Source organism: Oenanthe melanoleuca, chromosome 8 (genome assembly GCF_029582105.1).
Source record: "Oenanthe melanoleuca isolate GR-GAL-2019-014 chromosome 8, OMel1.0, whole genome shotgun sequence".
In the NCBI taxonomy this organism is placed as follows: Eukaryota; Metazoa; Chordata; class Aves; order Passeriformes; family Muscicapidae; genus Oenanthe; species Oenanthe melanoleuca.
In genome coordinates, this window is record NC_079342.1 from 27,689,640 (window position 1) to 27,758,355 (window position 68,716).

At 50.9% G+C, this 68,716-nt stretch overlaps 4 protein-coding genes across 5 annotated transcripts; 2 read left to right on the forward strand and 2 right to left on the reverse strand.

Annotated features, from left to right (window-relative positions):
- Positions 1 to 1,178: 1,178 nt before the first annotated feature.
- LOC130256347 (torsin-1A-interacting protein 2-like) lies at positions 1,179 to 12,447 on the reverse strand. Its single transcript, XM_056497892.1, has 6 exons — positions 11,836 to 12,447; positions 11,548 to 11,616; positions 8,550 to 8,651; positions 7,631 to 7,690; positions 5,089 to 5,148; positions 1,179 to 4,222 (listed from the first exon to the last, which is right to left on the reverse strand). Exons 1-6 carry the CDS (start codon positions 12,236 to 12,238, stop codon positions 3,429 to 3,431), a joined length of 1,488 nt encoding a protein of 495 aa, XP_056353867.1. The 5' UTR covers positions 12,239 to 12,447; the 3' UTR covers positions 1,179 to 3,428.
- Positions 12,448 to 15,081: 2,634 nt separating this feature from the next.
- Positions 15,082 to 22,933, forward strand: LOC130256258 (torsin-1A-interacting protein 2-like). Of its 2 annotated transcripts, none has more exons than XM_056497731.1 (6): positions 15,082 to 15,309; positions 16,150 to 16,350; positions 17,955 to 18,254; positions 18,385 to 18,690; positions 19,070 to 19,168; positions 20,034 to 22,933. In XM_056497731.1, exons 2-6 carry the CDS (start codon positions 16,317 to 16,319, stop codon positions 20,792 to 20,794), a joined length of 1,500 nt encoding a protein of 499 aa, XP_056353706.1. In that variant the 5' UTR covers positions 15,082 to 15,309; positions 16,150 to 16,316; the 3' UTR covers positions 20,795 to 22,933. The 2 variants fall into 2 exon arrangements, with proteins under 2 accessions (XP_056353706.1, XP_056353705.1); XM_056497730.1 differs by having other exon boundaries at positions 15,093 to 15,309; positions 19,070 to 19,234.
- Positions 22,934 to 28,113: 5,180 nt separating this feature from the next.
- LOC130255914 (ADAMTS-like protein 2) lies at positions 28,114 to 47,753 on the forward strand. The gene is made up of 18 exons (XM_056496979.1): positions 28,114 to 28,191; positions 34,338 to 34,573; positions 36,344 to 36,419; positions 36,887 to 36,989; positions 37,663 to 37,808; positions 38,037 to 38,160; positions 39,377 to 39,457; positions 39,777 to 39,952; positions 40,182 to 40,605; positions 41,277 to 41,685; positions 42,410 to 42,516; positions 42,688 to 42,814; positions 43,131 to 43,344; positions 43,935 to 44,090; positions 44,437 to 44,607; positions 46,195 to 46,371; positions 47,027 to 47,171; positions 47,283 to 47,753. The coding sequence occupies exons 1-18, from the start codon at positions 28,114 to 28,116 to the stop codon at positions 47,399 to 47,401; spliced, it is 3,069 nt and encodes a 1,022-aa protein (XP_056352954.1). The 3' UTR covers positions 47,402 to 47,753.
- Positions 47,754 to 50,549: 2,796 nt separating this feature from the next.
- Positions 50,550 to 51,864, reverse strand: FAM163A (family with sequence similarity 163 member A). Its single transcript, XM_056497503.1, has 2 exons — positions 51,756 to 51,864; positions 50,550 to 50,954 (listed from the first exon to the last, which is right to left on the reverse strand). Exons 1-2 carry the CDS (start codon positions 51,846 to 51,848, stop codon positions 50,550 to 50,552), a joined length of 498 nt encoding a protein of 165 aa, XP_056353478.1. The 5' UTR covers positions 51,849 to 51,864.
- Positions 51,865 to 68,716: the final 16,852 nt, after the last annotated feature.

Here is a 68,716-nt window from a genome sequence, read left to right on the forward strand (position 1 = left end):
AAAGTATGATTTTGTTGATGTGAAAAAACGGGGGGGAAAATTAATTCCTTTTTCCAAACCTGCTTAGCATGCTCCACACTCAGCACAGCGTGACTCAGAGCAGGGTGTGAGAGACAAGGTAGCAGCAGCTGGGCAGTGCTTTGTTCTGGGTCCCTTTCACAACAGCCACTGCTGAAGGCAGTAAGGTGTTTCCATCCTCCAGGTGACAGCAGCAGAAGGGCCACACTCCCCCTTCCAGCTGCAAGGGGCTCTCACCAGCTGCAGCTCCATCTGCTCACAACCCAAGGAGCACTTTGACCATGTCCAGTCCAATTTACAGAGTGCTGGAAATCTTCTCTGCAACCTGGTGTGTAGCTGGTTCAGCACCTCCCCCCACAAAAAAAAAAAGCAAAACAAAAAAAAAAACCAACCAAACCAACCAAAACCATATTCTACTCAATTTTTTTCTCAATTTTTTTTTTTTTTTTTTTTTTTTTTTTTTTTTTGGCTAAAGGCCACAGAGAAAGAAAAATCCCCTTCTTGGTCTCAAAGCCAGATCTGGTGTCTTTGCTCTGTAAAACCACATTATTTTCTGTCACAAACTAATTTCCTGATCTGCTGACAGTCAGGGACACTTCAGCTTCACAAGTGAGATTTCTCAAGAAGAAGCCAAACTATTTTACAGTTTGGAAAACATCAAATGGCTCAATTTGCCCCAAGCAACAAAATAATTAGACAAGGAGGACAGTAATCAGCTGCCTGTGAGGAACACAGACAGACATTACTCTTCACCTCTGTCTGAGTAGGAGTTGTTTAATGAGATCTGCATTAAGTACCTGTGGATGTTTAATGAGAGCCTTTTAAGGAAAAAGCCACAAACAGCTACAAAAGGACCTGCTGCTTCAAAAGCAGAAGAGTCTTCTAACCCTGAGCCTTTCCCTCTCCTGTTTTTCACCTTTGTCAAACGAGGCAGCACAATATATTTGTAAATACACTCTTGTAGGCTTTCCCTACAGTTCACAACAGGAAAAAAAAGGTGATTTTCCTTTGGCTAGCACATTTTTTTGTTTCCAGACACCATCCTATTTTCTCTTGAACCCTTTAATACCTATAAGGAAGAGAAGTTTAAAACCAGAAAATAACCTATATTAAATGTTTTATTTGTATGTTTGTGCAATCTCCTGCCTTCATATCATAACTTTGTCTTTTTTTTTTTTGGTGGCTGGTTCTGATAACTTTTTTAAAGTTACTTTTCAGTAAGACTGTGTCTCCAGTCAGTTCACAATGCACTAGTTTGCAACACCAAAGGTACAGAACATGCAGCTAGGAGTGGAACAAGAATGAAGTCATCCCTTTTGTCAGCTGCTGACTCTTGTATTGGCTAATGAAACAAGTGAACCATATCTTATCATTAGTTCCAGCTGAAATCAGAACTGGGGAATTAGTACAGGAACACCAAGTAAAAGACAATTCACAGCCATTTCCTGAAACATTCCCTGGTAGACAAAAGCCCTGATATGAAATACATGCATCTCAGTATCTACCACTCCACTAAAGTTTCTTAAAAGTTCTAAATTTTGCAAAAGGTTGTATTTTAGGCATCTGTAGTTGGTCAAAGGTGAAATGAGCAATTCAAACAGAGAAAAAAAAAGTCTGACCACTTAAAATTCAATGGGCAAGTCTTAAGACAGCTTTATAAAACAAACAAGAGTGTTTATTTTGAATCATTACTAAAATAGTTTACATAATATACAAACAAATATGCTATGAAGACAAATTTGAAAATAAGTCACAGGTTTTTTTTTTTAATAAAAAAAACATTTGTCCAGTGAAATGTTCAAAATGTAAATGCCATCTTTTCCTTCCTGAGCTATTAAACATCCAGAACAACAGCATTTCCATGTCTTCTTGCTGTTTTTATTTCTGCCCATTAATAGGAAGCATTATCCATTGCTGGCTCTCGATAGTTGGAACAAATCCACCTCTGGTTTAAGTGACTGCAGCTCTGTCTCCCAAAACTCTGCTCTTTTATATGCTTCAGCTGATTTTTGGTTGATTCCACTTAACACCCCAAACCTTGCCTTGCACAAACAAGCCAGAAGCTCCAGTTCTTCAACAGGTTTTCCTGGTCGAAAAGGATTTTTTTTTTTTTTTTTTTTACAATAGGACAGTTCAAAGGGCTTGTGAACGAAGCATGGGCCAAATCTCTCAGCTGTTACAAGAAAACATCATATTAACTTGAGAGCATCTTCACACATTCCTTCATACTCAATAAAACCAAATGGACCAACAGCTCAGAACATGAAGTAACCAGCAATGAAATGGAAGTGCTGCTATTCTCTTTATTTTTTCATGCAAAATACTTAACAGTAGAAATAGGTACTTGTTTTTAATTGTGAGGAATTGACATAAGAGACTAAAAAACATTTTAAAAGCATGCTCTGCAAATCTGTTCTTTGCTAGAAATTTATACAGCAAGCAGTCAGCTATACACAGATACAAGAAGAAAAGTTATTTTTTTTAGGATATCAAGTACCACAAATAAATAGATTCTCTCAATGCAAAAATAATTATCTTAGTAAAATGAGAAATAACCTATGTCTTCCTAAAGTTTTGTTTGGAAAGCAGATAGTATGTACATGGGAATGACATTTTATCGTTTCCATCCAAATTTCATGACTTGTAAAACTTTGAAAAAGAGTAGAGAACCCCTGCAAGCAGCCAGGCAAAGAGGTATTGAGGAATTATTTAACAGACATTAGTACTACTGATTTTAAACAACCTCTCTCCCTCTCTCAGCTTTTCTCTTTCTCCAGAACTGTTTGGGGCAGGCTCATTTAAGGAAGAAATGCTTGCTGAAAGGTTCTCTACAGGTCACAGATCTTTCAAGCCATTTTGCCACTTCTTCAAGTGGCCAAAGTTAGCTGACATTTATGCTGTGATCCAATGGATCAGGAAGAAGCTTGTGCTCAGACTCACATCACTTTATCATAATTTTCCATTTATTTCTTATGTTAGAAGAAAAGTAAGCAATCCTGGGAGATGAAGGTGATGGTTTTACATTCTGTTACCTTGTCAAATATGATACCAGCTTTATGTACCACCAGGGAAGGATCCTCACAGCAAAGCCAACAATGCTTCAACAGGTTCAGAGGCAGATGAGTGACTCTACACTGATGCACAGTAATGCCCAGCTCCAGGACCATCAAGGCTGAATGCATCACTGAATACAACTTACCAAAAAACAGCAAGTTATTGCTTATGCTCTGTAGTTTACTTAGAGAAGTCCCAGTTACTTTGGCAGAAACAAGCCTGCCAGTTGATGAAAAGTCTCTGCACAGAAAAGACTGGTTTGCTGCTGCCTGAGCTCAGCAGCCACACCATTCCCTGTTCTGCCTTGCAACACACATTTGTGTCTTCCTCCTTTCCCAAGTGCTCCTCAGCAACTTTTATGTGCATCCCTCCAGAGGGAGGCCCCTCTCAGGCCAAACAGGCAACACAAGATGAGATATCCGGCTCCACAGTCCACTCAGCTTATCTGTGTCCATGTCATTATAAGAACTAGGAACATCTGAACTGGTGAACTTTGCCCAGAGGAAATCCCGGACTTTCTCCTCCACTTGCTGAAAGGTGAGGCTCTTCCTCAGCGACTGCTCATCCAGGAGAACTGTCAGCAGAAGAGCCACGTCCTTATACGCTGCATTTTCATGGTCACAGTACTTGTAAAAGATCAAGGTGGAGCCTGCAGGCAGTGACTCAAACCGATGCACCACTGCCACCTTCTTGCCTTCGCTGAAGCCAGAGCTGAGCTCTGTGTCCACCTGCAGCTTGACAGCGTCACTGTCCTGCACAGCCTTGTCCACCCCGTTGATGCTGATCGAGGTGGCGTTCTGGGAGGAGGCAAAGGCATTGGCAATCTCGTTGCTCAGGCACCTCAAGGCCTTCTCAGCTTCCCGGCCAGCGGTGAGCAGCAGGATAGCAGGCTCCAGATGCACACGGGAAGAGTTGAGACGTTTCTCAAGAGAAGCACGGGCTTTTCTCCACAGGTCAGGGTTCTGACTTTGGTAAGTATTTTTTAGTTTCTCCATCCGGGCCCGAAACTCTTGTAGAATTTCAGCATCTCTCCTAGAGGAGGTTCCATCTTGAGTCCCACTCCACAGGACATAAAGCAATAGGACACTAATTAACAGACCCAGTAACAAAGTCCACATCTTGTGAAATCCATTCTTCGATTCACCATCATCTATAGAGAGAGGGAGCAAACAAGAAGAAAACAATGTTTCAAATGGCCTTAGAAGTCAACAAGTGAAAGGAAAATTAGAGGAAACAGTTAGAACATCCCATTCTCAGTACTGGTACAATAGTTGAAGAGCATAGAAAAGAAGATCTAGTTAAAAAAAACAAACCCCAAAACAGAGAAAACAGTTTTGAACCTCTTAAGACCCTTTGTGAAGTGACAGAATTAAAAAAAAAAAAAAAAAAAAAAAAAAGAAGAACATTTTTACATGTTCCCAGATTAACACAGACTAAATGAGACCTGCTTCTGGAAAAGGTGCTCTTAAAGGTCATCAACACTCCATTCAATTTAATAAAATCCAAACTAAGAATTTAGAATGGTTCTGAAAAAGGATTTAAGCTTTTCCTACATTTATGGTCTGCAGAAGAGATCCTATAGAAAACCTGGCTGCACCAAAATGGTTTCTGTGTTATTTCTCTTTCCTGTTCCCCTAAGGACAAAAATCGTTCCAGCAGCAATTTTTTGCATCTCAAACAATGGTGGTCAATGCTTTCAGAAAACATTGTGGCCTTTGGATTAGTGAGCTACACAAAGTACACACAGCAAACAGTGCACATCAAGTATCAGATTTTTTGATTTGGTTTCATATTTGAACAGTGAAATTAATACTTGCTTAATATGCTGCAAGCAAATGGCTCAATTCTGTTCCCAGTAAAATGAGTGACAAAATACACTAGTCTTCCTAGAACCAGGAAGAACTTCATTCCTAACTTTTATCAGGAGAGCAACCCAGGAACTGAAATACTTGGAAAGGCATGAAAATGGTTAAATGTTACACAAGCATGAAACAGAAGTGAAAGCAGAAGTCTTACTTTTGGTCAAAGGCTGTGACTGCTTCTCTATACTGGAATGATGCAGAGATTTACTTCTGCCTGTTAAGAGATTAAGAAAGGAACATGAGAAAAACAGTAAGACAAAAATTATGACCAATCATCCAGCAGGGAGTTGAAATCACCAAACTGCATTACTTTCAACGAAAAGCTGTTCTTGGTTATGCTTTTACATACAAAATTCCACAAAGCTTACAGGAAGAGTAACAGCACCCTGCTGAAACAAACAAAGGTGAAGCTGTCACCTCATCCCACGTGGGGCTGTGTCAAGTTCAGGGTTTTCAGTTCTTTTCCACATCATTCACCCCCTCGTGCTCAACAGAATCATCTTGAACTAGGAAAATGACACCTTCACCACTATTACCAGCCTGAAAAGTCTCACTCAAATGTCAGAGCAAATCTTCATCTGTGCTCTTTGCCAAATGCCAGTTCCCAAGACATCCTGACAATCTCACCTAAAAAGCACAAGTCCCCAGTCTACCACAAATCACCCCCCAAGATTTTCTCTTGAATTATGCAAATAAAAATTTCAAGTACAAGGTGATAAAATAGAAGAGATTTAACAATCTGTTACTTGCTGCACAAGGATCCCATGTACCAATTAAGTTTCCTGATTTTGCTCAAGAATTTGAGAGGCGCAAAAATGGAAACTTAATTAGATAAACAACATAATGCAAGACATTAACAGAAAAAACAAAACAATATGTTAAATGCACAGTCTTAGTTTCCCTCTCCATGTAGCTTGGGTTGGAGGTCTGCTTTATCAGCAGTCAGTTTCTTGGGATGAATTATGTTTTTAAAGCAAAGTGCAAGCTTTCAACTTCAAAATACACTTTTGGTCTATTTAAATGGCTCAGACAGCAAAGTACAAGAGGCATTATCCATAAAGTGAACAACTTTCCCAAGAGACCAGTATGAATATATACTGTGCAACTTTTGGTCAGCATGTTTTCTGCATTTAGCCAGTTAATTAAAAGACAAGACGATTTATGTCTCCTTGTGAACTACAGCAACCAGTTCAAAGCTGAAGGCTCTTTAATAATATCTAACCAAATCACAACAGTGTCAATGGCACTATTGGGAATAAATTGAACAAACATACCCTGGACTAGTTATTTAAAGACACTGAAATAAACTCTCTAACCTTGTTTCTGTATGAATGTAATTGCAGAAGGTGCTAAAAGCAGCTCAGGTTTAAGCTGGGGCTTAACTGGCTTAATGAACTGCCCTATTCTGTAATTTCAACCCCCAACCCAAAAGGGCACAGCCATGGAGCTTGTCACTGGCTAAGCTTACCTCAGCCTTCTAAGAGTTAACAGCTCAAAATCACCTCGATTCTGTAATACATCACAATGCAGCTCTGTTTGCACAGATCAAGTTTCATATTTAGGTGACAGCTGTAACTCATACACTAAAGGAAAAAATAAATCCATAAACAGTCTAAAACCAGATCTTACTCTGCCTAAGAATTGTGCCTTATTTACAACACAATTTGCACAAAGGCCCAGTAGATTTTGTCTTGCTTAATTCAAAAAGTTTATCTTCTGCAGACACCTTAAAGATTTCAGTTTTAAGCAATCTTCCAAAGTGCTTCACCCAATACAAAACTAATAAGTAAAAGTACCAGACAAGACAGAATCAATTCATCTGTCAAAGGCATTTCACAGATGTGCAGCTACCACAAGATGTGCTTCTCTTCCATGGTTTTCAAAAAAAAAACCCCAAGAAAAAAAAACAAAAACTCAAGCAACCGCTACAGGTTCTTCAGACTGAAATCTGATTTGCAAAACTTTGTATCTATACCTGTATCTGTTGAGGATATAAACAAGCACCAAGATTTTACTAAGAATTCAGAACTTTTTTTTTTCTTTCAAGTGTTCTTCTAATAGAAAAAAAAAAAAAAAAACCAAACAAAAAAACCAAACCACACAAAAAATATCCCCACACAAAAAAACCCAAACAACACCACCCTCCCCTCAAAAAAAAACCCCAAAAAAACCAAAACAAAACCAAACCAAAAACCTGAAATTCTGAAACACTGGGAGCTAGTCATTAGATGAGCAGACTGGATTTTGCCAGCAAAGAAAAATGCTGCTCCTTTCCAGGAGTATAGAACAACCAATTCGATCACAGCAAGCCACCACTTCTCAGGAAAATAATAAAAGAGAAGGTTTGTGCACAAACTAACATTCACTATCACCAAAAGGTGAAGGTTTTGTTCCTTTCCTCAGCTTACCCCCACAATACCTCTATTGCATGCTCTGCACTTACTGTCCCATGAAACAACTCCAAAAAGAAAAGAGAAAGTGAAGCATTTTCTGAGGTCAGCAAGTTGAATAACCATAGAAAGGCTCTGACTGGAATATGCTGCCTTCTCCAGTTTCTATTTGAATCTGCCTCCTGAGTGCATGTCCATCTTCCCAGACAGTGTCCAAGGGTACAAGAAAAACCAAAAGGAAAGGAAAATAATTCTGCTCTTTTCATCTACTGAGAGGCAAAGACTAGATTCCCTTGTTTTACTTACTCTGTGGTGCAGAAGTTGAAAAGCACTCCTGATTTTTCTCAAGGAAGTCAGTCTTTATTTCTGAAACCAAAGCACAAATGGAAGAACTCCGTTACCACATCAGAGGTCAGAATAAGACAGACCAGCCATACATGCTTTTAGCTATTTCTATGAAATCCTCAAAGCTTACTAGGGCAGCAGGATATGCTGTGCTGCCAAATCAGGCCTGCAGCATAAGGACAGCCTCTTGGAGCCTTCTGAGCTGGAGAAAGCTACTGTTATCTATTAGAAAGGGCTTAATTTGGCCCTTCACCCTGCTTTTGCCAATATGACAAATCATTCTTCTTCTACCTTCTTTTAAAAAGACACATAACTTCCTTCTGTGGCTAAAAACAATCCCATTTTTTTCTCACTGTACCTCCCCATTGCTTGTGTAATACACATCAAGAAAAATCTCTGAGCAATGAGAAAACTGCTCCCTCAACTTGAAATCATTTGGTTCCCCCTAGAAAAGCCAAAGACAACTCACTTTTTAGAAAAAGAACAGTCTTCATTTTCTTTGCTTGGGGCAATTAAAAAACCACTGTCATAAGTTTTATGGAGCCAATATGATATTACTCTTCTTTTTATTTTGCTTTTCAAAAACCACACAGTTGGGTATTTATCAAAGTTGAAATTTGCCTTTTCTAGAGGTTTTCTAAGGTTTTTCACCCGAGCAGATTATCATATTATTGATAATCAGTTTTACTTTGGGTCAGGCAGGAGTACACACTAAAACTTTATTTAAAAAAAAAAAAACAAAAAAAACCACCCTTTTTCATCCATTCAGATTTCAGCTCAAAAACTCCCCTTTTTCTTACAGAACTCAATGACTGTCATTTTAATACATTTAAGCAATCATTTGTTACACCATGGAAAAAGTACTGATAAAAGCTGTTACCTTTGAATGGTGTATAAATGTTTCGTTTCTCAGTTTTGTTAGTGTCACAAGACTCTGCATTTTCTTTTACTGGATTCCCTTCAAAGTAAGATGTACTACCACCTGTCAGGAGAAAAAATAAAAAAAAAAATTACAAAAAGAGGACTGGCAACCTCATAAATCTAAAGGACCAAGTTGTAGTTTCCAAATATTCATTATGTGAATCAGTGATTTCCAAGTTGTAAACTCCCAAAAGCTACTCTCTTAAAACGTTACAAAAAGCAACTAAGACTTGAAATGCTTATGGCAAATTTGAGTTCACTAAAAATAGATCTGTCTACACCACCACACACTTCCTTAAAAATTTTTTTAGGAGTTCTTGGTTTAAAAACATGAATACTAGGAGCCAAGAAATTCCTTACACTAAGGGGATTCAGTGTAAACACCATGGCAGTATAGAGTCTTTTCCCCACAGATCTGGGCACCCAAGTTACAGTGAATGATTGTGCTGTCTTACACAGCATCGGGCAGAGGGGGAAAACAGACAGAAGCAAATATAGAAAATAAGGCTCCTTTTTATGTAGCCCAAGCCATGCTTTAGTTAGCTCTTAATTCTCTCCTAATCCATAACAGCAACCTAATTTCACCCCTCAGGTAGCTGGGAAGAATCTAAACCAACATCTTTCAGCTGTTTGACAAATTACAGACTCATTCAGCTGGGAAACCTGACTTAGTTAATGTCACTAACTAGAAAGAGCAAAGCCCTGTAAGGTATCAGAGGTCACAGAGCAAAGGTTGGGGCTAGGAAACCAAATGCAGGAAAAGGATAAAGTGCAATCCAAGAATCAAGGGGCTGGTGAGAAAAAGCTCAGGTATAAAATTAAAAGCTGTAGAACAGTTGGCGAACAGAGATTGTAGCACATCTATCAAACATCAGCAGAGCAAACAGCAAAGGGAAGAATACAATTGGTAATTTCTTTTTCTAACAGTCACTCTAGGCCCTTTTACTCTTTAAACAGCCCAGGGTTCTGCTGGGGTTTAATGTTTTTGTAGCTCTTTTACCATATGCCAAGGGCAATGCACAGCTTGCCACCTAGTGTTTAGTGATTTTACTCCAACAAAGAAAACAGCCTTTTTCTAATGTGTTCTGGCAGTTTCAGCACACCAGTGTATGTCAAACATACTAAGGAGAAAAACAAAACCACCAGACCCACCCAAATCACACAAAAAAAAAAGGGAAAAAGCTGCAAGTTTTAAACTATGCTAAGTCACAGGTGTAACAGTAAGGTATTTGCACACACTTAATGGGGCGCTGTGTTTTAAATCCATCTAAAAAAGCTGTTAAGTGACTGATTCCCCACAAAGCTCAGAACAAAGATACTTACTAAATTACTTGATTTTCAGGAATGCCAAACCACATATCCATAACATTTCACTATGTACCAAGGTTTTACAAGGAAAATCTCCCTAGTAATTATGACCAGAAGACCAAAAAGATCTATGAATCTAAAGAGGGTGACTCAGGCAGTCCCTGCTCTTAATGCCTCTCCCCTTCTTGGCACCAATCACTACTCAGAAGTTGTATAAAAGAAAGGTCAATATACTGAGGCTGCTAGCATGTATCTTCAGCTCACTGATCTAGAAGCTGCCTGATTCAATGGAGTTTTTAGACTCTTAAAGTTCTGCAAATGCTCCTTAAAGCTTTTCAGCTCCCCAAGCAAGTTGTCTAACCTGTATTTAAAACCTCTTAGTAGAAGCCAGGAACCAGTTTTCTCAAGGTGTGGTTTTGCTTCCATTCTGTTCTCAGCGAAGCAGGGCAACTATGATCCCCCAACAACCCAGCTTATTCCCCTGCTTCACAGACTGACCCCTAAACTCTGCAGGAAAAGCACAATACTGCACATTTACAGATGAGGGGACACTAATCCTCTGCCTCTATATAAACAATTAGAGTCTCTTATCATACTTTTACACCTGTTGTGCCTATAATCCAATGCAGCTGTTAAGAGCTGAGGGGGGGGGGGGAGGGGGAGAGAGGAGCCTCATTTTTGGAGCCATCTAATTAAAAATCCAACCCTCAGCTGTACCTCCTGAAGCAGCACAGCCACGATAGAAACACTAAGCCTATTATAGCCTGTTAGCCACCATGTGGGAACAAGAACTTTTTTCACAGACAAACCTCTATATTTGCCTAAAGAAATACTCATAACCTTGCTCTTCCTTTCCTAAGACTTTTTTTTTCCATGCCTCCTGGAAATTCTGCTTCTGGAGCAGAATACAGGCAGACAATTCTTGATGACAAAAACACAGATGGGAATGGAGAACAGTCCCAGGCTGGCCCAACTCATCCCTGAGCACTGCCACACACCCACTGATAATGATACTGTATACACTCCAAAATAAAGGGGAAGGAAGTCAAATTTATTCAGTTTCCTGGCAGAATGACAGGATTAAGCCACATGACTGTGCTACACTGAGTTAGCACGTTTCTATAGTTTCAAGAAAGACAAAGGTTTCATCAACTAAAGAAACAAGTAGGTGCTAACACAACAGCTTGCCCAGCCCAGTGTCCAGGAGCAAGTCCCAGAGCATGCTTGGTGTTTCAAAGGAAGGAGAAGCCCCAGTTATGCATTTCCTCATAAGCAATGCTGCTCCCTGTAGGGAGCATAGCCACTGAGAGACTGATTTCTGCAGCTCAGGATATCTTGTTTAAATCCTGCCTTTTGAAACCAAGCAGCGTTAGTAAAATTTTAATTTTGTGATAAAATACTGTTCCAAGAGGTGCACTAGGAAAAGCAGCCACGTGAGGGTTTCAGCGTGCTCTGCATACACCGATCCTTTAGAGCACTGCTTCTACTTCCATCCCTCGTGTATGGGATAAAGCCACAGCGGGATTTCCTCACGTGTGTGCTAGAGCCACGGTCCCGCCTGCCAAGCGGCTAGAACCCAATAAACCACATTTCTCCAAGCTTGGGGCATTGCAGCCGCTCTGCCCGCGGCGCCGGGAGCTGGAGCCTACCTGGCGATCTGTACGCTTTTATAGGGGGGCGCGTCAGGGACTCTGGGGTGCCAAAGTGATGCTCGTCCCCTGAAACGAGAAACAGGTGAGGGGCACAGCCGGCAACTCAGCCCAGGCCCGACAGCCCTCCAGGAGCACCGCACTCAGCGGGAGCCCGCGGTGCTTCCAGCGGCGCGCTCCCGTCCCAGCGCCCCCAGAGGGAACCGCACGGCGCCCGCCCGCCTCACTTCGCCCCGCCCCACCGCGCCCTCAACCACAGGATCCACCGCGCCCGCCCGCGCCGCTCACCCTGCAGCGCGCTGTGCTGGGCCGCGCTGTCCACCTCGTCCCCGGGCTCCTCCGGCTGCGCCGCCGCCAGCCGCGGGCTCTTCCGCCGCCGCTTCAGCGTGGGGCCGTCCGGCGGAGCCAGCCCGGGGCCGTCCGGCGGAGCCGCCTCATCGTCGCCGCTGCCCACCATCACGTCCGCTGCCGCGCCGCGCAGCCTGCCCCGTCCCCTTCCCCGTCCCCTGCCCCGTCCCCTTCCGCGTCCGCCCAGCGCGGCCTGCCCGGGCCTGCAGCTGCCGCCTTCCCGCGGCGGCGGGGGCGGCTCCGCAGGCCTCACTTCCCGCGGGGCGGGACCCTCGCCCGCCGCTTCCGCCCGCGCGCGGAGCGGCCGCCGCGGCGTCACGTGGTACCGCGGCAGCTCCGCCATGGCCCCGGGATCGAACCCTGGATCGGGATCGGGACCGGGACCGGCCCGGCGGGAGGAGCCCCGGAGCGCCCGTGCGGCGGCCCCGCCGCTGCTGCCCCCCAGTGAAAAGAATGCAGGAGGCGCGCTGCGCCCCCCGGCCGGCGGGGCCCCGCCAGGGCGGCCCCTGAGGGCAGCCGGGCCCGGCGCCTCCGCTCCCTGCCGGGTTGTGTTCCGTGTGCCGCCCGCCCGGAGCGGAACCAGGCCAGTTTGGCATTCCTCGGAGGCAGAAAAACCCTGTGAAATAAGCAAGAATAGCGACTGAGCGGCGAAGAGAGGAAACGAGGAGGTACTTCGGGGGACGTGAGATCCCCTGGCACTGATAACATTACACTGTTCTATTCCTTAGAGTGGCAATCATTTGGTTAATCAGATCTGGAATATCTCAGTAGGCATTTCATTTTCTTACCCGTTTATTCAGATGCATTACTAGCAAACAGATTTTAAATGCATTTGATAGCATTCTTGATAAAGCATTTTTACCCAGGCATGTGGCAGAGTTCCTACGACCGGAGGTTTTCAAGATGCAATTTGACAGGACTACAAGATCTCCTCTAGACTCCCTAGCAGCTCAAGGCCACCTTGGAAACGAGTTGCTAAGCAAATAGAGATCCTTTTACAAATTCACAGAATCACAGAATGGTGCCAGGTGGAAGAGACCTCTGGAGATCATCCAGTCCAGCATGCCTGCCAAGGCAGGGTCACCTGGAGCAGGTGGCACAGGAACACCTCCAGGTAGGTTTGGAATATCTCCAGAGAGGGAGACTCCACGCCCTCCCTGGGCAGCTGTTCCAGTGCTCTGCCACCCTCAATGTAAATAAATTCGTCCTCATGTTGAGGTGGAACTTCCTGTGTTTTAGTTTAGGGCCATTGCTCCTGTCACTGAGGAGAGTCTGGCACTCCTGTGCAATCCAACAGGCAGGCTGGGGAAGTGCCAGAGGGAAGTGCCATTCATCCTCCACTGCCTGTCTTTTCTGTACAAAGATTTCAAAACAAAAAATACCTTAAATTCTTTACTAACACACCATAAATGTAGTTTCACCCAAAAGCAACTGATTATTTTTGAGATTTTATACATACCTCCTACTGTACCAGCAGTAAATATTGTCATTCTTTTCAGTCCTAAAAGCAGAACACACACACTGAACATTGTTTTCTTAAGCAAAAATTAAAGAGGATGTTACAAATACCACATCAGGGAAAAAAAAAATCAACCATGTCAAGATCCTTTTTTTTGTAACTGTTTTGTGATGACTTCATGCCCTAGGCCAGACAGTTAATTTTCCTGTCAAACGACTTTTTGGGAAGCAGATCTCAACCTGGGGAGGCTGAAATGACCCCCTGATTTTGTCACACACTTGGCACCAGTTTTGTGACTCTTGTGCTTCTTGTGGAAAGGATGGCCCCTCAGCATCAAACATCTGCTGTGTTAAAGGGACTGGATGGTTTTAGGGACAGAGGGATAGAAAATACTTGGATTTTCACAAAGCCCTTGCCACCTCAGTTCCTCTCTGCTGTTCCTTGGCTGTTCCTTCCTGATGGAGATCAAGTAAGGTTGTGAGGTTGATGGCAGCCAGGAGCAGGGCCCTCAAGGTGACCTTGGACCTTGGCATCTGTGGATCAGCCATGCTGACTTTTTCCTTCCTGCTTTTCCACTCTCCTGCTTTTACAGTCTCTCCTGCGCCTGGTGAGGGGTTGGTCATGACAAGGGAATGTGCTGAGTCTGCCATGGCCACTGTCCCCTCCCAGCTCTGTGGGTGACAGAGGAAGCCACTGTCAGAAATAAGGTGCAGTAGCCAGCACACCTCACCTTCTCATCACCTTCCTGACACGAGCAGTGTCAGTATTGATGCCTGTGCACATGCTGACTCCCCCGGGTAACATGGCACACACTTTTTATTGACCCCTCTGGCACTGCCTCTCTGCTCCCTGGGCCAGTAAATGTTCCTCCACACAGTGTAAAGAAGTATTTTTTCCTGTCCATTTGAACTCAACCTCCTGCTGGTTTTACAAGTGCCTCCAGTACTAGTAAGAGGGGAATTTAAAAACTGAAACAAATCAAACATTAGTCCAATCCCCCCTTTCAGCCCTCTACTCTGAGACTGAGGAGTTCCAGGCACTCCATGCCCGCTCCTTTCCAGCACTGTTTTAGTTGCCTTTCCTTGTGTTGTGTCTCAGCCATTTGCTGCTGGGCTCCCCTGGGGATGCTGGTGAAAAGGCAGCGAGCTGAGTTCCAGGGGGGTTGCTGTCTCTGTTCTGCTGCCTTTCCCCTGGTGTGCTCCATGCTGCTTCTTTCCATGAAATCCCCGGGCAGGGGGAATAGGGAAGGGGTTGGAATATACATGCCTATACATGCCACGCAGCAGGCATCACAAATTAGAAGAGATTTTTTTTGGGAAAAGCATTTCCTAAATGAGGCCAAGGGCTGACACATACAGTGTCAGACCTTTTCCCCTCCTTGGAGTCTCCGGACCACTTCAGGGGACACTGGGTGGGCTCTGCACCCCTTTCCCTCCAGGCTGATGCTGAAAACCCTCCATTTCATGTCTTTGCCAGCCTCCCTGCACTGGCTGGCTATTTCCAGAGTCTGGGCTTTGCTGCCTACGTGCTTGGGTGGCTTCTCTTGTAGTCCTTTTCCTAAATCAACTCTCAAACCAGTTCCCTCCTCTTATTTCCTTGCTTCAATCCGCAACACTGTTACTGAATGCAGGAAGCCGCCAGTCTTGCAGTGGGTCTGGAAAAAAGCGCACAACCACAGAGCCGCGGAAACACGGCCAAAAAAAGGAAGTTATTGTTTCCTGAAGGATCCCGAGGATGACTGTGGGAAGGAAAACTACAGCTCCCAGCAGGCAGCCTGGAGCCAGGGAAGGGCAGAGTTCGCGGTCACGTTTCCAGCGGAGGATTCAGGGTGTGCGCTGGTGTCCTGCCGCCGAAGGGCCTCTGGGACGGAGGGCAAGGGGAAAGGCCAGCGCTGGCCTCCTCTTTGCCACCCCTTTGCTCTGATCGCCGCCCTGACCGGCCCCGAAGCTGCCTGGGTAAGCGTCCGGCTCCACTTTGTTCTGCTGACTTCCTTCTCCTGCTGGAGCGTCAGCATCGGGAGCAGGGAAGGGAAGGACGAGAGGCGGGCGGCAGGGCAGCGGCTGCACCCCCGCACTCTGAAATCGTGTTTTGGGGACACTGCTGGGGGGTGAGGTGTCCCCCTGTGCCCAAAAGCTGCCGAGGAGGCCGGGCTGGAGATTTCAGTGCAGAAAGCCGCACATACCGCTCTCCAGCGGGGAAAGTTTCTTGGGAGTTTTCCATGCCGCCCAAGTTGTGCTTGGGAAAGCCATCAGCTGGGTTGTGCCAGCGAGGCCGGCTCCGTCTGTGCCCTGACCCAAAGTGCTTTATTGGGGGCGAATTAACTCTGGAGAGGGGTGCAGGAGTCAGGCTGCGTCTGTGCCCTGTCCCAAAGTGCTTTACTGGGGGGGAATCAGCTCTGGAGGGGTGCAGGAGTCAGGCTGCGGCTCCCGTTCGCAGCCCCCGGCCCGCGGGTGGCTCTGCCGGATCGCCTCCCGGTCCGACCCGCGGGAGCAGGCGGGTGGGAGTGACGGGAGGAGCGGGGTCAGTGCTCCGTGTCGGCCTGGCTGCGAGGTATGGGGTGCCCCAAACACACGGGGCAGCTTGCCGAGCCCCAGACTCCAGGCCTGCCGTTCCGGAGCGCAGCCGCGTCCGTCGGGATGAGACCGCAGTGCCTCATCCCCCGGCACGTCCCGGGATAAATGCGGGCTGAAAGGTCATGGTTATGGGCGACATCCGCCCGTTTTCACCTTGGGAATCAGGGGGGAGGAGGAGTCTCCTCCACCGTGAATCACGGCTCCTGTGTTTCTGCTTATCAGGTTCGTGGGCGTGTAGTTGGGATTGGCCGGAGCAGGACGGGATGGTGGCTGTGAGAGGGGCAGGACTTGGTCACCCTCTCGAGCAGCAGGGAGATCCAGCTCCCTACGAACATCGGAGAAAGTGAAACCAAACCGTGCAGGAGCCAGAGCTCCAGGGGAAAAGGAAAATGGAAGAGAATCCGAGCGTGGATCTGCCTGGAGGTAAGTAAATCTTAGGCTTACTCAATCTGCTAGGAAAATCCCTTTGCTGCAAGTCATGGGAAACCCGTGCAAAAGAAAAGCCAGTAAAAAAATCCCATCTTTTCCAGGCCAAGGAAAGCAAGCTGCCATAATTTTTTCAAGGGTGAAAGATGAACAAGTTACTTTCAGTTTCAGATTCCCATCTGCAGCAGGTTTAGACTCTGTGTCCCAAGATGGCAGCGCAAGGAATGCTGAGGAGAGAGATCCAGACTGGAAGAGCTTTCTTCCCTACATCCTGGTGCTTCCCATCCACAGATGCTTAAATAATAAGCCAGTTTTCCAACACCTGTGGCTGGAAAAACTCTGGAAGAGGCAGGGCAAGGAGTAATATTTACCCAGCTTGAACAGCAGGATATATTCAAGTTCCTTGAGTTTCAGTTTCTACCTGTACTTACATTCTGTGGGAGCCTTGTTATGACTAGTACCTATGAGTGTGTCAGTGATACAGTGATGCCATCACCAGCTCAGGTCTGTCCTAGATAGTCAGAAGTGTTACTGTAATAATCAGCAACAAAGAATCAACAAAATCGTGTTCTGACAAGTGACAAGTGCAGCTTTTTCTCTGCTTTCAAATTAGAAGGGAGTTTCTTGCCCTTTTAATCAGAGTTTATTCTAATTATAGCATAATCATTTATGTCATTGTAGTGCTTGATCATTCATAAGCAATTTTTCACAAATAGTGCCTGAAATTTGAGCTGCACTTTGGTTCTGTAAGGGTCAGAATATGTCACAGATGCTGTTCAGTTGCAGAATCTCTCTATTGAATTGTGCTCCAGTGTTTGTTTCTAATTAAATGTTGCCATAGCTCTTTGGGAGAGCAGCTCCAGGACAGAAACAGAGACAGAGCATGAGCAGAATTATCATTTACATTCAGACAGATGCTTGAAGTGTATTGGCATAACTGTACTTAACAACAGCGATAGGAATTCTTCAAATCCATCACTGTCTGTGAAAACCCACTATCTGTGGAAGATGTGGTAACATATCCTACCACTTAAAGAAGGAATTGCCTGCCCATCCCACCTGGGACATAAACTGGGGTTGAGCTAGATTTAGTATGGCAGGTGTGAGTTCTGTGGTTTGGATTTGTGGGTTTAGAGAAATAAATGTTGAAAACAGAGCAGCATTTTGGCTGTCATTGAACAGTGCTGGCACAGCATCAAGGCTTTCTGCTCCTGCCCAGCAAATACCCTGGGGTGGGCAGAAGATTGGTCAGGGACTCAAGGTGGGAAAAGGATTGTTGAATACAATGCAGCATCATGCTCAGCAACAAAAACTGGGACACAGGAAGAAAGGGAGGAGAGGGTGGCTTCCAAGTTGACCATTGCTTGGAGACTGGTGTGGCATTAGTCTGAGAGATTGCCTTTGCATCCTGATTCCTTCCTTCCCTTCACTCATCTGTCTGGACCTCAACCCAAGAGTTTTCTTACTTCTGATCACTCTGTCTCACTGGGGGTAAATGTTTCTGTAGTGCCAGAACTGAGAATTGTATAGGTGGTGGTAAAGCATTGGGCATTCTTGACTCCTGTGTGGCTTACTGGCCTTTTAAACTCTGATCCCAACAGCTAGACCAGCCCAGGGTGAGGTGGGGAGCACAGCAGAGTGTCCTGTGCACCAAGAGGACACCCAGGAACCACCTGGGCACCAAGTGACAAGCAGGTGGCTTGAGGTACCCTGCAAACCAGAGGAGGACTCTTCAGTGTGTGAATCAGCTGCTGATGGGGGAGAGACAACACTGTTGGGTTCAGCTGGTTCCACACTAGAGGAGAAACCTGCCCAGGAAACTGAAGAATTGCCAGAAGAGTCTGACAAGACAAGAGAAGGTGTCTCAGAAAGACCCCTGGAAAAGGAGGACTTGGATCAAGGTGAGTCCGTCCCCACCCTTGGGCCTGATAACTTGGGCCTTGGATTAGAGGAGGCAGAGCAGGAGAAAGAGTTGTTGCTTCTTGGGCTAAAAGAGACTAAGTGTAGGTCTGTGAATTTTGTTCTCCACAGCTGGACTGGGCCATGAGAATGAAGGAGACAGCCCTGTCCACCAGGAAACATGGGAGCACCAGGGGACAGCTGGGCAGTGTGAAAGCCTCAGCAAGGCAGAGGAAGATGCCTTGTCAACAAGCAAGACACAGAGCTCTGACAGTGAAATGACACATTTGGATGTGACTGGTGTGGAAGATGTCCCCAGTGGCTTCTTGGCAGAGAAGAGCAGCAGTGCCACTCTCCCAGACTGGAAGCCAGAGGCACCCAGAGAGCAAGAAACACAGGAGAGAGGGTCCCAAGGCACATTAAGGAAAAGACCAAAAGGTGAGCTGGTGGCTGCACACTGCTGCTCTTCTACTTCCTACACTTCCCTTAGGCATCAGAGCAATAGCTGGGTGAGATCTGTAGTAGCCATTGTCATTTTCCTGGAGTCAAGCAGGAAAGGAGGTATAAGAAATTAATGGGCTTCTCTCTTTCTCTCTCCTTTGACTCCTGTCATGCTTTGAAAGGCATGAAGCCACACTGCACTCTGCATTGTCTTTCTCCTTGCCCAGCCCAAGAGGAGAGAGCCAAGACTCAAGGGCAGTATTAACCCATTCACTTCTAACTGTTCCCTCACTTGGGAGCTCCTGCTTTGCTTACTATAGCTGCATTTTCCTGTTCCCTCAGCAGTGAGTGGCACATTTCTTTTCTCTTGCTGCAGGGGAGACAGCCCCAAACCCAGAGACTCAGTCTTCCCTGCAGAACATCACCACCCAAAACACAGAGCAGGAGAAGGCCAAAAAGTCCCTCCCGTGGAAAGGTGAGGAAAAGAAGCTTCCCTTGCATGTTACTCATCGACCAGAAGGCACTGATCCTCCAAGAGCAAGTAATGAAGCACATTAATTTCTCTTCTCTATCGGGACCTTTGACATCCTCTTCTGAGGGTTTGAGAGAAAAAACATCCCCTTAAATGCAGGCTTGGTTTGAGCCTATAGTGGCAGCTTCCCCTCCAGCCCTTCATCTTCAAGAGCTGGCATATTGTGCTTGTCATGCTGTGAGTGCCCTGGGATGTCCTGGGAGGTCTGGAGGGCTGCTGTGCTGAGGGTCCCCCTCCCAGCCCTGCTCTGTCGTGAGGCTCTAAGCAGGAATAGTGATGCTGATCTGCATCAACACATTTCTCCTGTTAGAAAGAGAGTCTGCTTTGCCATGGAGAGGGACACAAGCCATTGTGTCTGGACCTTGCTGCCTTCTGTTTCCTGAGCAGAAGCATGGTGGCCTTTGTTCACTCATAGCATGGAGGAGGGAAACGAAAGCAGAACTTTACCTGGGTCAGACACTTCCATATGTGGTGCTCTGAACAGCCCCAAACCCTAAAGAAAACAGGAGGTGGAAAGAAAAGAAAGCTTGTGGGCAGCTGCAATTTCCTCAGGTGGTTTTGCACAATGCTGTAACCTTGCCCTGATCCCTGGAGCTGCAGCCCCCTCACCTGGTGTATTGGAGAGGGAGTCTCACAGCACAGAGCCAGCAGCCCCTTCACCTTTCCTGGCCAGCTCCCACTTCCCTAGTGCAGGGGGGAAGGTCTGAGAGGGGAGAAATAGCCATTGTGGCTACTTTCCAGCATGTCACTGCAGGTCACTTGGGACTGACTCCCGTTCCCCGTCTCCCGTCTCTCCCCTCTTGAGCAGGGCTTTTCATCGTGGGCCTCACGGTGCTCGGCTTCTGCATATTCTGCTTCGGCAGCCCCACCTCCAGCTCGCAGCAGCCCCGCAGGAACCCCACGGTGGAGGCGTTCCTGTCGCAGTTCGAGCAGCTGCAGCGCAGCTTTCCGGGCCAGAGCCCCGAGCTGTGGCTCCGCGGGCGCCGGTTCCTGCGGAAGCACCTGAACGCGTCGCGGCCCGCGCAGCCGGCCACGCTCATCCTCACGGCCGCCCGCCGCGGCCAGCGGACCCTGCGCTGCCTCAGCGCCCGCCTGGCCGACTGCTACTCGGCCGCCCTGCACGGCAGCACGGTGCACATCGACGGCGGCGACAAAGCCGGGCTCCACAGCGACCGGGCCAAGCTGGAGCTGGACTCGGAGCTGAGCACGGCCTTCCGGGCCGGGGGCCGCGCCGCCGTCATCCACCGCTTCGAGCTGCTGCCCGCGGCGGCCACGCTCATCTTCTACAAGTACTGCGACCACGAGAGCGCCGCCTTCAAGGACGTGGCCCTGCTGCTGACGGTGCTGCTGGAGGAGGACGCGCTGGAGAGCCGCGTCAGCCTCCAGCAGGTGGAGGAGAGGGTCCGAGACTTCCTCTGGGCCAAGTTCATCAGCAGCAGCACCCCCAGCTCCTACAACCACATGGACTCGGACAAGCTGAGCGGGCTGTGGAGCCGCATCTCCCACCTTGTGCTGCCCGTACACCCCGTGCAGAGCATCGAGGAGGAGGGCTGCCGTGCCAAACCCTAGGGACAAAGGTGGCCAGAGCCCCCAGAAGGCCCTGGCTGGCCATGGTACAGGCAAAGGCACAACCGGTGTTACTTCTCTTCAGTTTGTTTCTTGTAGGTCCCTGGGAAGAGTTTGGCAGGTACAGCTTGATCCAGGCAGCTGAGTCCTGGGGGTGATACACCAGCTTGTTTCTATCAGATGGGAACAGAGGGGAATTTTGGAGTTCCACAGGAGAACATCAATGTGTGGGGAGGCAGGAGGGAAAACAGGACCTTGCAGGTAGTGTTTCTATCAAGAATTAGATAAATAGTGTTCACAACTAGTACAACAGAAAGATGCTGTGATTCAGCAGCTCTTTCATCTCTCCCTGCTCCTCAGCTTGCTAAAATTGTGTACATCAGTCTCTCAATATACTTTATCCAGGGAGCTGCTAGAATACAAAAAGGTCGAATTCCTCAAAGCCAAACATTTTGAAGGCATGCTTCAAAAGGAACAGCAGTTTGCCAGGCAGCCCCAGTACAGTCCCACTTGCACAGCCTGACTGACATCAGGCAAAGCCTTCAAACAAACCTGCAACTCAGAGATCCCCTAAACATCAATTAAAAGAAATTTCAGGGGTTGTAAGCACTTGAACACTACCCTAATGGCAGGGATCCCATGAGAGGACCCCACGTGCCAGAGAACAAGCCCCAGAACCAGAGAGCAGTGAAACAGTTGCTGTCACTCAGATAGTGTGAAGCCTCAAGGGATTACACAGCTAAACAAATGAATAATACCATCTAATTTAATGCTACCTCTCTCTAAAACAAGTCCACTCAATCCCTTTGCCACACAAAGGCTGTGACTCTCTCCTCATGCCAATGCTTTGGTCCCACACTACAGATTGTTCTTCACCTGGATCTCTGATCTGTGTGCAGGGCTGGAAACCTGTCTGCCAGCCTCTCCCCAGGTGACTTGTATTGATGAATGTAGATGTTAACCTTGATATTTCAAACCATGTAGGGTAGCACACCAGGACCTTGCTCTCCAAGGGTACATTTACCTCCCTGCTAGGCAGATGGAAGTCTGGTATCTGCCAAAGCAAGTAGAAGCAGACTGGGTTAGCTGGTAAAGACAAAATCTCTGCCATTAACACTAAAAATCCTTGACACAGCAGGTGAGTTTCTTTCCATGCCTCCTTTTCTGCATCCTAGGAAGGGAAATCCAAGTCCTGGGAACACTGTGGTTCCTCTGCACTGTGTTTTTGCAGGTGCTGGGGGGCAGAGCAGCCAACTCAGGGACACCTGGAGGGCAGGTGCAGGTTACAGCATTTATTATAACCTAAGGGCAGCCTCAAGTGCCTGTGCACAAGGAGCAGCTGTAGCAGAGCCAGGCTCTGTATCCAAGCAAGAACAAATCCACCACAAGGGATTTTAGCAGCTGCACATCAGGTTGCTCCTTACAGCAACTGGACCCTGGTGTTGGATGGGTCTCCTGCCAACAGTGCCTTGCTCATCTGCCCCACCAAGGGCACAGGGAGGTGCAGCCCTGCACCCTAAAAACCACAGCCTGTCTCTTTCTCCCTGCAGTGTGCCTTGACCTGTCTCAGGAGAGTAGTGGCCCCCAATTTAGGGGAGGGGACAAAAGGAAGGAAGAGGGAGGATTATTTGTTCATGTTCTGACCAAAGAATATGAATCTTTGGTTGGTTGGGGACATGAAGACAAGGCCACTGGGGTTTTAACTGTGATAAACACTGGGCTAAATGTGAGAACTACCTGCTGGAGCCCAGGGTATGGTTTGATACAGGATATACATGCTGCTTCCTCCTCTCCCCCTTTTCTATTGCTGTACACTACTTTGGTGAGAGAAAACACTGTATCCTGCTCAGCAGGGTTAAGTGTGGGTGTTGATATAAGAATCAGCAGAGCATTAATCATGCTATGCCAATATTTTGATGAAAATCTGTATTTTAATGTTGTCTTTGTTTTACATACTGTATTTGCAATGTATAGCCCAGGTATGCAAAGGCAACTCCCCATTGCTGAAAGTGTCACTGACCTGAGTTCTTCCAATACAGGGATATTTTTATGGCCTTTCAAAGACAAATATCTGCTTGCTTCTGCAACAGGACTTCTGTTTAAAAATAAATGGTGAGATTGTGAAAGAAGCCAGCAAATTGAGATTGGAGTCTGACTGTATTCTATGCTTTTTTCTTAGCTAAAGAGATCATTATATTAGGCAAAGTTTTGTTTAGGTCAGGGCTGTAGCTGTGCAATCAAAGTGAATATTTGCTTTTCCTGGAAAAACTCTAAACAACATTCTTCTCAGTTGTTTGGGGCAAATATTTGCAGCTTTTTCAACTGAGACAAAATTAAAAACAAATCCCCAAAGAGCTGCTGGATTCAACTCAGGCTGAAATACACTGGGGTTTGCATAATACTTAATAAATTAAACTGAAATCCACTGACAATGGAAATGTTTTAGAAATATGATAAACAAATATTTCTCATTTCAACAGATTGGTTCCACTTGATATTCCACCACCTCAGCACACACAAACTTTTACTTTTGTGATGAATAATTTCACCCAGCTCTAGCCTAAACAGAGAAAGGTGTGGAAAAGAAAAGAGGATTTACCCTCTTGGTTTGGATTTTCTTCAGCCCCCTAACAACAATACTCATAAGAATGGCACCTGCCTTCACATATGATTGCCAGAGGTAAACATCACCCCTCTCCTGTATGATGCCAGAGATTTGGTCCTACACCAAAGATTTACATGAAAATCCAGTGTCCCCAGGTACAGAAACACTGGGTGCAAAAAACAGGCTGTTTTTTAAGTATTGCACATCAATCCAAAAGCAAGTCCAAAGGGAGCAGCTGAGCAAACTCAGAGGCAGAAAGGTGCACTGATGGTTTTTTTTTATTCCAAATCTCTGCAGCAGCAGTTCTGCAGTATTGTCAAGAGGTGCTCAACAGTCCTAAAAATCACCTTGAAAATTACACAGGAGAACACCTGAGAGACAAACCCAGTCCTGGAAGGCCAGCCTGGACTGCTCCACCACCAAATCAGAGCTGAAATCCCTGTGAATGTGCAGCTGTCCTGCGAGCCAATGTAGCTTTGTCACCCTCAGCATTTAAAGCCAAGTGGCCCAGCCAGTGCTGCCCAGGTGTGGCACATCACCCTGTGCTGCCTGCAGCATCCCTGACCCTGTGCCAGGTAACATCACCCTGTGCTGCCTGCAGCATCCCTGATCCTGTGACAGGTAACATCACCCTGTGCTGCCTGCAGCATCCCTGATCCTGTGACAGGTAACATCACTCTGTGCTGCCTGCAGCATCCCTGGCTCTGTGCCAGGTAACATCACCCTGTGCTGCCTGCAGCATCCCTGACCCTGTGACAGGTAACATCACCCTGTGCTGCCTGCAGCATCCCTGGCTCTGTGCCAGGTAACATCACCCTGTGCTGCCTGCAGCATCCCTGATCCTGTGACAGGTAACATCACCCTGTGCTGCCTGCAGCATCCCTGATCCTGTGACAGGTAACATCACCCTGTGCTGCCTGCAGCATCCCTGGCTCTGTGCCAGGTACATTCCTGCCACATCTCTTCTCACCTTTTTGCACCAGCATGGGCTGGAGCTGGAAGAAGGCAGGGCACAAAGAGGAGGAGTGAACCCAGTTCAGCCAAATCTCTCCTGTTGAGCTTTAAGGTCTGTGAGCTCATCTGCAGCCTCACCCTCCTGCAGCTCCATGCACAGACTCCACTGCCACAGGGCTGCTCCCTCGGGGGCACTTTCTGGCTGACAAAACCTCCATTGTAATTGAGATTTGCAGATACTGGCAGCTGGAATCTGTTTTTATTTTCCACCTTCGACTCTGCAGGGGAAGCAGCTGTACAAGGAACCACACAAAGGAGCTTGGCCTCAGCCTGTGGGACACGGATCCAAGAGCCTGTGATGAAAAGGCTCAGAGAATGCAGCTTAAAAGTGTGTTCCCCACAGCGGGAGGGGGCTAAGCCATGGCAGGCATCCCCCTGGCCTCTTGGCTGTAGCTGGGCTGGTTGTGCTGAGGTTGAGGTGAGGCTCTGCAGATCCCTCGTGGGGGCACTCGAGAGCTGAGGATCCTCTCGGAGCCAAGACAGAGGCATCAGGACAGCACAACACAAGGGATGGAAGCAGCCTCCACACAGCTCACAGTCCTCTGAGGTCTGCTGCATCCCCTGCCCAGCAGCCCAGGGATCACTCAGACACCTCTGGGAAACAAAAACCAGGACATGGCAATGTCCACAGAGGAGCAGACCTAGTCTCTTCCCACAGCAACAGCTTGAGCTGAGTGAAGCCCCTGTTTTCTGTGTTAACAGAGCTGAATCCTTAGGGCTGCTCAGAGCAGTAGGAAGAAGGATCAGCCACAGCCCTGGGCAAAGCTTGTGTCTGCAGAGTGCCTGGATCACACAGGTTCCTCCTCACAGGGAGAGAGGAGTACAATTATTCCTGGGCCAGGAGGGGCATCTGTTCTGGGGCAGGCACCAGGCTCTCTCCAGCAGGCTGGGCAGCAGCAGGAACACACAGAAATAAAGAGGTGCCTAAAGACCTTTCCACACCAGGCCAGCCTCACATACATTTTTCTTTTTCTCAACTCTCAGCCTCTATATTTATGATCCCAAGACTTTCCCCATGAGAAGGCAGCTGCTACCTGTGACAGGTGAGTTGTGAGCAGAATTAATCCCTTCAGGTCATGATCAGGACCTGACGCAACAGCAGCTACAAACACATCTTCTCCATTCCAGAGGCCTGTGGTTCCCCTCCTGATTGTGTTTGGAAGATTTTTTTGAGAAACTGTTGGCTGATGGAACCAAATTCAGTGGAACAAGAGGCTGAAATAATCCCAGGCAACTTCCAGAGGATGAGTGTGAATCAGTTCCAAACAGGATTAGCATCCTATAGTGAAAAACACTGGCCATGGAGAGACAGTTGGGATGAAACCATGGGTGCTGCTACAGGGGAGATCCTCAAACTCATGAATCCTTTAAACATTGTCTGGTGGCAGTACAGACCTGCTTTCTGTTAACAGGACAGATGAAACTGGAAAGCAACAGGAGAAAAGCCCCTGGTGATGGTAAAGATGAATGCAAGACCACAAAGAGCTGCTGCACATGCCAGGCTCAGTCTGCTCACTTGTGAAATATCCCACAGCAGAACCAGCTGGCCCAGTTAGAAAGAGGCAGCTTTACTTTATGGTCTGAATAGAGACAGTAGGGGGAAAAATTAATTTAGAAAAGTGGATTGGAAATTATTAGGAGCCTGGGAGTAAGCTGTGGTAGCTTTGCTAACAAGGTTTAAAATGTATTTAATCAGTTGAGTAAAACTTCCAAACCTTCCCAAACTCTGGTTAATGTGGAGGGTGTCTCAAGACTACAAGGGAACCTTTATCTCCCATATCCTTGTTCCCACATTGACTGAGAGTATTCACAACCTCCTCTGCACCTCGAGGAAACAATCACCCTGCCTAAACCCAGGATGTGAAATGACAAGCAGCATTTTAAACATTGTCTTTCTGCCTTCCACACTGCACTTGTGTCACCTCTGTGAGCACAGGAGGCTCGGGAGTGATGAAAGGGGATGAAAGCAGGACTAGCAAGAAGGGTCAGGAGAGAGGGGCACGGAGGGGCCCCGGAGGGGAGAGCACTGGAGGCCACCTGGGTTTGCCCGTCACGCTCCCGCAGAGCCTCACATGCAGGCAGACCCCTCTCCAAATCATCTGTGCTGCACAGCTCCTTCTGCCTGCCAGGGCTCCTGCTCAGACACTGCTTTTGAGAGGGCCTGAAGAGGATCAGACTCACTGAAACTTGCTCAGCTGGAGCCAGGCAGCCCCCTTTTCTTCTTAGGTACAGCCTCTCCCACACCTCCGTGCCCTTCCACAATTTTTCTTATCTGCGGGGCAGGACCTGGCTCGGAGGAACATCACACGGGGCTGCTGCAAGGCGGAACAGCCAGGAACTGACTGAAGCTTTTCACCCTTCCCTGTTTTTGTAGGCACAACCGTGCTCTTTGTCAGCGCTTCTCACCCTCATTTTCTCCGGCTGGGTCAGAAGCAGATCGCCCCCTCCTCCCCCTGCCCCTCCCTGCCAGCAAACATCTTTGATCAGGAGTCCCCCTGCTGACATCCCTGTCTTTCCTCTGCCCTCCCTCCACCTTGAGGCTGAAACGCTTGGTGAGGAGCGATTAGGGCTCGGATCGCCTCCCCGCACTGATCACAGCACATCTGGCAGGCAGGAGCCGCAGGAGCCCGAGCCGGGCACACCTGGTGCCATTCCTGCACAGCCCGGGGCCGTGGATCACTGCAGGCCGAGGTGTGCCAGCACGGGCACTGGCAGCATCTTGCCAAAAAGATCTGAGAACTTCCAGCGCCTGAAAGGGCTCCAAGAGAGCGGGAGAAGGATGTTTTGTTAGGGGCATGGAGTACACAGGACAAGGGGGAATGGCATGAAACTGCCAGAGGGCAGGTTTAGATGGGATATTGGGAAGAAATTCTTCCATGTGAGGGAGGTGAGGCCCTGGCACAGGGTGCCCAGGGAAGTTGTGGCTGCCCCAATCCCTGGCAGTGTTCAAGCCCTGGGTCGGGGCTTGGAGCAGCCTGGGATAGTGGAAGCTGTCCCTGTCCGTGGCATGCAAGGAGTGGGACGAGATGGTCTTTAAGGTCCCTTCCAACCCAAACCATACCAGGATTCTGTGATTCAGCCACCCTCCCAGCTCCCCGTGTCCCGGGGGATGCTGTGCTCTGTCCCAGCACGGAGCACCGACTGCTCCAGCCGGACCAGAGGGATGCCCTGGGAAGCACAGCTTGCCTACGGAGGGCAGGAAGGAGGAATCGGGTAGCGAAAGAGTTTCGTGCGGGAGGAAAGGAACGGAGAGCTCCGCTCGAGAGCGAGGGGCAGCGCGGGCGGCTCCGCAGGGACTGTCGGTGCCGGGGCCGCTGCGGGGGCTCGGGCAGAGCCGCACAGAGCGAGCTGCGAGCAGGGCGGTGCGCGGGGCAGGCGGGGCGCCCGAGGAGCGCCCGGCCCCCATCCCATCCCATCCCATCCCATCCCATCCCATCCCATCCCATCCCATCCCATCCCATCCCATCCCATCCCATCCCATCCCATCCCATCCCATCCCATCCCAGCCCAGCCCCGTCCCTCCATCCCTCCCGCGCCGAGCGGCCGCGCCGCGGGTCGCCGCCCGCCACCCGGCAGGTTGTAAAGTCATTAACTCCCCCAGCCATGCCGGGCCGCGCTCCGCGGGCCCCGCCGCGCCCGCCGCCGCCGCTGTGGGGCCGCCGAGCCGCCTCCTCCTCCGCGGCAGCGGCAGCAGCAGCGCGGCATGGCCGCCGCTCCCCGCCGCCTCCTCCTCCTCCTCCTCCTCCTCCTCCTCCGCGCCGCCGCCCCCCTCGGCGATAAGGTAAGCGGCGGCCGAGCCTCCCCCCGCGCCCTCCCTCCCTGCTGCCGTCCTTCCTTCCTTCCCTTCTTCCCTCCCCTCGGGGAGCCGCGGCGGGGCAGGCACAGAGCGGGGTCCGAGCCGCGGCCCCTCGCCCTTCCCCGCAGGTTTCAGGTTCCCGTGCTCCGCGATCCCCGCGCTTCCCTCCCACACTCATGCACCGCTTGGGAAGGGGCTTTGGTCGCCTCCTCCCCAGGCTGACCTCGAGGACCAGACTTTGCCCGCTAACAAATGGCTGATGGGGGTGTGAGGATGCACGAAGAGGGTCCCAGCATCACCAGACGGACCGCGGGGGCGCGGCGTCTCTCCCTGCCTGGGGGTTCGCCCGAAGCTGCCCACCGCGTTCATCCCTCCACGCTCGTCCCTAGCAGAAGGTTGGCCCAAGTTTTTAGGGTTGGAAACAAACAGATTTCCCCCTTCGCTGTCCCTCCCGCCGCCCCGAGCATGGCTTTAGGCAGCAGCTTTCCCCACTGACCATGGGGTGCGTGTCCAGGCATCAGCGCCCTGCGCTCCCCCATCTCATCTCTCCTCCACAAAGGACCCTCAGCCTGGCCCTCCTCCCGCGGCACTTGTTTCACCGAGACCCCTGCCCCTGTCCCGTCTCCTCCCCGAGGCCCAGCCGGGGTGAATCGCCCCCGTTCCCGTGGCAGGGTCGGCAGAAATCCCGTTTTCCCGGCAGAAATCCCGGCTTCGCGGGGCGCCGGCCCTGCCCCTGCCTCCACGGGTCACTGCCTGCATTGTGCCTCGGCGCTCCCGTTCCTCGAGGGGAACCTGGCCGGGTTTCTTTGCTGCCTAAGGAATTCTGCTCTGCTAAAGGAAGAGGGTTTGGGGTTGTGTTTCCCCCCCCCAGACTCATGGCTGGGATAAAGCAATCCCACATGAGCCACTTTAGACACAGAGGAGACCAGACACTGCAGACTTACTGGGGATAACTCAGGTTTGACGAGCAGCAGTGTCTTCTGTTCTGGAGTTTGTCTTAATTTTGGAGCTCAAGTGTCTCATTTCCACTTTGTTTTTGCCTGTTCTGTTTACCCCTGGGCTGCAGGGCTGAGTCAGAAGCTTCAGGCAGAGCAAGCTAGGTCAGGCTAAACAGATGTGAAGTCCTTCATTGGGGACTGACCTGGATGGACTCCTCCATCAACACGTGTGCACAAGCTGCTCCGTTCTCCCTGCCCCCAGCAGCTGTGTTTGCACAACACCTCAGACAAGGGCATCCCCAGGTGGGAGGAGGGCTCCCCAGGACAAACACACACCAGTTCTGTGTCCAGCCCTGAAGATTCCCTTGCTCCAGGAGATCCCCACAGAGCAATCTGATCACAGATGACCTGGTGTGAGTTGTCCGGGTTGTTAGTACTGATTGTTGTCAATCTCTGGTGCAAGGCAGTGCACAAAATGCTCATTGGGGAATTAACCTGTGGTTCCTCCTGCCCTCCTGTTTTCCATTTAAAACATTATGCAGAGAGAGTCAGCAAACCTCAATCCAGAGTTTGGGCACGCAACTTCCAAGCTAACTTCCTTCCTAACTGCATTCAATGCCTCTGAAAAACCCGGTGGTAGACATGTCTCATGCTCACTGCCTGTTACTCCCTCCTCCCCCTTCACAGTTTTCCTTCTTTTCTACCAGCTTGTCCCAGGATAAGAGCATTATCCTGCTTTCAGGGAATGGCCTGACTGACTTGGACCAAGTGTTTTGTAATGACGTGCAGCACTTGCCCGTGAACTTTCTGTCATGGCAGGATTATGAACAGAACTTGCTGGTTCTCCACTGGCTTCTGTTCACTGGTTTTCTAATTTGCTTTTCATCTCTGCCTCATTATATATCCAGACTTTGTTGCCTATCAGCTGCAATTCCACATCCTTAACAAGCTTCCATTTTCTCACAGATTACTGTTCTTCCTGATCCCTTAAAAATTACTCTGCATTGCTTCTTTCACCTCAGGATACCTGCCTCTATGAAAAACTCCTTAGATACCTTGTTTCAGCTTTTCTAGGGAAAATTTGGGTTTGTGTCTGCCTCCAATATTGAATCTCTCACACAGACTATCTAGTCTACATAAGTGGTGTAAAACAATGACAGGATGAGAAATAGCTTTATATAAATCCCACTTCTTTTGTAAAACATCAGGGCATAATTGCAACTGCTATTGTTTTTTTCTCAGGGCTCTGGTAGAGTGTATCACCACAGCTTTAGTCAGAGAATGAGAAGGGGAATCCAGACCAGGGGCGTTGAACACGGTCATTCATTCCCAGATAATAATCTGCCATTCATTCCAGGCATTCAGACATCTGAAGCTACTTAGTATTTCAGTAAGTGGTGTGGTTTGCTGTAGAGAGAAGCCCTCAAGTAAAGGGATGGTGGAAATTTTTGGTAGAGGACATGCAGTTAACAGCTTTGGAAAAGGTCTGGGAAGAATTTATTTCATTTTCAGCTGCTGTTTTGAGTTGTCTTACACGCTCAGACAGGGTTGAGCAGAACATTTTACAACAGCTACTGTGCCCTTCAGTGGTGGGCCAGCCCTCAAGGCTGCAGAGAGAGCCTTTCCCCTCAGCTCCTCTATTAAGGAGGCATGTTTGTGGTCTCTCTTCCCAGACAGCTTTTTTTTTCTTCCAGCAGCCAGGATCTAATAAATCTCAAGATTAGGCACAACAATAAGCAACACAGGGGACTGGGCCACTGACATGGTAACTGCAGTTATTCCCAGGTTTCTGGGAAACCCAGTGTAGCTCTGAGCTGATCCAGAGCATGACAGAGAGGCAGCAGAGAATTTATTTTATCCCTTTCAACTCTTCAGAAAGGCCGCATGGAAACCTGATAGGATGTCAGGCCAGCCCACCCTCCTGTGCAGGGCTGAAGCATTTCTTGCTCGTGGCAGCCTTTGTTTGGCAGGGGGGAGAGGGGAAGCAGCTGCTGGGGCTTCACTTGGGCAGAAAGAGCTTTCAGTAGCACTGGCTTGGAGAGTGATGTTGCTTTGATACTGGCAAATCTGGGGACAGGTGTTTTATCCTGGAAAAGTTCCCTGCAGGTTGGGGTTCACAGGGAGGGGTGGGAGGGCAGCCCTCACACAGCACAGGTGTGGAGGCACTGCAGTTCCTTGGTTAGCCTCAGAGAGGAAAAGCTGCAGCTCTGTAACCACCAGGTGCCAAACCACAAGCACCTCGGGGGAAATTCTTGTGGGGAGCACCTGGCTGAGCTGGAATATGGTCTGTCTTTTCTAGGATGGAAATTCTCATCACCTAAGGAATCATATCTCCTTCAGGCAGAGCCAGCCTTAGAACAGCTGAAGCCATGTGCACCTCCTGTGCCCTGGTGTTCATAGCACAGGAGATGCACAAGCTCCTTTAGCCTGCTCCTCTTCCATGATTGTGCAGCAAAGTGCAAATCAGAGCAGCTCCAGCATCTCCCATAACCAGGACAGTGCAAAAGAGTTCAAAATTCAGCCCCTTTAATTTCTCCCTCTGTGAGGAGTAGGTGGGTAGGGGAATTCATTTGTCCAGAATCCACTCTTGGGATTTTTTAAGAGGCTTGGGAAACTGAACCTAGGAGTTAATCTAATCTGGAGTCTGTCCCACAGCCCTTAATTTATTATCTGGACTTTTGTAAAATGCATATATCTTCAATTAAAAACAAGAACCATTTGTGTGTCATAGTCAATGCAGATTTTCTTCTGACAATACAATAAATTCAGCACAGATTGGAACCAGCTGCCCCAGCTTTAAGTACCTGAAGTTCCCACTCCTAGTCCAGGCCTAGGACTTGGATGTAGTCATACCATAAGGGACATGACCAAGGGGACAGCTCAGCATTGTCCTTGCTTACACAAGAAAATAAATGCTCCTAGGGAAGGTCTGGCAAGGGAGCTTAGTCATGGAAAACCTGAGAGCCAAATCAATCTGCTTAAAAAGTGATTGATTCCTCCAGTGCAGAGAGGAAGCAGGAACAGGGATTATGGATATGGGGGAACACATTCTATTAAAAGAACAAGTCTCCCTGACTAGAATCTTTCAATAAATCTTCATCTGGGCTCCTCTAAGTGAGGTGCAGTGCTATCTGAGTGCATCCTATCTGTGGGAAATGTGGGGATGCTGATCTCCCCCAAACCTCAGCTGTGCCCAGTCTCCTTGCACCCAGGCAGAACTCCCCAAGAGCAGGAACCCTGAAAAGGAGCCTGCAGCTTCTCACCATTCCAAATACACAAATCCTGCTTTGTATCTGGGGGTAGATCAACAGAGCAGATTATTTCACTTCACCTGTTTTCCTTCTGCCCCTTCTCACCTGTTTGGATCACAAGATCCTCAGGGCAGGATTACCTTGTAGGTTACAGCTACACACTTTTTAAAGACCAATGGTTTTTATTGCCATTTGGGGAAAAGCTGTGCAAATATTTCAGCTTTTGGTCCATGTATCTCATGGAAGGGGTAAGATGCCAGCTTTGGTTTTTCCCCCAGCTATGGGAGAATCAATTTTGTGCTGAGCTCTCCACACAGACACCAGATAAATCTCCTTCCTGACAGCTGTGAAATATGAAATATGTATCACAAAGAAGCACAGGAGTGATCAGGGAAAGATATTACTTGAAAATATCTTACAATGAGTGACTTTTGTTTTGTTTCCTTTGTAAATGTGGAAGCTGCATAGTCAGAATTTCCATTTACATTCTGATAATATACAGTGAGACAAAAATTCTCATAGGAAATTGGTTGAGATGATCACTTGGAAGGACAGAAAAAGGTATTTTAGAAAACATGTGTGTTTCTTTTAATTTTGTTTTCCTAATGAGCAGCTCAGCTGCTGGCCACAGCATTTGGTCCCTGTCAGGCAAGTCAGCTCCAGACAGAAAGTACAACAAGGAGTTTTGTTGTCTTGTTTTTGAAATCAGCTATTGCAATCACTGGAGAGCAAAGCATCAGGTAATACAGTGCTTTTTTTGCAGCAGAGTAGGTTCCTTCCTGCCATCAAAAAGATGCACTGTGCACATTTCAACCATTTAAGTTACAACTTTAAAAACATTTGCATAAACCAGCTGCATCTCCTCTGCCCAGAGGCTGTTCTGTTGGCAGGCACTGAGGAAACACAAGTTCTCAGGCAGGAATTACATGACAAAATGAAGAGCACTTTGGCTTTGTTACACTGTGAAAGAGCACAAAGCCAAGAGACAGCCCAAGTAGCGAGCAGAGCACATTTAGTGATGAGCAAACCCTGCTGAGTTTTCTCTCAAATCCATCAGTTCTGCTTTGCAGAGGGTTGTTTACACCAGGACCATCAACACCAGCATGTTTTGCTAACAGTAGCACTGATACAACTTCCCTGAGCCCTTGCTTTAAGAAAGCACTTCACACACACACACAGCATTAATTTTTGTCCATTAATATTTTAACACTTGGCACTTTAGCTGGATAAATCCTTTCCAGTCACTGTCCTGTGTTAAACTCAGGGCTGCATTCAACACTACTCACAGCTGTGTTTCAGTAAACAGCAGATTAGTTCTTGCACAGGCAAGTTTGCCAAAGTCCCTGGGAGCTTTTAGACCATCAGACACTAAACAGAAAAATACTGCCAGGAAAAAAAAAAACAACTAAACCATGGAATTGCTTACCTGCTGGGAATTGTGGAGGCACAGCCAACAGCAGCCTACTGCAAGGACCCTGCTGGGGCCAGAGGAGCTCAGGTTTGCCAAATGTACAGGCTGAGCCCCAGCAAGGTGTGCTGGCAGAGGGAGCATTCCTCCTCTGAAATGGGGTTCATGGGGAGAGGCTCTGGTTCTGAAGCTGCCTTGAAAATGATTTTTGTGAGGGTTGGGGGATGAGGAGCCTGTATCTGAGCTGCTTTAGTCACAAAGGGAAGGTTATTCATGGAAATGCGGCTCTGAGGATTGACACTGTGTACTCCCAGCTTCCCTGCACAGCCAAGAACTGCAGCTCTTCCTCTTCCCTGCTGAGCCAGGTGTGAGCTGTGCTCTCACCCAGGCTGGGAGTGATGCTCTGGGGCCAGGCTGCAGCTGCTGTTACTGCCACACATGTCCATTCTCTGATCCCAAGGCATCCTGCTTCCCATGCAGAACTCAGTCTTGGAGGGAAGTTTTAATTCTGAGATCCTGCTGTGGCCCCAGCAGGACTCAGATCCTGTTGCCTGTTTAGGAGGCATCCAGGTGACAGGAGGAGGTAGGAGCCAGGTTCTTCAGCTAACAATGCTCTGTTTCTGTCAGGACAGCAGTGAGGCAGCAGATGGAGCTGGTGCCTGGGATGAAGATGTCACCAAGTGGTGGGGAGAGTGGAGCTCCTGGTCCACCTGCTCGCGGTCCTGCGGAGGGGGCGTGATGTCCCGGGAGAGGCACTGCCTGCGACAGAGGTGAGTGTGGGAAATGGGATCCCCAGCCTTTGTTTTGGGAATGAACCCCCTGGGGTTGCAGGATCGGCCATTCCCTCACCTGTGGCCTCTGGGAAAGGAAGGCAGCTGTTGTCTGTGGGCAGTGGGGCAGGTGACAGGTTCCCTGAACATGTCACCCACTCAGCTTGACTCATCTGATGGGGAGCAAGGGGTTGGTCCTCTCCTGGAGTACTGATGATGAGGGGGTTATGGGCTGAAGAAGGATGGCTCTGTTCCTCTTCTCCTTTCCTTCACAAACCCTCATTGCCTTGGCAGCTCTGACCAAGCCCTGATTTGTGGCAGGTTCCTGTGCTCAGGATGTGGGCACATATTGCCAGACACCTTATGGGGACTTGATTTACTCCTGGCAGCAGCCAGCTCAGCCACATCTCAGCAATTTCCCCACTTTATTCCCTGCAGAGCTGGCAAGTTTTTTCCCCTCTGTCATTTATCTGGCTGTCACCTGACAGCATCTGCATTTGTCCCCTACAGCTGCTGCAGTCCTGGGATCAGTCAGATTGGGACTGTGGGAGTGGGTAGAGCAGGGAAACTGCAGCTGCCTGAACTTCTGCTGTCCTCTCTGGGCTACCTTGCCACCAATCCCCTCCTCCTCTTCCTCCAGCAGCTCTGGAACCTGGTCCTCCAGGCTCCTGGGGTGTTAATGAGAGCGGGCGTCCTGCAGCACAGCGAGTTTTCCCTTCTGCGTGAATGCACCCCTGAGCACAGCAAGCTCAGAGCAGGGCCCCCAGCCTGCCCTCCTTCCTGCAGCACAAAACTTCTTTTTTGTAGGCTGGCTGACAGCATGGTGAAGGTCCAGATGTGCTGTAGGACCTTCTCTCTGGCTGTGGCCTCCTGCTTTAGTCCAGGGATCAAATCTGAATTAAAAAAGGAGAGATCTCAGCAGGTTTCTGCAGCTTTAAGGTGAATGACTTAAGTGTGAGCCAGGTATGGCCACGAAACAATTTCTGCCTGAGTCTGCAGGAAGCCTCTGCTTCTGAAAGGCATGGCACTTTTGAAGTTTTACTGCAAATTTAGGCTCTGCCTGTGTCATGTAAAGCTTTGCTCTGGAGGGACAGCTGCAGTACCTCCAGCCAGGCCAGCATGAATATGCTTATGCTGTTCCTTATGTCCTTGGTTCCCAGTGCTGTTAATACATTGTCTGCTGCAGATCTCTACACATTGCCTAAATTATTTTGCAGATCATTACTGCATTGCCTTAACCTGTGGTCTCTGCCATTCTCCATATATCTTTGCAGCTTTCAAGAATTTTTTCTGTCTTTGCATCAGTCCAGTGTCTCCTGGATAGCTCATGCTGGCCAGAGTGAAAGATTCAAGTGCTGAGAAATTCCTATGGTTTTGGTTCATCACCTGTACCAGGCCTTCCCTGATAATCTGTTGGGGTGGCCAGTCCCCCTGATAGGCACCATCTCTCTGCCTATTGCACAGTGGATTCTGAAATCAACTCCCCCAGTCACTGCAAATCCTGGACACATCCATAGAAGTGACAGATCATCAGGTTCTACCTGATGCTCAGCCTACCCTAAAATAAAAATAGCCTAGAATCACAGCCCACCTAAAAGCACTGAAAATCTGTTTCAGAGGAGATGTTGGCCAGTCTAGATCCAGAAAGCTCTGCTCTGATGAAACACCTGCCTTGTATCTCCCACTTAAGTCAGGCCTGACCCCTGTGTCATCCTCAGTACCTGGGTGCTTCACAGACCTCCAGCTTGTCTGGAAACTTCTTCTTTCCAGGCTCCACATGCCCCAGGGAACGAACAGCACCATGTGTGTTGGGCAAGCCAAGCACTACCAACTGTGCCAGCAGCAGGTGAGAAGCACTTCCAATTCTGACTGGTCCTTACTGGAGGCTGTGGGACTCAGGGGGTCCTGTTTGGAGCTGCAAAATCACCAGCACTCAGGGTGGGATTGGTTCCTCAGAGGATGGAGACAAGGGATATGGTGCCTTTGAGGATATGGGAGATGGGCTCTATTGTTTGGGGTTGGGAGATGGGGCAAAAGGATGTAAAAGCATGTTTGTTGTGGGGTGAGGTGAGGGGAGGGATGAAGTTTTTACAGTATGCTTTTCCCGTTGCTACTTTTCCCATTGCTGGAAGAAATTTTTGCAACCCTGTTAAATGCAGCTGTTTGAGAGGCCCTTGGCAATGAAGGCCTGGCCTTCCTGCCTCTCTTAGGGTGGACAGGACATTTTCATCCTGCAAGGATGCAGCACAGACAATCAGCTGTCACAAGACTGGCTGTGAGATAGGGAGCTTTTTGATTTTGTTCCCTCCACAGCCCTGCCCAGCCAACACAGCAAGCTTCAAACAGCAGCAGTGCTCCAGTTTCAATGCCAAAGCCTTTGGGAAGCGCTATTACCACTGGATGCCCCTCTATCCAGGTGGGTTTTCACAACCTCACACCAGGGGGGAGGATAGAACACACCCACAGGATCTTCTCGGGCACAGAAGAGTAAAGTGCTAGGGGACAAGGGATGGATGCTCCTGGCTGCTCTGGCTTGTTCTGGACAGGATGCTCGTCCATCTCCTACACAGTGACTTCACATGGGTGTCCAGTTGTCCTTTGAGACCTAGACTGAGTTCACCTAATATATTACCTTGTTTCTGGACTCACTTGTATTTCCATTAGCTGCCAAGGGGACATGGAACATCTGCACCTTCAGCTGCTCAGGTGAATGGGGCATAGCTGCCCACCACCCCACACAGTCAGTGCCCCTCCTGCAGCCCTTTTTTTGCTCTTGGGCATTAATGAGTGGCCAGGGATATGCTGATGCACATTCCCATGCTGGTCACAGTGATGGCACTACAAGGGCATGGCAAGGAAGAGGGTTTGCCAGCAAAAAGTATTTCTGCTTGGCACAGTCCCCAGTGCAACCTCATGCTGTCACCCCTTCACTGCTGTAAAATCCGTGGCCTTGGGGTGTCATTGCAAGCAGCAGGAACATCCCAGGTGACATCAAACCATCAGCAGGGACAAGGGGAAGGTCCCCTTCCTCACTGCTCATCTCTGGGCATCTTGACCTGCCTGGTGACCCTCTGCCTCTGTCCCTGCAGATGACTACACCAGTATCTCCAACAAGCCGTGTGACCTCCAGTGCACCACCCGGAGTGGAGAGAGGCAGCTGATGGCCCGAGCACAGGACGGCACCTCCTGCAAGGACAGGACCTATCAAGGGGTCTGCATCAATGGGAAGTGTGAGGTGAGGCTCTGGGAGGAAGCAGTAGAGAAACTGGGATTTTAATTGCATGGCTGGACCTCCTGGTGAGGCAAAGCCAAGGGGTCCCAGCAGGGAGCTGGAACAGAGGCCTTGTACTGGATTCATTCATTAGAGCCCCCCCAAAAGAGCACAGTAGCATTCCCTGGGACAGACCCTGGCCCTATGGAGGTAGCCTGCCCCAGGCTGACCCTGTTGCTTTGTGCTTTGCAGCCAGTGGGGTGCGACGGGAGGCTGTACTCGCCCCGGAGGATGGACAGATGCAGGGTGTGTGGAGGGGACGGCAGCACTTGCCACCGTGTCTCGGGCACCTTCCGAAGGGCAGTCTCACAGATAGGTACTCCCTGCTACAGCCTGGAGACTTCACCTGCTACTTCTCACCACCAGCTGGCATGGAGGGGGACTGGCTTGAACGTGGGTAGGAGCTTTCCCAGCTGCTTGGTGGAAAGAGTTGAGGAGTGCCACCACCCCTGCTTAAACGCCTGTGTTTTGTCCTTCTCACTTAATCATCAGAGGAGATTGGTTTGATGTGCTCTATATTGGGCTGGTAAGGTTTCCCTTCACCTGTTTAGAATAGGAAGCAGCTGGGGATCTGTTTGTTCCTATTGATTTTGGCATCTTGCCCACCTCAGATAATGTGAAGAGATTGATGAATCTTCTTTTATTTGTGCTACGTGTTCATTTGAAACTTAAGCTCTGATGAGGGTCACAGCATTTGTTTCAGCCTGCGCTTAATCTCCTGCTCTCCCCAGTCCTGTGGCTGGCACAGCTGAGGGACAGTCCCCTCTGAAATCAGGCTGAGATTCATCCCTGCAGCCTGATGGGCCAGTCCTCCAGCCACAGGAGGAATGTGGACTGTGGTGTGCTAATTAGTAATTAATGAACTGTGTTTTGAGGATGTTTTGGAACAACATTTCACACTGTTGTTGTTTCACTAGTTTGCCTCACTCCCTACAAACACCAGCCTAGAAAAGCACTCAGGCCCCTTTCCAGGGCAGGGGTAGCAGTATGGGTACAGTTTTGGCCTCCCATTCCAGCCCTCACAATACCTTACAGAACAGACAAGACCTGCATTTCCAGCAGGAAAGACAATCTGCCAAACCATGCAACTTTAAGAGCCTCGTATTTCATCTCCCTTAAAGGTCAATTTTTATGTTACTCCTGAGACAAATTCCATGGAGTCAGGAGCTGAGGGAACCTATGGTCTTTTTCCACCCTCTGTTCAGCATCATCCCTGATCACTACTAAGCTTTTTTTCTGTGCTCTTGCCAGAAAGAGTGTGAAAGCACATTCATCCCCACCTCCAAAGCCAGACTGTTTCATTGTTCCTTCCCAGCTCCAAACTGAGCAGTGCTCAGACTGACATCTGTAATGGTGATCTGTTAATGGGGTTTCAGAGGAGATTTGGGATGAGAGCTCACAGACTGATGCAATGTGCTCCTGAAGGGCAGCACTACCCCCCTACAAATACGCTTGTCCCATGAGCTGTTTTTCCCAGCCAGACCTTTTTATTCTGTCCTTGGGGTCTCCTCAGGCTCTGTTCTGTTCCTCAGGTTACGTGTTCATCACCAACATCCCCGCTGGTGCCACGGACATCCTCATCATTGAGCGCAGGAAAACAGAAAACATCCTGGGTGAGCAGAGGAGCTGCATGGCTGTGGAGACCCCAGTCCAGCTGCCTGGAGAGGCTCTGTGCACTCCCACCTGTGCTGTGAGAGAGCTACTGAGACCATTTCCTCCAGGGTAGCTACATGGGTGCTTCATCTCTCCAAAAACCAAGGCTCCAACATCTCCAGTGCCAGGACAGACATTTGGAACCCAAGTTCACTATGGGCAGGGCCTGGGGTTCTGTTTCTGCTGGGCATTTCTCATTTGTAGGTTCTTTGCCAGAGTTCTGCTCAGTGCCAGATTTCTGCAGAATGTCCTATTTGTCTGTTTTCTCTCTCTTTGAAGCACTTGCAGATGAATCTGGACATTTCTTCTTCAATGGCAACTCTGGCATTGACAACCCTCAGAACTTCAGGGTAGCTGGCACCATCTTCAAGTACCGGCGGCCCTCGAGCCTGACCTCGGATGGGCTGGAGTACATCATAGCTCATGGGCCCACTAACCAGTCTCTGAATGCCATGGTATGTGAGGAGCCACTTACAGCAAGATACCTGGTTCCCAAGCCAAACCTGCATGTGTGGGTGGGTTGAGGAAGCCAAACAGGTGGTGGGGGTGCTTTCCTTTTGGATTTATGAGCATGCTGTCTTCTCTTAATAGCCATCCCCAAACAGATGCAGCTAGAAAAGGTTTTTGGGAAATGCATACCCTGAAACTAAAAGCAGTTTTGTTTTCTTTCTGTGTTTCCTCCAGTACTATAACTTTAATGGGAAGATGCCTCACATAACTTATGACTACACTGTCCCACGGACACCGCCTCTCCGAACTGCAGCCCCTGCTCTTGCCAGGCCTCTCTATCACCACCTACCAGAAACCAGCCACAGCCATCCCATTCCAGCCAACTCCAGAGCTGCCCAGGACTCCAATGCCACATGGCTCTCCCTGTCACCAGATGACACCAGTGAACAGCTTCCTCTAAGGGAAGGGCAAGAAGATTTAGACTTTGGCCCCCCGCACTTCTTCCAGACCAACTCTACCAGTCAGACCCAGGACTGGGGCTGGGAACAAAGTGAAGAGAAGAAGTATGACTTTCAGATCAGACAGGTCTACCATGCAAACACAGCAGGAGAGGAAGAGGAGGAGGAAGCAGCAGCAGTTGGTGAAGAAACAGAGTTCGGTTGGTTGCTTTGTTTTTCTTTCCCCCATTTTATTGACTGAAAGCAGACATTCTGCAGTGGTCTTCTTGAAATCTAAGGTGGCTTTAGCATCAGGGTGGACAGGAGGGAAGGGTGGTAAATAATGGGGTGGAGCCTGTCAGGGAACAGCAAGGGCCAGTAGCTCTGTGGGGGAAAGGGAGGCTGTGAAAGGGTGGCCACAGCAAGGAGGTGTTGGGTCATAGGATGGACTTGATGATCTCAAAGGTCTTTTCCAGCCTAGTTCATTATGTGGTTCTGTGATCCTGTAATATGGGTTAGGCAGGGCACTCACTCAGTGCTCGAGCTTGGCAGGCAGGGTAGTGACAGCAACAGGGCCTAGCAACAGTCCAGTGGTCATCAGGGGACAGCAAGGGGACAAGTCAAATCTGAGATCCACCTGGGAGAGCCGTACAACAATCCAGGAACTAAGAACATGTGCAACATTGTGCAGCCCAGGACTGAAGGCCCAGACTGGAGCTTAAATGAGGCTCCAGAGCACCAGGCAGACAGAGGGAGGGGTTGGCCAGGATAATTAAAGCCTGCTGATGCTCCCTAGTAGAAATTTTATTTTTAGGCTGAACACTGAATGTTAAATGCCACACACTGAAGTACAAGCCATCCCATATAGTTAAAGCATATATTTTAATTGCAGCTGTGAGGTTCAACCAAATCTCCATCAGCACGGCCGTGCCCTACAGCAGGAGGAGAGCCGAGCTGCCGGAGGGCAGCCGTGTGACGTCCTCCAGGCTCCGTCTCCTCAGGCGCCTCTGCCACCGGGACCCTCACAACGCTGCCTTTTGCAGGGAGCTGCAGCCCCTGGCAGCCAGGCTGGCCCCCAGGAACTCCACAGCCAGGCTCTGGCCCCACTGGCCACAGGGCCTCCACAGAGCCCTGGCTCGCAAGAACTCGCTGGAGGGCCTGAAGGTGGAGGCGTTTGCTGGGAGTCGGGGGGAAGCAGCCAACTCCAGCGTGATGGCATCCATGGAGGGCCCTCTGCTCGGGGCCAGCCCGGGCACCAACATCAGCCAGGCAGAGCCTCTGCGGGCCCCTGGCACTGAAAGGTGGCACCTCATTTCCTGGGCAAAACAGAGCATGGTTGGCTGGGGAGGGAGGGCCAAGCCAGTGTCCCTGCTGTCCTTGATGTCCCCCTTCACCAGTGGCTATCCATGGAAGCTGCTGTAGGTACTTCCTCCCAAGACCAATTGTTACAACTGGCCTGACACGAAGTTCCTGGAACACATTTCGGGGTCCATTTAAATAGGTGCTGAAGGACCTGGTGTGGTTGTAAAGAAGCCCAGGAATCCGTAGCATGTCACATATACCATCATGTCATGCCCCTCCTGTCCCTTTCCTCTGGGCACATAAGCTTCTGAAGCTTCTGTAAACATTTGGCAGAAGACAGAGGACCAGCTTTTAAATATTTCTGGCAAGCCACACATGAACTCTCCCCATGACATTATATGATATGAGAGGGACCCTTCCCAACCCAAAACATCCCTCCTGGCAACGTATGAGCTGAGGCTGAGGGCACCCCCATGGTTGGCAAACCATGATATACACAAGACTCACTATGAGTGATGCTCCCTCCTTGCTCATTGAATTTGGGAAGGAGATCAAGCCTTTGCACTCTCTGTCCACCAGTGCCTTGCCCGAGGTGGGGGAAATCGAAAGCAGAAACACTGTCTTTCTTTCCATCTTCAGAGACATCAAGGACGAATTTCCCTATATTTCATGTTTGCAGCAAGTTTTTTCATTTTTAGCTCACACCACCTCCTTTTTCCACAGCAATGAGTTCGATGTGAGCCCCGTGGGCCATGATGACATCAGCTTGGCTGACATGTATCGGTGGAAAGTCTCAGCTTATGCCCCCTGCAGCTCCACCTGCACTTCAGGTAGGTTTGGCTTCAGGTGACTGATCACGTGAGGTCCTTTTGGGCTGTTGAGGGAGAGAATCCTGCTATTTTTTTATATGACAGGGAGAGTTTCAGATGCAGTAAGCACTCCAGTTATTTAATGCAGGTGGGAGGAGGCTCTTGGATCTGAGGGTGTTGCTGGCCCAGCAGGTATCAGCACCTCCTACGCGATGTGCGTGCGCTATGATGGAGTGGAAGTGGATGAATCCTACTGTGACGCCCTGACCCGACCAGAACCTACTCACGAATTTTGCACAGGGAGAGACTGCCAGCCTAGGTGAGTGGAAGTGACATCAGCTGTCCATAGGGAGATATCTTTCAAGCATCATTTTCTGCTCAAGGCACAGAGCCGTTTTTGAGCTGAAAGGTACGCTCAAACTAAGAAGACTTTGTGTCCCTTGTAAGCGAAAAGAGGGGACCTAAATTGCCTGCTAAGGGCAAGGCTGGTTTCAAGCACTGCATTTACTCAGATGTGATGAGCAGAGCCACAGGAGAGCTGCTGGGTGAGGGAGCCCCAGGTGTGAGCCCCTTCCACCCTATGCCCCTGGTCCCCCTTACCTGGGTGTTCCACTGTGCTTTCTCTGCTTGTGGAGGTGGGAGACCAGCCGGTGGAGCGAGTGCTCCCGGACCTGCGGCGAGGGCTTCCAGTACCGCACTGTGCGCTGCTGGAAGATGCTGGCGCCGGGCTTCGACAGCTCCGTCTACGACGACCTCTGCGAGGCAGCGGGGCTGGCCAGGCCCATGGAGAGGAAAGCCTGCAAGAACAAGGCCTGTGGGCCCCAGTGGGAGCTCTCCGCGTGGTCTGAGGTAGGCTTTGCTCCCAGAGCCGAGCAGCCAGGCTAGGGTGGGGCCTGGAGGAAGGTGGCTGGCGGCTGCTGGGTGCTGAGGAAGCCCCTGGCCAACTGCACCCTGGGGAAGCAAGGGTGCCTTTATCTGCAGCTGCCCTGTTCTGGCACTGATGCAGACAAAAGCCATTGCAAAACATTTTTTCTATAGTCACTTGTAAAGCATGACATTGATCAAGTGAAAGTCCTGCCAGCAAGAAGCTTCCTCTTTTAGAGGATCCAAAGTGAGGGCCAGTTGGGTAACAGTTACCATTAGAGATACAGAAATACTAAAAGCCCATTGCAGTCCCTTTGACTCACTTCTCATAGCGTGCTTGGGCTGTGGCCCAGTGACTTTGAACAGCAGTTTAGGCATCAGCACATCGATGTGCTGTAGCTCTAGGTCCCAAACTAAATGAGCAGCAAAGACAGAGGCGGACACACCTTCTTCTGTCCTCGCTGGGGCCCTTCCCCTCTCTCCTAGAGCAGCCGGAGGAATACGGGCGGCGGCACAGCTGCTTCCCCGCCCTTGCTGTGTGCTCCCGAGCCCCGGCTGACTCCCGTACCCCGCAGTGCTCGGCGCGGTGCGGCACGCCGGGGACGATGAAGCGGGAGGTGCGCTGCTCGGTGGAAGCTCCCCTGTGCGACGAGTCCCGCAAGCCCAGCAGCGAGAAGCCGTGCACGGGCCCGCCCTGCGACCGCCGCTGGACCGCCTCCGACTGGGGCCCCGTGAGTCTGGGCGTCTGCCTCTGGCACCCAGCGCTGGGCTGGAGGGTGGGAGCAGCTGGGCAGATGTGCTGCAGCATCTGTCGGCTCTTCTGGCAGAGGCCAAGCTCCAGAAACTAAAATAACCTCTGTTTTTGCCTCTCCTTGCTGTACATTTTGGTGTGAGCTGAGCTCCATTCAATAATCTGGGAAGCTCACGGCACCTGGAGAATGGAAGCCCCTTTAAAGTCCCTTGGGATCCAGTGCAACAGTCCCGCTGGACTCTGGACTCAACCCTACTGGAACCACCAACCCTGACTTCTCCAATTCCCTGCTTTCTGCTGTGTCTAAATGCCTTTTGCTCTCCAAGTGCTCAGGCTCGTGTGGAGAGGGGCGCATGAGCCGCTTCATCGCGTGTCGCAACCTGGAGGGCAAGGTGATCTCCAGCTCGCAGTGTGACCTGGCCACCAAGCCCCTGGCTGTGCACCCGTGTGGAGACAAGAACTGCCCCGCACACTGGGTGGAGCAGGAATGGGAGCAGGTAAAGCCGAGCCCACCCTGTGCCCTCAGACCTCCTTTCCACCCCATATCCCACCCCATCCCACATATGGTTCCCTTTGCAGAGTACAGTTGTATAGTGTGACCTCCAGACAAAGATCTGTATCCTTGTCCCAGCTCCTTTGAGAAAGAGGGAAGGAGTAGCGAATATCCCAGCTTGTCCCTGCCATACCCATAAAAACCCCTAAGTCTGTGGCATTCACTGCCTTCCCAAGGAGTTCCACGGGATGGCAGCAATACCTTGAGGAAAATGCTCTCCCACCTGGCTCCTCAGTTCACTCACGCCCACAAAGGACACGATTTCCCACCAGTAAAAGAGAAAGTCTGAACAAAACTGGTTTCGTAACAGCTGGAGGTGAACCTGATCCACAGCCCAGATCCCTGTGCTGGAAGTCACATCTAGACTGTAACTGTGTACTTGCTTCAGGGATGACAGTCCAGTGAACATGGTCCAGGTGCTCTGTTCCTCCCAACACTCAGCCTCTGCATATCTTTTTACTCTCTTTCTTCTGCTCAAGGCCTAAAGACTTCAGACTTCCCCTTGCATGCTGATCCAAATCCCAGAATATCCAAAGAAACACATTGAGTCAGTTGTGAGCTTGGGCTTTTTCTTTGAAGTCTTGAGCAAAACTGGGATTCATATAGCACTAAGTAAGAAGGTTTCTAGGAAATTAGGGAAGCAGCCAAGCCCTTTTCTCTCCAATTATGGCTAAGCCTCTCTTCTCACTTTGCTCCCTTTATATTGCTGACTGCATTCAACTGAGCTTCCTCCAGCACCAGTAACAAGCACAGCCTGGTTAAACCTGGCAGTTCTGTAACCCTCACCTGCTCTGGCCATCCCATGTGGGTAACACGCAGTCCTGAAGTGCCATTTTCAGCTGTGACCCAGCTATGAAACTCATCACAGCTCTGAAAGACCAGCTGAGCTCCTCACCTTTGCCTCTGCCAGCTTCTTTGCTGTGTTTTCTCTGCTGATGAGCTCTGAGTTTTCAGGATGACTAAGGGCGGATGTAAGCCAGTTGTGCTAGCCCTGCTGTGGTGAAAAAGGACTCAAAGCAGTGAAATCTCAAACTGGCAACTGCCTGCATGGGCATCAGGGAGCAGATCCTGCTTCCTGCTGCTTTTCCTGGTGGTGTCCTGATGGTGAGAGCCCTTACAGCTAAGCTCTGGGTTCAGCAGTACTTGTCTGTGCACATCACCTGCACTGCACCACTCCAGCCCTCTTGGGCCCCCACAAAACTTGGCAGTACTCCAAGATGGAGGTTGCTGCATGCATATGCTATGTGGATTTTCAGAACATAGATACACATAGAATAAGACAGAAACAGCCTCTTGCAGTCCTAGCTTGGCTGCTCCAGGCGCCCTGCGGTAGCTGCTCTCGGGGCCAGCCAAGGTGAACTCAACTGAATCCTAATTACCAGCATCTGTCCCTGCTCCCTGGGAAATCTGGGCAGCACTTCCCTCTGTTAGACTGGTGTTAGCACAGGCATTAAGATTCCTTGTGAGCAGAATGCCCTCTTGCCTGAAGCTCGAGCATCACTTGCTACCAGGCTGCTCTGTTCCCTCGCAGTGCGATGCCAGCTGTGGGCGAGGGATGAAGACCCGGCTGGTGCTGTGTGTGGGCCTGGAGAATGGGCTGTACAGAGAGTACCCTGAGAAACGCTGCCAGACCTCTCCAAAACCTGAGCAACAAGCTGCCTGTTTCAGGAGGCCGTGTTCGACATGGTTCACCACCTCCTGGTCCCAGGTAGGGCCGGGGGTGGTGGGGAAGGGGCGGGGAGGCCTCGTAGCCCTGGTTGGTTGAGCAGGACCTGTGCGGAGGCTCTCTGGCAGCCTGCTCTGCCAAGTCTGGATGGGACCCCCACTTCTGCTCTGCCAAGGATGTGCCAAGTTCTGTTCTTCTGCAGAACAGGCAGCATGATGAGAGGCTGGCACACACAGGCTGGAGAAAATCTTGGGACATGGGGGTTATTGCCTCAAGAAGAGCATGCACCACTCCAGGCATGCAGGATACAGCCGTGTCTCCTCCGCTGCCAGGAGTCCATGTTTTGTCTTTCCCTCTTTCCCTTAATACTAACTAGTGAACATTTAGGGTATGGGAAGACTGGGGAGCTGTGTCTGGCTTATAGCAGCCATTTTCTCCATTTCCTGTCACAGCATCAATGTTCCAAACAAAAATAATTCTGAGCTGCAACAAAGAGATGAAAAGCAAACTCTCCCTTGCTCCAGCAAAAAAAAGGGAGAGTAAGTTTGAGATCAGTGTGGCATTTGACCCAAACCTCCTCAAGAACAGGGATCCCCCAACAGGGATTGGGAGACCTCAGTACAGCAAAGAACTTGGGAGCTATAAAAAAATAGAAACTGCCTCTCACGCTCTCTTTCCTGTTTCTTCACCCCGACAGTGCAGCAAGACGTGTGGAGCTGGCGTGCGACTGCGGGAGGTGAAGTGCTACCAGGGGGAAGAACTGGCTCAGGGCTGTGACCCCTCTGCCAAACCAGAGGCCAGGCAGACGTGCCAGCTCCAGCCGTGCCCCACAGAGGCACCAGGTACGTCTGGGAGGGCAGGGAGGTGGAGGAGCCCTTGGCTTTGTCCATGATGTCCATGCTGGGGAAGCACATCTCCTTTGTAACGCTGCTGTGTGTGCTTCTGCTCCCCAGAAGATGCCTGTGAAGACAAAGCGACGGCCAACTGTGTGCTGGTGCTGAAGGTGAAGCTGTGCTCACACTGGTACTACAGGAAGGCCTGCTGCTGGTCCTGTCGCCTCAAGTCACCCTGAGTGCTGCCAGGCCATACTTTCCTTCCAAATTCAGGGCAGGAGCCCCCTCGAGCCAGACTTTCCACTTGAAGCCACCCCACTTGGCTTGGCTGTGGAGCCAGTCCCTGTAGAGCAGCCTGCTCAGCAAGGAAGGGTTCCTATGACTTAGTCATCACTGTTCCCTCTCCACTGAGAGGGTTTCACACAAGACAAACCATCAGTGCCTAGAAAGCTACTGAGGAGTGAGTTAGGAGAGCTTGTCCCTGCTGCCACCGTCTCTCAGGGTGCCGAGACCAGCTGCGGCAGGGCAGGGACAGCAGCATCCCTCTGCTCTGCCCTGCAGGCTTCCTACTACAAGGGCAACTGCCAAAACACACCAAAAAATTGTGTCACAATAAAGAGATAAACTATAAAACTGTGGATTTGGGATGCATGTGCCTAGGGAGGAGCAGGTGACACAAGAGTAGCAAAAACAGGAGTAGGAAGGGTGGGGAGGAAAAATCCCTGCACCAGTAGAGCTTCCAGGCAGCACTGGATAAACCCCTTTGGTGTTGCCTGTCAAAAGAACAGAAACCACTCCTGGTTTGTATTTCAAAGTCCTCGTTTATTTCTGACATTAAATTTGGACCCATAGCTGAGCAACAAAGGCAGAGAATAGTAACAGGAGGAATCTGAAGTGGAAAAAAATCTGGGATCCCTGCCCCTACCCCATCCTGTTCTTCCACCAGCTCCCAAACCTTCTAATTCTCAGCTGCATCCCCCTGTTTTTAGAGCCCTTCCAGACTCACCCATTTTTCTGTAGCCATGCCAGACCCAGGGCGTGTGTTGGCTGCAAGGCCAACCCTCATTTTGGCCATCTGGCTGCTCTGGAACTGCCTCCCCAGCCCTGGTGCCTCGTTAGCCTGTGACAGGTCACGCTTGGTTTGATTGTGACGAACATGACAGTGGAAAGGCCTTCCTTCAACTACAAGGGTGACCCACAGAAGTGTGTTATCCCCACCCTCTGGGGGTCACAGTGCTGCCGTGGCAGTGGAAAGCCTTTTTGTGTGCCAAGAGGTAGAGTTGGATGAGGGAGCTGCTGTGTCTGTGTGCTGGCTCTGAGCCTGCCAAGGGGACAGCATCACGGGGCCGTCTGGCAGAGACCACGCTGGGACACATTAACTTCCCATGGCTCCCAGCACGATGAGACCTAGCTGAGCAGATGCTCTAGTGGGAAAGAATGGGATTTATCAAGTTAGCCAAGATTTTCTTCCAGTTACAGACCATGTTTTCAGGGAGGAGCATTGGATGGGAGGCAGTAGGAGCTACAGATTATTGACCACTGGGATCCAGAGAGCTTTGCTGCTGGTAACTTTCATCTTTCCTCCTGCCTGCCCTTAATGTGAGAGGACATTAAAACCTGCTATCACTATTTGGAGAATGGAAAGAGACTCTAAAAGCAATGTTGCCAGACCGAGTCTCCAGATAATGGGAATGCAATGTCTTTTTGGGCTGGAGGTGGGGGAGATGGTGAATAACATTTGCTCAGAAGTGTGTGTAAAAACAGGCTGGGGCAAGGTGTTTGGTTACAAGGACCATCACCATGTTTTGTCTGGCTCCTGTCTTCAGACCAGAGGTGCCAAGGCATGGACAGGTCCAAGGTGTACATCAGCCTTTGCCTGGTAATGTGGACATATTCGAGGCTGGTTCACCCTGTGTCTCTATGCTGAGACCTACCTTTTCTGTGTGTGAATGGAGAGGTCAAGTCCAAATCTTTCTGTGAGCAGTGGGATCATTTCTAAATTGCAGTGGTGAAAATAAAACCCCACCACTCACATTTCTGAGCAGTCCTATCCTATATTGCAAAGGCATGGCAAGAGTTTCTTGCCATTGCCTCCAACAGCATCCACAGGGATCATTGCTGTCCCAGTCCCTCCTCCCTGCCATGAATGGGAAGTGCTCAGCAGAGCAGTCCTGCACTGGTTGCTATGGAAGTGCCTGGGAATGATGGAGATGTCCCTTAAGTAATTTTTCACTTAATTTGATTTATGAGGAAGAAGAAACTTTCCCACATTCATTTTTGCAGAAAGGCAGAGTCACTGGCTGTCATTGCCAGCTGCAGTGCCAGTGACCCCATGTTCACAGCGTGTTCCAGACACATTTGGGTCTTGCACCCTCTTCTTCCAGAAGCAAAAGCAGGGGGACCCCAACCATCTGAACATCACTCTCCAGTGGTGGGAGGGCCCTGCAAAGGAGACGTGAGCCAGTGGGCTCTGCTGTTGCTGTCAAAAGCAAAATCCATCCTAAAGCCAATCTTCCTCTGGCTGGCTGAGCTGTCAGGGTGGGGCTTTGAAAGCTGAAGGTAACCAAAACCGCAGTCATTTAGGTATTCAATTCTTCCCATAAGTAAAATCTTGCCATATTCATGGGTCCAAGTTAAAACTGCTCCTAAGAAAGCTTGTGAAGAGTAGAAGAGGTGGGGGCTTTGGCCGCAGAAGGACTGGCCTGTGCCTGTTGGTGTGGGTGAGCACTTTTGTGAGGAACCTTGCCTCCCCAGCGGTGACCTAAATTCATGTCTGAACTTCTTCAGCACGTGTGAAGACCGAAGCAGGTGGGAGACGGTGCCCTATCTTACACTTGAACAGAAAAGCTAACTGCTAGTGGCAACTGACGCGGTACGAGGGGAGCAGGACCACCTGGATCTTCCCTTCCTCACCTCCCCATGGCTGAGGAGCGTTGCCAGCCCCGCTCGGCGCTGGGACTCACTGGGATTCACTGGGACTCACTGGGATGGCAGCTGGCGGCCGGTCAGCCCATCCCCATTGCTCCGTGTGCCGGAGGCGGCACACCTCGGGTGGCTGTGTGGGGACACCGAAGGCCTCGCTGGGCTCAGGGAGCCAGGGGGAATTCAATTAGGTTGTACTGTACATAGCCCTCGTTAGACAAGTCCCTTTGGGAGAGAGAGTAGATAATAATGACACTTATGATGGGCTCGGAGGTGGCCGGTTCAACGTTGCCCTTGGAGGTCTCACTCGCCTTCTGGCCCGCGAGGCTCGGCCGTGCCAGGCGGCTCAGCAGGAGCGCGCCGGCCTCGGGCTGGGCTGCGGGCTCCTCTTCTCAAAGACACGTGAAAAGCCCCTTCCCTGGAGCCCTGCCGGCTGGGGACACGCTGTGCCAGCGGCAGTGGTGACTACACCTCCGTGCTGACGGCCCGCGGGTTCGGGAAGCTGTCGCGGAGGAGGCCGCGGCGGCTCAGCGTGTAGCTTTGCAGGGCGGCCATGCTGAGGGGCGGCCCCATCTCCTTGTAGCACGCGGGGGTGTAGGCGACCCTCTCGCCCCCGTTGCGCACCATGTCGGCAGTCCGGATGTAAAACGGGGAGCCGTACGGGGAGCAGCTGGGGCAGTAGCTGTGAGCCCCGGGCTGGTTGAGCTCGCCGGGCGGCGGCGCGGGGCTGCCCTGCCCGTCCACCATGCGGGAGCTGCAGGCGTTGCACATGACCAGGTGCGAGTGCGCGGGCAGGTCGGGCTCTTCCTCTTCCTCCTCCTCCTCCTCCTCCTCTTCCTCATGGGAGTCATGTTTCTTGCAGCAGTAGTACTGCAGGAAAGGGAAGGGATTGTATGAGGGGAAGCGCAGCAGCCGGTGGGACAGCCCTGCCGCATCCCCGCTCCCCTCATGCCCCTGCCAGGGGAACACTCGGGGCCTCTTGCTGATCTGCTCCATCATTCCTGGGTCCCGTGAAGTGGCAGAAGCCAGACAAAACCTGGACCTGAGCATGCTGCTAGGGAACTCACCCTCATCCCCCTGTGGGGTTTGTAAGGGGAAGGTATTTCATCCTGCTGGCTGAAAACTGCTCCAAGTAAGCGCTGCGCTTTTCATCACACGGGCATTGCTGCATGGCACAGACTTCACATTAACTTTTAAAGAGCAGGAGGTTGTAGCTAGCCGTTGTTGAAAGCCTCCTCGGTTGATTTACAAGGGGAAAAAAATATTATATAAAAATCTCCATTTGCTATTGCAAACCCAGCCAAGCCTGCACCTCAGTCAGTAAGTGCTGCAGAGCCTCAGAAGCCTCAGGGCAGTACCCCCCGCACCTAGGGAAGGGAAGGACAGAACTGGGGGGATAGGAGATCTCAACTCCTTGCTATCACAGGCAAAACAAAAAGCCCATCTAGGCCCTTCATGCAGGAGCACCTTGGGCTGGGGAGCACAAAATCTAAAATATCCTGAGTTGGAAGGACTGAGTCCAACTCCTGGCCCTGCACAGGACAGCCCAAAAATCATACCATGTGCCTGAGAGCATTGTCCAAGCACTTCTTAAGCTCTTGGGGCCATGACCACTGCCCTGGGGAGCCCATTGCAGTGCAAGGTGGGGCTGGCAAGGCAGAGCACACTCACCTGTAGCCTACAGTAGCAGAGCACAGCAATGATGCACAGTAGGATCACCGTCGCTAGGATTCCCCCGGTGATAACAACAGTTCCCGCTGTCATCCGACCGATTCTCCATCAAACTCTGCAAGGCAGGGACACAAAACTCACCTTCCCTGGTTTTGTCATCACATCATGGATGTGCTGCTCAAAAGCCATCCCAAAATACTGCATCCTCATTCCCCTCTTCCCAACTGGAAAAGTATTATCCAATATTATCCTTTTCTTCCTCCTCTTAGTGAGGGGACACCTGAGATGCAGCATTGCATCACCTCACTGTTATTGCTGCTCTGGCTTGGGGTCTTTGTCACACCACAGCCCACTGGCAAGACCTCACCCTTACTGAGCCAAAACGGATGATTTCCACCCTCCTGGCAGAAAATCCAGTTTCTGCTTCAAAATGCAGGAACAAACCTAGGCTTTTCACCAGGTAAAGCCACAACAGTCTGAGCCCAAAAATTGCACCCCAGCTGCTTGTAAGGCACTTACCCAGATCAGCCCCCACCCCCATCCCTGTGCCATGGCACCCAGGGGATACTCACGTTCAGTGACGGAGGCGTTGGACCTGGAAGAAGTGGAGGGAGAGGTTAGACATGGCCTGACAGCACCCCTTGCACCTGCCTGCCTTTCCCCATTTCCCAAGAATTTGCCAAGATTTGGGATCTGTAGGAAGCCCTGCTTCACCCCTGTGCCATTTTCTTTAATTTAAAGCAGGGAAAGGAGGCATTTCCCAAGCTCGGAGCAGTGCTCTACAGGAACAGGACACAGGCCTGGCTTAGTCAGCACTTGGCCTTTTCCACTTTAAAATTTATTACAAGGAAGGCAGATGCATCATTTCACTGATGTTTTTAGGTGCTGCTGGAAAATGAAATTTCTTCTCCATCCCCTCCAGGACAGGTGAGCCCCAGCATCCCCTCACCATCCCATGGACACATACCCAGAAAAGGACAGGCAGAATGTTCCAGTCACACTGGCCCTGGGACAGATGGTGGGGACAGGCAGCACCACATGGCCACAGGAAGACTCGGCAGCCCTGGGAGGAAGAACAAGGAGAAAAAAATCCACCATCAGCTCATCCTCCTTCCCAGAGGGGCTGCCCAGTATCCATCCCCACCAGTGCTACCTCTGTCACCACAGTGGAGCTAAATAAATTGCTTTTTTAGGGAGACTGTCAGGAAAGGTGGGTGCTGCAAAGGTGGGTAAAGCAAACTGCCAGGAAAGGATGATCCTGTGTCCCAAATTTCATTTCACCAAAACTGAGGACACTTCTTGTACCAAGAAATGGGTGCAGCCATTGTCCCTCCCCATCACCTCTCATTCCCCCGGCAATGCCCAGCGCAGCCGCATTTCATTATTGGCCCCCATGTCCCTCTGTGCCTCATCCAGAGCAGGGATAATTGATAGAGCCCAAGTGCCAGCCCGTTGCAGCTTATGAGATCTAATTACCCACTCACCACGCGGCCCTAATTAATGGAGAGAGGTGGCAGCTTCCAGGCGAGACCTTCCCAACTCTGCCCTGGCCCCTCTCTGCTCCATGTCCCAGCAGGCACAGTGTGAAACCTTCCTCCCCGAAAATCACCCGCCCTCCTCACTCTGCTGTGGTGGTTTGCACATCCTGCCTGCCACAAATTGATTTTCAGCTCATGGGAAGTTCCTGTAGGAAGCCAAAAGGAGGGCACACATTGGATTTCCTCCTTGAGCCGCTCTCACACACGAAACAAAGGAAAAAAAAACCCCAAAGAAATCAATATGTCCATAACCCAGCTAATATCTCCATCCATCAGGAGACCCAGCACAGAGCTAATAATAGAGACCAACACACTCAGCGCCTGCTCCCTGTTACCAAACTGTACCCTGAACCACTGCCAGGAGTGTGAAGGGACACACAGGGAGCCTTCAGTGAGGTTTTCACCTCCCCAGGCACCTTCCTTGGCAGGGAAAAGGTGACAGTGGCTGGCTGAAAATGGCAAACACTGACCTTTGATGACCCCAAGAGGGACACGCCGCAAGCTGGGCGGTGATGGATGGTGCAGGCGGCTGTTCATGTCCAGAAAACTTCGTTTCATGGGAGCTGTGATTTGATTTAGAGCTTAGAGAGCAACATCCAATTAGCCTGAGGACTGGAGTGAGCAGGCAGCCCTGGAGAATGACCCTGGGCAAGGAGGGACTAGCCTTGAGGATTCTGTGCTCACCTCGGAGACCTGAGTGTCTCAGAGGATGGTTGGGCTTCCACCCCCCATCTCTGGTATTCCCATTTCTGGGAATGCTGGGAGCAGCATTTCACTAGCCCCGCTCAGGAACTCGGCTCTTCCTTATTAAAATAGTGAATGCTAAACAAAGGCAAAATTGAAAATGATGCACAAGACAAGCGCTTCCTTTTGTCTTCTCTTTGGAGGGGGTGTTTTTCAGGAGGAGGAGTTTCCTGCTCTTCTTCCCCAAACCTAGCCCACCATGGGCCCAGAAGTTCATATTCTACCGAGTTTGTGCCTATAAAATAGCTTTCTCTAGTCCACAGCTCTTTCCTGCATGGAAGGAGCTGTAGTCTCAGGAATAACTGGGGTTTTGGGAATGACAAGTTAATATGTCCATAAACAACTACAGCAGCCTTTTTTATACCTCTGCCACCTGGAACCAGCCCATCCCCATTTTCCATCCACCCTTCCCAAACACATCCCAGCCTGCTGGGAAAGGAGCATTTTGGGCTCCACTGGCTCAGCTCCACACAGCCCCACCACTCCATCCCAACAAAAGGCCATACATTTTTATGGATCCTTTAAAATACTGGGCAGCACTGTGAACTGAGCTGTCCCAGAGGGGGACAGAATGCAGAGGCATCCCAGGGGATGGATCCAATTGGACAAATCAAATTCCCCAAGGCACAGCCCCATTTCTCTTTCTGGCTTAAAAGGGGAGTCGAGGGCTGTTTAAATATTTAAATATTCCAGGTCGAGTAGATGCCTTGGCACTCGCTCCAGGGTGGCTCAGAAGAGGCAACAACCCAAGGGTGGCTGCAGGGACCCTTTAGCACACAAATCATCTGAAAAAAATCGGGATTTATATGAGCAGGGCTGCGTTGCCCTCCCTGCCTTTTGGGGAGCAAGTGGAGTGGTGACACTCAGCAGAGCAGTGACACTCGGTAGAGCAGTGACACTCGGCAGAACTGTGACACTTGGCAGAGCGGTGTCACTCGGCAGAGCAGTGACACTCGACAAAGCAGGGACACTCGGCAGAGCTGTGACACTTGGCAGAGTGGCATCACTCAGCAGAGTGGTGACACTCGGCAGAGCGGGGACACTCAGCAGAGCAGGGACACTCGGCAGAACTGTGACACTCGGCAGAACAGTGTCACTCAGCAGAGCGGTGTCACTCGGCAGAGCTGTGACACTCGGCAGAGCTGTGACACTCGGCAGAGCGGTGTCACTCGGCAGAGCAGGGACGCTCAGCAGTGCGGTGTCACTCAGCAGAGCGGGGACACTCGGCAGAGCTGTGACACTCGGCAGAGCTGTGACACTCGGCAGAGCGGTGTCACTCGGCAGAGCGGTGTCACTCGGCAGAGCAGGGACGCTCAGCAGAGCGGTGTCACTCAGCAGAGCGGGGACACTCGGCAGAGCTGTGACACTCGGCAGAGCGGTGTCACTCAGAGCAGGGACACTCTGTCCCCCGGGGGTCGGGAGTGGGAACACGGCGGCTCCGGGGCTTTATCGAACTCCTCCGCGCAGAGCCGCTTGCTGCAGAGATACATTTTCTTCAATGTTGCCCCGCGACGCAAAGTTACTGCCTGAAAAGTGACTCTGGGAACCAGCGGCATCTCAGGCTTCTATATTTATTCTTCTCCGATGACGTCCATAGCAGATTTGCACGGTTTGCAAGTCGGTGGCAGGTTTTTGCCAGCCACCAGCCCTCCCAGCCCAGCTGAGACACTCCCGTCCTCACTCACCCGGGGTGTCCCCGCAGCCTGGAGCTCATTCCTGCCCCCGACAGGGGTCAAACACTCACACCAGAGCTCGGGAGCACCTTTAGGCTGGGGCAGGGAGCGGCTGTACACCAAGAGCATCATGCCGAACGTTGCCACGAGTTCTGCCCTGAACCAGGCTCTGCTCCCCTGGTTTTGCTCTGCAGCTCACGGGATAATTCAATGAAATGTCTGCCTGGTAAATTAGCCCGGCCGCTGCCTCACCAGAGTCATCTCCCAGGGCCTAATTGGAAAAAACCAGCATCAGGGGCTGCCTTTTCAAAACAGATTATGGCAGCAAACAACAGGGCAGCTCCCAGGCAGCTGTGACCTGCCCCGTGGTGAGATTCAGGGGCATCGACCCTCTGCTGCAAACCCCCAGCCACGGGGTAGGATGGGTGCTCAGGCAAGGCTGGGGTCCCCCAAGCTCAATGTGTGTCAGCTGCTCTATGCTGCAAAGCACGAGGGGCCAAACCAAGCCACGGGGGGCAGAGCCACGGAGACCCCACCACACAAACGAGCCGAGCCGGATGAAATGTTACCCAGAGCAATGGCACTGTGTGATGCAGCTGGCAGCCCCTCAGTAGCCTCCCTCTGGTCCCAGTGCTCGCCCCCAGGCTTCCTGCCCAGGTGGCAAACCCCTGGCTCACTGTGAAGCCGAATCAGCTGAACCTGCTGCTGGTTCTGCTGGAGTTATACTGGAGTCTGGACCAGTCTGCAGAAGAAATCACAGCAGCACTTGGGAAAACTTTTATTTCTGCCTGCTGCAGAGAACTCCAAATAAGGTTTTTCCCAGCAGAAAGGGTGTTTTGTATGACTCATTTCCTCCCCCAGGCTTTTTCCTGCTGTGATGCCTTTGGTGCCTTGAGCCACGTGGGGGTTTCCCAGCAGTTTTGCTGAAGCCAACACCCTGCACCTGGCTACCACAAGGGCAGCCAGGTCGCAGAGGTGACACTGTCCCCCAGCTGAGGCTCCAGTGAGTCACAGTCAGTCAACGAAACCAAAAATTCTGTGCCCTGCTGCAAGTCTGCCCTTGCTTTTCCTCTGCCACCTGGACCAGCTCCCCAAGGCTCCCCACTGCCTCTTCCCAGCCCAGCGATGGGAAAGACAAAATACCATCAAGGATGTGAAACCAGCTTTCTTCTTGCAAAAGCTTTGTGGAAAAGGCAAGATATTAATCACAAAAAAGAATCAATGGTGGCAGCTGCCATCCATACCCCAACTCCCAGGTGGGCATGAGGAGCTGCACTCCTGGTGTAGCACTGTGCTCCTGACCCAATGAGCCCAGGAGATCTCTTCTCCTGGCCATCAAAAACCTCCTTCTTGCCCTCCCAGGTTCACTGCCTCCCACACCATGCCTCATCCTGCCCATCCACCCCATCTCCAGGGTGGGAGCCCCGGAGAACTTCCCTGCCAAGCAATTTGGCTTTACAGCCACACAGTACCAAGCATTCCTGTCCAATCTCTGTCCAGATGTGTGAAGCCCTGGCACATCCTGGGACCAGCTGGCACATCCTCATTCCTCTCCCTGGGAGACCTCCTATCACTTCTCAGACTTCTAGAGGAAGAGCAGCTTTGCAGAGTGGGACTTCTCAGGGACAGATTATCCTGGTATCTCGTTACTTGGGCATCTCATCTGTCCTTTATCTCCTTAAGCGACTATTCAGATCCCGTCCTGCCTGCCTGTGTGGATTAACTGCAGCCGTGGACATGATGGAGGGACACAGAAGGGACTGTCACCCCACCCTGTCCCCAAAAGCACATACACACACACCAAACCCCGTGGACTCAGCCAGGGCTAGACCCAGATCAAGGCAAGTCTCTATATAATTACAACCCCATTTGCACTCTTCCTCATTTAAGCCTGGGTATCTTAAAAGCCAGGGCAGGAGAATGGCAGCTCCCTCCTCATCCGCCCGCACGCCTCCTACCCGCTGTGTTTGCTCAGCCGGCTCCCAGTCGGCCCCGCCCGGGAGCCAGGGCGGGTGGATGCAGTCCCAGGAAGGCTGGTGACACAGGGAAGGTGTCAGAGGTGGGTAGCCCACAGCGGGATGCAGGATGGCAATATCCTGGGCCCGATCCACATGGCTCATCTCCTGCTGCTGTGCCCAGGGTTCCTCCCGGGGCAGCTCCTGGCAAAAGCCCCGTGTGGCCAAGGCCAGGAACGTGTGCTGGGGAGCCGCTCCACCGTGCTCCCAAAATAACCAGGGACAAAACCGGCGGCAGGAAGCCAAGTCACACAGAGAAAGGCTTTTGAGATTATCCTGCACGTCAGATCCCCACGGGCGCTCTGGAGCCAGCTAGTACCTGGCCAGCATCCCTGCTGCAGGCACTGTCCCTCCCAGCACCCACACATCCCCATGAGGACCAGCTGCAGCAGCCAGGAGTGGAGCAAGCCAGGATGCTGGGTGTGTCCCCGGTGAGATTGACCCTTGCCAAAAGCTGGAGAATTTTCCCACACAGGTGTGCTAAAGGCTTGGGACCTTGCCTATTGCTGCAGCCTGAGGAGAGCCACAGCCCAGGCTGGATCCTGCCATACTGTGGATCCCTGGAGAGCACAGACTCGGAGAGCAAGGACCTGGATCTTATTTGCACCCCATGCTGCCCCTGTCACAATGGGTGCTTACAATGTCCAGCAACAGACACAGATCCTTGTGAGATTGTAATGGGTCAGGAAAGGTTATTTGCTTCCACCCTTGGAATTGCTGATGTGCACCTTGTACTGCTGTGGGTATCCCACAGCTGATTTAACCCCATGGCAAGGCACCAACACAGCACAGGTATTCCCCAGCATCAGCCAGCATTCCCAGCACCTGCCCCAGACTCTCCCCAGCAGTGGGATGGAGCCAGCCTCCCATCAAGGATGCTCTGCTGTTCATTCCCAGCCCTGGTCTCTCCAACACACTCATTGCTTCAGGATGAAACCTTCAACTCCTCACACCATGGGCTCTTCCTGTCAGGGCAAGGACATGAAGACCTGAGCCGAATCCCTCCATTCCCTGGGGGCTGCAAACACACTCTGTGGATATATGATCTTCTCCCTGCTTTGATTTCCTTGCTCCTCCCCCATAGGAAGGTGCATGCTCTGCTCTCCAGTGAGGCTAATTTCACCGGGACTGTGACACCAAATGCATCTCCAACCCAGGCACCCAGTAGAAGAGGAGGACCAATCCCAGAAGCATTGTTTAGAGAAACCCCACAGAGCATCCCCAACAAAATCCAAATGAGCAGAGCAGTGAGTTTTTTTTTCATTAAGCCAGTTTCTCAGCAGCTGTCTGTGAAACAAACCCCAAGACAGCTTCTTCTCTAAGGCACCATTTCACCATCACCCTTCTTGCCCTGGACATTGATGCCATCTCACTCTTCCCACCTCATTTCCACCATTTCCATGAAAATTCTTTCCCCAGTTCCCCAGCTCTGTCCTTGCTACCCTATCCCAATTCCTCTCAGCCTGACATATGAAACACAACTTGTGCAAACCTTTCCATGCAGCAGCAAGCTCTGCTCCTGAAAGCAAAGCCCAGGGGAGAAGCTCTGGATGAGGCTGGAGCCTCTGTAATCCCATCAGCTGCAGTCCCCCTGGCACAGCACACCGGGGCAGATCTGTTGTGCCACAGCATCACCCAATTTATGTGTTTTGCTGAAATAAAACACAAATTCTCTGCCTCACCCCCTGGGTTTAACCCATGCCCTACTGCAACCTGGGGACTGGTGGCTAAAACAGTGACAGGTGTTTGAAGGGTGCTGCTCCTCAGCATGGGATGTTCCCCTGTGTCCTGCCAGCATCTGCCCTCCTGCCTGCAAGTGTGCCAGCTAGACAGCCACTGTGGAGGGATTCAGTTAACAAAGACATCATTAGGGGTAATTGCACTGTTTACCAGTCAAGAGGAAAGAAGGGAGAGGAGCCTTGTGTTTGCCCATAAGGTGAGGGTGCACCATCACCTCTCTTGATTTAGGAGGTCTTTTAATCTCATTTACATTAAAATTAGGAAAACTATATGGATGCCTATTGGTGATCCACTGCACTTTCCCTTTCACATTTTGCTGCTTGCCTCATATTCATCTCCATCCAGCCATGGGGCCAGCTGAAATCTCTCCCAGCTGCCTACCAGATCCAGGTAAGGGTTATCAGGTAATGGCCATCAGCATTTCTAACAAACCAGGTACATCTGTGCCACTTCCAGCTGGGCAGGTGCCTTTTGGCATCAGGGAACAGACAACCCCCCAGATCACAGCTCCTCCAACAAAAAACCCAGCCCTAGGGCTGGTTATAGCTTAATCCTGCTCTCACAGTAATCTGCATGGTGCTTGGGAAATATCCTTTTTTCCAAGGGAAAGGAGATGGAGGGTGCCAGCCCCAGGAGGAGGGCACAGGGAAGGGCAGCCTCTTCCTCCGCATGATGCAAGACCTGCTGCTCGGACTGCCAGCATCCCCCCGGCATGTTCACTTGGAGTAGAAACAGAGATTTATTTTAATGACTCATTAAAGCCTAATTGCATTCAGGCAGCAATACAGAGAGAGGAGCCTCCCACGTGCACCAGTACTACAGTCGGGAGGGCTCTTGGAGCCTCCCCGAAAGCGCAAGGCAGACAGACTGTCTCTTTTTAGTGGGGCCAGACATCAGGGCCAGCTGCTGCCTCTGGAAGTGTGGCTTTGTGATCAGGATCCAAAAAACAACCCAGAAAACTCTCTGATCTTCTCTTCATTTGCCTCTGTCTGCCCAATGTGGCAGCTGCCACCAGTTGCTCATCCCTGAGTTCCAGGGAGGAGATGTGACCTGCCGTCTCCAGGGCTCGGGGTGACCATTTCCTAGCCCTGGGGACACAAGTGTTTGTAACTTCCCCCTGGGCTTCCAAGGACCCCATAGCAGGGATCTGCACAGCAGCCACCCCAGGTCACCCAGGCAGAGAGCTGGACATGACACATGGATGAGCTGCTCCTCCCATCCTGAGGGCACCACAAAGTGGCCATGCTAACAAACAGCCAGCCTGGAGGGGAACCAGCCCAAACTCCACCCCTGGCCATTCAGGAAACCCTTGCTACTGACACCATCCATGAGGAGCTCACATACCTCATCCCTCCCAATGGGATGAAGACCTAGTGACACCCACACCACCCATGGGAACAGGAGCTTACAGCCACTCTGACCTCCAGAGATCCCCATCCTCAGGACACATTCTGGGAAGCAAGCCCCTCCTGCCCTTCTCACCAGAGTGAGATACTCACAGTACCCACAATGATGCCAAGGGTGTGCTGTGGGAGGACAGCCCATCTGGAGACAGACACCCCATGGGATGGACAGGCTTACCCAGCCACAGCTCTGCTTTCCAAGCCACCAGGAATCCATCTCTCAGAAATGGCCCATCCATCGGGATCCTGGACCACAGCCCCATGGCTGCACACACTAGGGAAAGCTGGAGCCACACATTGCTCTGGGGGCAAATGCAGGGCACAGCACCTGACCCAAACCCCACTGTGGTAAATCCAAGTGGAGTCATTCCAGGATCAGGTCCAGAACTGGCCTTTCCATAAAGCTATGAGGAAGGCTCACCTGCAGTTGCTTTACAGGACTACTCACACTCCTTCCACCCACTGCATCCCAGCCAGAGCAAGGAGGCACAATGCAACCGGGCACAGGCAGACTAAACTCTTTGCTGGGTTTCAGAGCAGCTATTTTTTTTTCTCTCGTTGATTTATCACACAGCAGGGCTACAGACTCATGCATCAGTCAGGATGCTCCACCTCCTGCAGCCCCATCAGGCAGGAGCGGGGCCGGCCAGGGTGGTCACGCACACACCGCCACACGCGCCCAGTGAGAAGGAAAACCCAACGTGAAGTCTCTGAATGTCTCCTGCAAATGAAGTGTGAAACTCCCTTTCAGGAAAACACAGGTAACGGAGCCACGATAAATATTTCATCCTGGTGGGAAACCAGCGACAGGGAAGGTTAGGAGGGCAGAGATGCCAGGAGGGATAGGGGGCAGCAGGGATGGAGGATGGAGGGGGAGAAAGTAGAGGCAGCCAGGGCAGGGAACAAAAGGAACACAACAGCCTGACCTTATTTCTGTTTGCCACTTGCCCTGGGGACTATTGGATTTGAGGCACGACCACAAAGTATCTCCCAGAAACAGGAGCATATCTTGTGTTCCTGTTTGTGCCCATGGCTAAGTTGGGTGATCCTGCACTAGCTGGGAGCAGCTCAACCAATGCTCCATCCTAAATCTTCCCAGTTGTCACACACAGCTGCCCAGCTCTCCTGTTAGTCCATGCACCCAAAATGCCCCATGCAAAATGGCTGAAGGATGCTCTGCATTTCTCCACAGAGGAGGGTTTGCCAAGTGGAAAATCCTTCACACCTGATTTCCACTCTGCAAAGGGTCTTTTGGACTGGAACAGTGCAGGGCTGAGCTGCCTCTCCTAAGCAGGTCTCTGGAGCTGGCTGTCCTCGTGTCTGTGGCCAGGTTGAAATCCAGCACTTTGGAAAGAGATGGACGAGGATTTCACATCCCAGCAGAGATGGTGCTGGAATAGGATCGGTCTCACTGATCTGATGTTCACCATCACATCGAGAATGGCAGCCTACTGATGCTCTCCCCTCTTGGATTTTCAACAGGTTAAAAAGTCCTTCCTAGGAAAAGCCTTTTCTCCTAATCCCTGGCAAAGCCCAGGTTTGAACCCTTTGGATTCTACAGGAACGATGCTGAATGCCAACCAGCAGCCCCAGTACACACAGTACCCCTCAAACATCACAGGGAATTAGGCTTAGGCAAACAAGAGGCAAAGCTGGGGGAAGGGGAGAAAAACAGCCCCAGAAACACAAAGCTTTCATTGGGGTGGAATATTCCACCACCCCTTAGAAAATCTCTCTGCTGGAGAGACAATCAATAGTACACAAATGAAATACAGCTGAAAACACTAAATGTTTCCACATGCCATTTTGGAGGGAATAAAATCCTCCAGGATAACCTTAAGAGAAAACAAAAGCCAGGCAAACAGCTCAAGCACAGGTCTCCTTTAATTACTGCAGCCCAGTGAGAGATAAAACAGAGATCCTTCAGAATAAACAAAAGGATTTGATTTCCTCCACTTCAGCAAAGGCAGCCACCATTTCTGTGGAGAGGTTTGGTGATGAGGCTGGGGATTTGATAGGCTGACATGTCCTTGATAAACGGCAAAGCTTTGGGCCCCAGGAGAGGGAGCAGGAGGCTAAGCCCCTGGCTTGAGACTTCCAAAACTTCAAGTGGCTGCAAAGAAGTAGGTTTAGAGACGGGAAAACTCTGTCCTACCCACCCAAGCTGCCACCAGAGCTCACGGGAACCGAACAAACCCAGCACAGCGCTAAGTCAGACCACACAAGCCTGAGAAAACGAGTCGGGAGCTTGTAGGGCACCACAACCCCGGAGCTTCGCCCAGACGAAGCTGTGGCGCAGGGACTCGGCGCAGCCCCGGGATGCAGGGAGCAGGATGATGCTGGGAACAGGCTGATGCTGGGAGCATCCCACCCCGCTGCGCTCGCCTCCCCCCACCACTCGGGCTTCCCCCTTCCCGTGGCAGCCCCAATCCCTGCCAGAGCCTTTCCCTGGCCCCGAGGCCCCGGGGAGCGGCGGAGCGGGGGAGGCTCGGTGCCCGAGCCCTACCTGGGCGCCCGGGCCGGGAAGGAGCGGGCGGCGGCGGGTCCGGAGCGCGGCGGCAGCGGCTGGGGCGGGGACGGGCCGGGAGCGCGGGGGACGGCCGGAGGAAGAGGAGGAGGGCAAGAGCAACAACAGCGGGAATAATAAATAACGGGAAGAAGAATAATCACCGGAGAGCGGAGCGGGAGCGCCCAGGCGGGTCTGGCCGCGGGGGAGGAGTTTGCCGGGGCCGGAGCTGCGGCCGCCAGTACCGCCCCTGGCCGCGGCCCCATGGCAGGGGAAAGAGGAGGACACCCACTCAGCACACACGAAGCCTGCTCCTCTCCCGGGGAGCACACGCTGGCAGCACCCCCGAACTCTTGGGTACCTTCAGGCTACCCCCAAAGCCAAGTTCTACAGCACCCCAGCCACTGCCAAACCTGCAACATCCCCATGCCCAGGTCCTGCAGCACCCCAGGCAGCCCAAAGCCACTCTTGCAGTCCCCTGAGCACCCTCAGCCCCAACAGTGTCTCCTGATGTCACCACTGCCTCGGCCCCATGCTGGTGTCCAGAGGCTCTGGCTTGATCCGTTCACCATGTCCCAGCTACTCATAGTCCTCCCCCTCTGCAAGCAACCAGGAGAAAAACCATCATACACCATTGCCACAGGGATGAACCAGGCCCAGGGGATGCCAAGCCTGTCCACCATTTTTCAGACAGAACGACGTCCCCTCCCCACGACTCCCTGTAAAACACATCTCTCTGAGCAGACACTGGCTCCCCAGTGTGAGGCTGGAGCCACTGCTGGTTTTGCTGTGAGCTCAGCCCATTGCTGTGTGCCCCAAGCCCATGCTAGCACTGGGAAGCATAAAAGGTATTGTCCTCAGCAAGTTTCCAGCTGCTGGGAAGCTTTGAAGCTCCAAAGCAAGAGTTTAAGCTGGAGAAGGTGCAGTTTGCAGTTGGCATCGCCTTTGGAAGCAGAGAGCTGCTCACTGCTGCGAGCTATGATAAAGATAATTGAATCTCATGCCTTGCACCACAAGCTGATCGCTGTGAGTGTGAGAATTACTGTGCCAGGAGAGCATGTGTTTGCCTGTTTCTCTCTGATTTTGTTCTCAGCAGGGCAAAAAAGCCACGGCAAAGCAGTGCAGCTTGGTGGGATCAATGCAGAACCTCTGCTACACGAGGCAGTCAAACTCTCCTGCACTTCAGTTTCTAAGGACAAGATACCACTGATACTTTTCCTCCCTGCATAGCAAGCTATAAAGCTGGGCAGAAAACACTACTCACCTTCTCCTCCGTCACCTTGCCGTCCGTCAGGGCATCCCGTCGGGCGGGGACTGCTCTCCCTGTTCTTCCAGCCCAGCCCTTGCAGCTGCTCGCTGCCGGTGCCAGGAGCCCGAGCCGCTGATTTCTCGCCGGGATCCAGCGGCAGAGCTGAGCCGGGAGGAAATAAGCGCTCGTTTGGATGCAAATGGCTCTGCGCCTTTAGCGAAAGGGCAGGATGAATTATGAAATGCAAAGGCGAGATAAGTGGATCCTGCCACAGCACTTACCCTCTGTGCTGCAGGATCCAGGCGCCTGCTGGTGTGGGATGAAGGGCACAAACACCTGCACTCAGCCTGGCCAGAACAGCCTCCCTACTCCCCTGCCGACAGGGGAATCCACATCATCCACTCCAGCACATCCGAGGGCTGGCAAACACAGAGGAGCACTGGGTGAGGAAAGCGAGCACACGGAGTATTTCTGCGCATTTTCCCGTTAGCTGGGCTTCAGAGCTGCTGGAGGGATGGGAATTAGAGACATCCAGGCGAGCACAGAGGAGGAGGAGGAGGCCAGGAAAAGTGACAAAGTCATTTCCTGGGCTGCTCTGGGCAGGATGCAAGGAGGTGATGACAGCCCAGGATGCAGGGAGAGCCACTTCTCCCCTCGGCAAGCGCTGCCAGGGCCATGGGAGGCATTATTACAGCTAATTCAGGAACTGAGATTCCGCTGTTTCCATGGATGGACATGGAAAATAGTTTCTTTCAGATTAAGGAGTCACTTGGTTTACACAGAGCTGAGATTGCCCAGACCCAGATGATGCTCCTCCATCACCCCAGTGGCTCTGGCCCAAAGCAGGCAGGCGCTGCAGGAGATCACAACAAAGCGAATGTGAAACAGCATCGCTCCAGCGAGCAGGTTATCAGCTCGCCTGATTCCAATGCTGGTCTCATTTTTTTCGCCCTCGAGCTGTCTTTCCTATTGTTGTTTCATTATTTTTTAAAGCAATGCATGGGTGACCAAACAGAACAGAGAAGGTGGGATTCCCATTTTGTGGTGGCTGGGAAAAGCTCAGAAGCAGGAGCGGCAGATGCTTTGCAATGGGGAAGAAAATTAAAGCCGAAGTTTTGGTTTTCAGTTGATGTGGTTTTAAATAAAACACAGCATTTGGGAGGCTCAAATGGCATGTTCAGAGTGTTTGAGGTTAGCACTACTGGCAAATCAAGGAGCAGTTTGATACAGTATACTTATCAAGTTTTTATTTCAGTGTGTTTTGAGGCAAGAGTAACACAAAGCATCTGCAAAGCATCCTGCCTTGTTGGCACCTTGGGATCAGCTGCTGCCAAACAGCTCAGCGTGCCCAGGCCCCAGGTACACAGGTACCCTGGCAATAGAGGGATCATGAGAGCAAGACACCCTCTGCAACCCTCAGATGTTGCAGTACATGCACCTACAATTGACTTTAAAGCTTGTGTTACAGCTAATCCTGTATCAGCATGGGAAGTTCTTGTGGATTTTGTAAAATTCCACCTTTCCCTTGCTGGAAAGGATTTCACTGGTTAATTAAAAAAAAAAAAATCCCATAAAATACTTCTGGTTCCTTCTGGGCTTTTCTCTGTTGTAAAAAAAAATCTAAGCCTCCAGACTTCTCTTTCCACAATGATATTCACAGCCTTATTCATGAGGTGAATATTCAGGTAAATAACTCAGTGAGTTCTTTGTTTAGATGATTCTTCCATGATATCTGCACGTGCAAACACGGTGAGATGCCCAGGTGTGTGCACAGAGCCCAGTCCTGCCACGGTGCCCTTGCCTTGGTGCTCCTCACCCCCCTGCACTCCAGCACATCTATCATTTCCTTCCTGTTCAGGCCAGCATTTCCACCAGACCAAAATGCTGATGCTGAAGGATGCTCAGGAGCTGAACCTGCAGCTGCTGGCAGGAGAATTTATTTCGTTCTGTGCTAGATCTTGCTTTTATTTTCATTTTAGCAGAGGCCAAGGCTGCTGTATCAATCAGAAAAAGCCTGACAGTGCCAAATTCTGTCCTCACCTGCAAGTAGCCTGCTCCTCACAGGCTTCAAGCTCTCTAGTTGCCTTGTGCACTCAACAACAGGGCTTTCAGGCTGAAAATGGGGATTAACACATGGAAAGGTGCTTGGGAGTCAGACAGAATGTGTTTCTGTGTCTCTGGTTGGGGGTGTGAGTGTATGCATAGGTTATAGTGTCTCAGCCCTGTCCTGTGATACCCTCACCCCTCACTGGATCTTCATCCCTCTCATTCCCATCCACGTGCATATGGCCACAGCCTCCCAAGCCTGCCTGCTCCCTGGGGAGAGCTCAGGGGAGCTAATGCACAGCTTCCCCCTGCACAGCACATTTCCCATGCCAGATGTGCATTCATTAGTCATCATGCACCTCGATGGGTTCGCTTTTGCCTGCACAAACACTGAAAAATGAGCCCAGCCACACAAGGAATATTCAGCAGCCGCTGCCCAGCAGCCCTGACATCTCCATTATCTGAGGGATGTGCCCATCCTACAGTCCAGGGATCACACATACCCAGGCACCAGTCACAGGAAGGTCTCTGTGCAGCTGCACTGCCCCCCAAATCTGATGTGTTTAGGGGACTGCAGAGACCCCTCCCATCCTAGTGGGCTGAGGGAGAGATGTGCTGTGACACCTGCACACTCACTGAATAGGGCAGATGGTTGTTTCCCCCCAGGAGCTGGTTAAGGGAGGGTGCATTGCCCAAAAGAAATCTTTCTCCATTGCTACAGCTATCTAGGAACTGCAACCTGGGTGTCGAGGACCAGGGCTGTCCACACTGCACAGGGACACACAGGGCTGCCCATCTGTGCTGGAGGAGAGACAGAATGAGCCTTGCTAATATTGTTAGCCAAGAGTTATGCTTTCTCCTTCCCAAAGATAAATATCATTAAAGCTCAGGCCTGAGTATTTCACATCCAGAGCTGCAATGATGTTCCCCCTGGGTAGAGGTTTACAGCTTTGGGCTGTGATTAGGCAGCAGGGTTGTATTAACCCCTCGCACTCCCAGAACATCAGCAAGATGGAGGAGGAGCAAGAGCTGCTTCCCTCCTTCAGCTGGCTCACTCTCCCCATCCCAGGGCATGGAAAGAACTCAAAAGTCCAGGGGGATCAAAGGACAGGGTTTAAAACTATGGAGGGCAAATCTGGGTAGCCCATGGGGTACTTTACCTGTGTGCTCCTAGACCCTGCCAGGAGCTAAGGATGCACTTTACCTTACCTTGAGATAGTTCAGAGGTGGGGAAAATATCTCAAATTGCACTTTGGACTGTTCAGTCTAAAACTGGGATGTTTGCCCTGAACTGAGTAAACACATCCTCCAGGTTCATCCATTCCATGAGAGACAGTGTGAGCCACACAAAGGGAACAGGCTCCCTGTCATGGAATCTGGGCAAGTTTGGGATAAAAAAGCAGGAAGGGACAGCACCACCAGCTGTATCCACTGGTGGTGCCCATAGAAAACTTAGATAAATTAAAAAACCTGTTGATTTTCACCCTCCTTGCCCAGCACATGTGAGGAGGCAGGGTTTTCCCCAGCCAACACAGGGATCCCATGGGAAAGTGCTGATTCCCTTTCCTACACTACTGGATACAGCTCTGGCATGAGACAGCTTTCCTTTCACCCACCCACAAACATGAAGCCCAAATATTTGATGGACCTGAACTGCTTTTCCTGGTTCCAGGAAGGAAATGCCCCACCTTGTGAGCAGCTCCCCAGCAAGGAGGTTTTACCCTGCTCCAGGGCTCCCCTGGCTGGGGGAGATGGCTGTGGGGGGGGTGAGGCTGGTTGGCTCTCATGAGAGCCAAGAATTTCCTTGGTGCATTGATTGCTGAGGGGTCTCTGTGCCTGCCAAGCCACAGCCCTGCTTGTCTTGGCAGAGGCCCATCAGTCACTGTGGGCACAGCCACAGCACTGGGTTAGTAGGGAAAACATACCCAGTGGGGTTTGTGGTTCATGTGGCTCCAAGCAGGGCCAGCAGCAGGCACAGGGAAAAGCCCATCCCAGCCCCAAAGGAGGAGTTTGGGTGATGCTTAGCAGAGTAGGAAGGACAGACAGA

Excerpts from the sequence above, each read along its gene's own strand:
- LOC130256347 (XM_056497892.1), bottom strand. The coding sequence starts at position 12,238 with ATGGCGGAGCTGCCGCGGTACCACGTGACGCCGCGGCGGCCGCTCCGC. Across the intron at positions 8,652-11,547 it reads AAAAGCGTACAGATCGCCAG|GTGGTAGTACATCTTACTTT; the intron begins GTAGGCTCCAGC and ends TTCTCCTGACAG. Across the intron at positions 5,149-7,630 it reads TTCAACTTCTGCACCACAGA|GCAGAAGTAAATCTCTGCAT; the intron begins GTAAGTAAAACA and ends ATCTCTTAACAG.
- LOC130256258 (XM_056497730.1), top strand. The coding sequence starts at position 16,317 with ATGGAAGAGAATCCGAGCGTGGATCTGCCTGGAG. Across the intron at positions 18,691-19,069 it reads ATTAAGGAAAAGACCAAAAG|GGGAGACAGCCCCAAACCCA; the intron begins GTGAGCTGGTGG and ends CTCTTGCTGCAG. Across the intron at positions 19,235-20,033 it reads CACTGATCCTCCAAGAGCAA|GGCTTTTCATCGTGGGCCTC; the intron begins GTAATGAAGCAC and ends CCTCTTGAGCAG.
- LOC130255914 (XM_056496979.1), top strand. The coding sequence starts at position 28,114 with ATGGCCGCCGCTCCCCGCCGCCTCCTCCTCCTCCTCCTCCTCCTCCTC. Across the intron at positions 39,953-40,181 it reads ACCAGTCTCTGAATGCCATG|TACTATAACTTTAATGGGAA; the intron begins GTATGTGAGGAG and ends TGTTTCCTCCAG. Across the intron at positions 44,091-44,436 it reads CCGCCTCCGACTGGGGCCCC|TGCTCAGGCTCGTGTGGAGA; the intron begins GTGAGTCTGGGC and ends TTGCTCTCCAAG.
- FAM163A (XM_056497503.1), bottom strand. The coding sequence starts at position 51,848 with ATGACAGCGGGAACTGTTGTTATCACCGGGGGAATCCTAGCGACGGTG. Across the intron at positions 50,955-51,755 it reads TCTGCTACTGTAGGCTACAG|TACTACTGCTGCAAGAAACA; the intron begins GTGAGTGTGCTC and ends CCTTTCCTGCAG.